The 72,089-nt window shown below is 42.2% G+C and overlaps 1 protein-coding gene across 2 annotated transcripts; it reads left to right on the plus strand.

Annotated features, from left to right (window-relative positions):
- Positions 1 to 15,930: 15,930 nt before the first annotated feature.
- On the plus strand, positions 15,931 to 53,935 carry LOC147455451 (UTP--glucose-1-phosphate uridylyltransferase-like). 2 transcript variants are annotated; one of them, XM_086514241.1, is made up of 22 exons: positions 15,931 to 16,125; positions 16,615 to 16,662; positions 16,801 to 16,892; positions 18,138 to 18,228; positions 18,320 to 18,380; positions 18,492 to 18,569; positions 18,657 to 18,707; positions 18,803 to 18,876; positions 35,722 to 35,794; positions 35,870 to 35,927; positions 36,008 to 36,054; positions 36,251 to 36,316; positions 36,394 to 36,426; positions 36,704 to 36,756; positions 36,834 to 36,909; positions 36,984 to 37,040; positions 52,110 to 52,193; positions 52,604 to 52,702; positions 52,826 to 52,930; positions 53,370 to 53,441; positions 53,533 to 53,588; positions 53,679 to 53,813. In XM_086514241.1, exons 1-21 carry the CDS (start codon positions 16,046 to 16,048, stop codon positions 53,566 to 53,568), a joined length of 1,434 nt encoding a protein of 477 aa, XP_086370367.1. In that variant the 5' UTR covers positions 15,931 to 16,045; the 3' UTR covers positions 53,569 to 53,588; positions 53,679 to 53,813. The 2 variants fall into 2 exon arrangements, with proteins under 2 accessions (XP_086370367.1, XP_086370366.1); XM_086514240.1 differs by having other exon boundaries at positions 15,933 to 16,125; positions 53,533 to 53,935.
- The last annotated feature ends 18,154 nt before the right edge of the window (positions 53,936 to 72,089 follow it).

Below are 72,089 nucleotides of genomic sequence, written 5' to 3' on the forward strand. Positions count from 1 at the left end.
TTTATTTTTCTTTTTACATTTTCAGACAGTACAAAATTTTTCCAAACTAACCTAAGCTCTGATACCACTTGTAAGGTCCCCAACCCACCAATACCAAGATCAGGATGGGATCCTTGACAGGTCTCTAGGTCTGATAAAAATCAGAGTCTCTAAACAAGAAAAATCCAAGGAATACACCTTTACCATTGACAATGGCTTGGGTCTATAGCTTTAGAAGAAAACCTAGTTCTGTATCGTAGCGAAAACGGGACAACCTTTTAAAAGTCCAAAAAACTATTTCGGCCCTATAAGTGCCACAATTAAGCTAAGGTATCCTAAACCAACGCTTTTTTCCCCCTAACAAATGTGAGGGCACAGCCGCTGGTGGACTCCTCTTCCAAGTGAAGAAGTTTTCTAAACGTTTTAGTGCACAGGGATGGATAGTTACCTAACTAATCAGGTCCACCCATCCATGATTAGCAATCTTAGTCAATCCCCACTTACCACCCCGCACTCACACATGATTCTTTTGTTATTTAATTACTACCACGTTCTTATCACAATAAAAATAATAATTCTTTTTATCCTTCATAACAAAATTTATTAAAACAGCCCTTGAAAACATTATTGAAAACATTCTTTTAGCAAACAGACATCTTTAAACTTAAGACAGGGTACTGTCAATCAAAACATTATCCATAATAACCATGACCAATACTCTTCTTGTCTCAAGACCACCTAAGGGTGAAAAAAAACGGCACCCATTCCTTATTCATAATCCGGAGTGGATAAACCCCCACCCAAGGTTCCGGGTGCCCATACACCAAACCAGTTGCCCATACAACCGGACGGCTCCCCTAGGATAAAAAACGATATCCTAAATTATGTAGAAACATCAAGACATGGCACGGAGTAGAAACTCAACGTTCATGGGGGTAATCGCCTTATCCGTCGCTGGAAAGCCATCATTATCATCAAAATATATCAAGGAGTCGCAGGTGTCTTGAGACAAGCTGTCTTAAGGATGATCAATCATATATTTCCTAATTCAACCAATTTTAACCCAAACAATTCTTTCCTACATTATAAACAAATGCACGTTGGAAGTTACTTTCCGTTTTCAGTCAGTTTATCCTTCCTAACCTTACGTATGCAATGCTAACTTAAAAATGAATTTTAAAAGATTTTAAATAAACAAAATAGAAATCCACCTGGGACGGCTCATCCATGTGCTATGGGACGGGAGCCCGTAGACTTTCCTCCGTTGGCCTATGGCTAGGCCTAGCCTCATGGTCATTAGTGGCCTTGTTTCTTTCGTTGCTAACATCCTCTTCCTCGGTAAGAGGATTTCCTCTGGTTCTCTTTGGAGCCATGTCGACAGCCTTATAAAAAGACTTAATCGATTAGAAGTTTAATTGAATAATTTTTTTTTTTCTTTTTTTATCCAAAAATAAGGTTTTTTGGAGTAAGTAGGTATCCTTGATAGTCAATTTGATGAGATATTCCTCCTGTAACTTATTTATGCTATAAATAATTTTCCATAATTACTTTTTAATTTGGACAGCCCTTTAATTAGGTTTATCATTAGTCTATATTCTATTTTAGCCTTAGTAAATTATAAATTTCTATCGGCTAATGGATTACTCACCCTAAATTGTAATTGAATATGTTATATCTTTAAGAATTTTCATAAATTTGATTTATAACCTTTCCCTATTATACTTATGGTCTAATTTAGGCAAAATTTTGCTGATAGTAATTCGTTATACCAACTATTTATGCTGAGATAATTTTTTCACCACTCAATAGTGATTTTGGACCTCAGATATTTATTTGGTAATTAGATAAATTCAAATTTACTAATTTTTTTTCTCTATTTTATACCCAAAATCGATTACTTTTATTGAAGATAAATATTTAAACTATCTATCTGAGGTTGGAAAATTTATCACGAATTTCTCAAGATGTGTTCTACCTTTGATAATTATATCAAAGGTTTTTTGATTAATTTACTATTTTTCCCCTTTTATTTTCTCTTAAAAATAATGTAATTTTAATGCGATAATTAGATAAACTACTTATCTGAGAGTAACATAATTATCACTAATTCTCTAAGGTGTCATTACCCTTTGATAAATAAATCAAAGCATTTAAAATCAATTTGTTAATTTACCTCTTTTAATTTATCCAATGTTAAAGTAATTAGGTAAACTAATTATTTGAGTTTAATATAATTATCACGGGTTTCCTAACATGTAATTAACCTTTGATAAATAACTCAAAGTATTTTGAATCAATTTGCTAATTTCTCTCTTTTAATTTGTTCTAAAAACAGAGTAATTCTGCTAAAGTAATTATTTAAATTAATTATCTAAGCTTAACATAATTATCACAGGTTTGCAAATATGTAATCAACATCTGATAAATAGGTCAAAACATTTCAATTTTCTAATTTCCTCTTTGTAATTTTTTATAAAAACATAGTAATTTTGCTAAAGTAATTAGGTAAATTAATTATCTGATCTTGACATAATTATCACGAGTTTCCTAACATATAGTTAACCTCTGATAAATAATTCAAAACATTTTGAATCAATTTAATAATTTTTCCCTTTTAATTTGTCCTAAAAGCAGAGTATTTCTCCTAAAGTAATTAGGTAAATTAATTATCTCAGCTTGACATACTTATCACAGGTTCCGTAACATATAATTAACCTCTGATAAATAATTCAAAGCAATTTGAATCAATTTACTAATTTCTCCCTTTTAATTTGTCATAAAAACAGAGTATTTATGCTAAAGTAATTAGGTAAATTATTTATCTGATTTTGACAAAATTATCACGCGTTACCTAACATGTAATTAATATCTCATAAATAACTCAAAGCAATTGGAATCAATTTAATAATTTTCTCATTTTAATTTATCCTAGAACATAGTATTTTTTCTAAAGTAATTAGGTTAATTAATTATCTAAGCTTGACATAATTATCAAGGGTTTCATAACATGTAATTAACCTCTGATAAATAACTCAAAGTATTTTGAATCAATGTAATAATTTCTTCATTTTAATTTGTCCTAAAAACAGAGTATTTCTGTTAAAGTAATTATGTAAATTAATTATCTAATATTGACATAATTATCACAGATTCCCTAACATATAATTAACCTCTAATAAATAACTCAAAATATTTTAAATCAATTTAGTAATTTTGTCTATTTAATTTGTCCTAAAAATAGCGTATTTTTGCTAAAGTAATTAGATAAATTAATTACTTGAGCTTGACATAATTATCATGGGTTCTCTAACATATAATTAACCTTTGATAAATAACTCAAAGCATTTTGAATCAATTTGATTATTTTCTCCTTTAGTTTTATCAAAACAAAATTGTAATTCTGCCTAATTAATTATGAAAATGATTGTCTAATGCAACTCTGATAATTACCTCAACTTAATCTAAACTTAATTAATATATTTTCCATTAATTTATGATTAATTTGGATAATTTCAACCCTAATATGATAAGATAATTAATTAGCTTAATATTCCATAGATTAATCTATCCTTGCTAATGAAGAAGGATTAAGCTAATTATCGTTTAAGTTAATCAACTAGAGCTTAATCTCTAGTGATTTCTGCGTAGCGGTCTCTAGATGAGAGAGAGAGTGTGTCGAGGCTCCGAGTCTATTTAAATTGTGAAGCAAGTCATATTGATAGGTTTCTGGGCACTCACAGGCTGGAAAATGGCAATAACTTGCATCCCAAGCAGCCCTACAGGTCAAAAAACATCCCCTGCTGCTAAATCTAGTCTGGAAAAGTTCATCATTACCCCACACAGCCCCCCTCAACTTCCAGAATCGATTTTTACTATTTTCACTGATTTTTAATGATGAAAATTGAAAATAACAGTAATTTCTAGAACCTTAGGATAAGAAAGTCTTTGTTAATAATTACTATTGAAACCATCCAATTTTACTTAACTAATTGAATTCCTAGTGTAACCTTTTAGAGCCCGTAACTTTTCCAGATTTTATCGGAATTCTGTTCTGAAAATTTCTAGCCCGGGGTTTGTTGTGCTTAAGATTTCAAAAATACCAATATTTGCCACGGTCGGACAATTCTACATTGCTTTTTCAATAATCATATCAGTTGAATTAAGCTTTATACAATCTTTAAGGTTTCAGAAACTGGAAACCTTACATTGATTCCCACTTAATCACAAAAAACTTCAAGAAAGGGGACCTACTTTTTTTCTATTCCTTTAAGCAACACATTCTCAAGTTTAAGAAAAAAGAGAAACGGATCGTTTATTATTGATGATGTATTTCCAAGTGGAGCAGTAAAATTGTCCACCCTAGATAGTGAACCTATGGCTAATTGGATTAGTGGATGTTGTTTAAAGAAATACAATTTGCCACTAACCATTGAATTGCTAGAAAGAATGCATGAAGCCAAACAAAGAAAGATCAAACAACAGCAGGTTATTGATGATGCCCAAGAGGAAGCTCGGCTTCGGGTACTCAAGTGGAAAGCTGCTCTCAAGAATCGACAGATACCGATTCCCATCAACACTCTGGAAATAGATGATCGACAATGGGAATTACCTAAAGATGCAGTTTCAACAGAAGATGACTGGTTAGACGGAATGGACCTACGCATCAAAGTACAGCTCAAAAATCATAGCACCAATGCTTTGGTCGACACAGGAGCTAGAGTAAATACAGTAAGTTATTCCATATACAAGAAGGCAACAAGTCAAGCATTGATGGTAGGAATAGCGACAATCAAAGGATGCAACAAGAACCCAACTCCAACATTGGGAGTAGTCAACTTGAATGTGATAGTACATGAATGTTCATGCCCTCATCAATTTGTATGCTTACCAGATGAACACATGAATGAAACGATGATTCTTGGAATTCCCTCGATGCGAACATACAAAGCAGTACTAGATTAGGATACAAATCAACTATAGCTATCACCTAAAGGAGGGCAACTCATTATTCCAATTGCACCAAGCAAGGAAGAATGGAAAAGAAACAATCAGCAGACCCAAACCACAAAGTAGTCAATCTTCTCCATCCCCTCGACAATCAAATGTTACAAGTAGCATGCAAGGAGTCATGCAAATTTGGGTACCAAAAGCACAGCTTAAGGATAAACCGATTCAGATATGGGTGCCTAAAACTTCACCGACAAAACAAAAGAAGGTTCCAAGGGTTAAAACACACAGACGAGCATCTCCGAGCAAGGAACCTAACATGGAACTGGTTTGGAAGAAAAAGGAGCACTTATCTTCTCTACAAACCGTAAAACCAATCAAGCAATGGCGAGTAAAGTCTCAAAAGACTCCACCACACCATGCAGAAGCAAGCAGATCAAGCAACCAATGGCGAGCAAAAGCTCGACAATGGTCAAAAGTGCTACCAACAGCTCAAGCAATGAGTGTGCTAAAGCATCCTGATGGTGCAATCAAACAGAGAACACACAAGCTACAAGATTGCTCTTTGGAAGACATAAGCAGCAAACCTCAACATCGAAAACCCTTGAGTTAATTACTTAAGCCCAGCTCTTGCACAACATATGAATTGTATTGATCTTCATAGCATAGTAGAGCCAACCACGACTATGCATAGACACAATTGTTCAACCCATGCACACAGTCGTCCCGGAGTACCTCATCTAGGAGGGGTGGAAGGGCACTAAGTAATTAAGGGCAATGTTTGAAGAGGGAGGCAAAAGTTTGACGTTAACGTGTGATTTTTTGCAAAATTACTTAATAATGCCCTTATAATTCGTTATCAAGGAAAAATTCAATGATAATATCTTTCCGATGAGTGTAAATAGTGTATATATTATAAGAAAATCATCAAAAATAGTCCTTTTTGGGTATTTTTCATCATTTTTATCGATGAGGAGGCTTAAAAATAGAAAAATCCAACACAAAACAATAAAGCTATGTTTTTTAATAGATTCTGTTAATTATTGGATTTTCACTTTAATTTTTTAAAACATTTTGTTATTTTCTTTGATTTTTTTAAATAAATAAGTCAAAAATTAATAATAAATAGCATGGAAGCTCATATGGAAAAACGGAAGACAAGATGGTGATCGGAAAGACAAGGTGGACAAGCAAAAAAAAATTCAATGAAATCAGAAGATGGAAGCGGGAAGCCTAAATTTAGGCGACCAGGCTTACTTTTGCAAAATTCTTGCAGAATGAACTACAGGAATCTGATCAGGGAAATTTTTGAGTCTAACATAGATTTCACGGCCTAGTAGGACTAAAGGGGGAATGTAGGGAAATTTGGTTCGGGAAGTCTAGGTATAGATATCCAAGGTAAGCTAAAACCACCTCATTTCCACTTGGAGACTTTGCAGAGAGAGATTTCGACCTCTTTCGCACGACTTTTTTGGAACCCACAATTGACCATTTTCAGCGCCATCTCACACGAGACATGAGGGGTAAGTTCTTTGCTAGTCAATGATCCATTTTTTACAGTCGATAGCTAGTCTAAAGCTCTAGAAAAAACCCTAGAAATCGAGCAGTGCATGAAGACCTACGACCAAAAACTGACCATAGCGGCCTGCCAGCTCGATCAAACCAGATGGGATTTGAACCATAGCATGTCCTAACATAATAGAACCTTTCTATATCATCGGTTGACCATTCAACAGGGGTCGAAGGGGTCCGCAGTAAAATAGTTAGGTTTTTGGCAAATGCAAGAATTCTGAACTGACTCCACAGATGGCTTGCTTATGAGGTCCATATACAATGGATATGATTGGTTTGGTGAAATCCATCAAGCAAAGCCCTCGAAAAGCAAAAAACGGCTCGAAGATTACAAAGCGTCAAATTCGACATATGGGGTCAAACTGAGTCCAAATGAGCCACTATTGGACAGGTTGCTTCATGGCTATGTTGCGGACAAGTCCAAAGCCTCAAAGTTGACCGACCAACCCAACAGGTAGTGTAGTCACAAAAAACAGTGATTTCAGAGTCGACAAAGCACAAAGTGATGTCGGCATAACCAAACTTGACCAAATTCAATTTAGGACTAGTATTGAGTGTATGGAACATGTCTAGGTCAAAATTTGTGAGTTTTACAAAGAAATTGTCACTGTTGTAAATAATCGTGATTATTTACTTTTGCATTAGTTTTCCTTGGAAATTGTCACATCTCCTCACCTATCATGTGTACACACCTATTACATGCCAAAAATCAAGTATGAGCCAAAATGATCATCCGTTACTTAGAAATCGTCAGAAAACGCAAAGAAGTCTTTGCAAGCCAAATTCTTGGTTATGGACCACATTTCTTAATCCAAATCACCTTATATCTCATATATAGGGTCTATACAATGCTTATAACAACTTTGTACCAAAAATATCAATTTTGGAAGAAAAGTTAATAATCACGATTATTTACTTTCTGGTCAAAATTGGAGAGTTTTGATATTTTGCCATCATACATCCAAAGTGCATGATGTGTTGAGCCCACTAGCCAAATAGGAACCAATTTGGAGCTCAAAATCTCAAATTTCCTTTATATCTACTCTTTCAGAGACCTAAAGCCAAAATCTTGTACCATTTTCACCCTATGCATCCAAATGAGCCCATACTTCACTCAGAGCATGTATTTGGTATATACTTCAAGCCTATGAAGCCAAGTTTGCAAAAAGTTGAAAAATTTCCTCAGCTGTAAATAATCGCGATTATTTACTTTGGTTGTAAATATTTGTTTTGACTTTCCAGTTTTGTTCCTTGCATGTTTTTATGCATCTTTGCTTGTTCAAAAATTGATTTGAAGCAAATTGGACCAAAATTGTCAGCATTTCAGCCTAAAGGACATTTCAGAGAAAATTCCAACAAATCTACTAACTTTGCACTCTATTCACTAAACAGGAGCCATGCAAGCAGCGGAGAGGGCCAAGAAGAAGCTCAACCAAAAGGAGAAACTACGGGAACTGTCTGCTTATCAACTAGACCCCGAGTCAGTCAAAGCAGCCAAGGCATCATACCTCTCCAAAGAACAGTTAGAAGAGCATCACACTAAAGTCTTCACTGGCAGGTTCAAAAGTGAAGAGGGACATCAAGTGGAGTTGCAACTCCTACCCAAGGAAGTCTATGATGTAGCCGCAAAGCCAGAAACCAAAGAAGCTAACCATAGGCTGGGACTCAGGGATTTCTACGAACAAGAGCCTTGCGGAGTGGATTTTCAGAAAGCTTACGAGCTTCTATCCACAATTAAAGAAGATGGAACCGCACAGATATCTGACACCCAAGGGAACAAGGTCGAAGTAGTGATAACTAAAGGTATAGTGGCAGAGGCACTCAGACTGCCCACAGAAGGAATGACCATGCGAGCAAGGGACCGGAAAACTGCAGGAACATTTACCAAAGAGACAGCCGTGGCTACATTTGCCGATTTAATTCACAAACAAGTGGAAGAGCCAGTCCGCTTGTACCACCAGCACTTCCTTTTTTTGGCAAAAAGTCCACCAAGGTACACTACGCCAAATCACGTCGTGGCCACCACATTCACTCAAGTTCTCAAGTTGATAATAAGGCAACCAGTGGACCACGCGCAGTATGTCCTGACCACTTTGAAGGGCACCAAGAAAGAAGGTAAAATCACTTACTTGGGTGTGTAGAGGTCTTGACGAGAATAACATACCATGCCATCGGCATGGCCGACTATCTATCGCCTGCTCCTGACCAGAACACCTGGATATTGGCAGCACAACCCTCTCCAAGAGCTACAAGGTTAGAAAAGAGATCATATAAATCCGATGAAGAATCAAAGGACAACTCACCGAAAAGGCACAGCAGCGAGAGCTCGGATAACGAGGAAAAGAGAGCTCGTAGAGAAGAAATGAAAAGAAAAGTTGTGGCCGCCCACCAAGAAGAGCCCGCACAAAAGCAAGCACGCTTTGAAAGAGAGAAACGGGCCTAGTAGCGCAGTAGACAAGCACAAGGGAAGGACCCAAAAAAATGGGTGACTGTTGGACTTAAAGACCCTAGAATGAAGCATCACATAAGAAAAGAGGCTGAAGATCTGACAAAGCGTTTGGAAAGAATGTACCAAGAAGCCGAAGCCCTCAAGCTGAAGGAGGCAGAAGACGCGGCTAAGAAAGCCAAGGAGGCGGAAGAACAAAGACAAGCCGAGGAGACGGCTAGAGCAGAAGCCCAAGAACAAAGCTACGGATCTCCCAGACCAACCTCACCGCCTACCGAACAACAAGAACACCCCATGCCAAGCCCACCACCATCACCGGCGGGCAACAAGTCCAATAAAGAAGCGGAGCCAGAGAAAACCAATGAATTTGAATCCAACAAAGAAATAGAATCTGCACTGAGGCGGACTAGCAAGAGAAAGAGAAAGATAAAGAAGCAGAGCCAAAAAAAGAGGCTATCATTGCACAAGAGAAAGAACCCGAGCCAGAGAAGAAAGCAAGTCCGACACCAGAAGAGACAACAAGATTTGAGCCAACACCCTCTACTGCAGCACATCAAGAGAAGGATGAAACACCTTCTACTTACACTCAGAATGAAACCACCGAGGCAACAAGATAGGATGATTGGCAGTCCAACGACGAGATAATAGTACAAGTAAATGAATATGCACGACAGATGCAAGAAATGACGGAGAGACTCCGTTCAACAACACTAAGCCACTAAGCCACATCACAAAGGCCAAAGAGCTTGAGATGGTGATCGACGCTCTCCAAGGCGAGATGACTGTCATCACCGATCTTCAGAGGTAGGTGCAGGAGATGAAAGCAGAAGCTGAACAGCATCAGCTAGCTAAAGATAAGCAACAAAAAGAAATGGAGGAGTTAGGTGATTTGCTCACCAAACTATCCGATGCCTGCAAAGCAAAAGACGAGCAGCTGACAAAAGTGACAAATGAACTTCTTACGACATCTCTGTCAGCTCAAAAAATTTAGGTGCTTTGACCTTACGCAAGCTAGGGCTAACCTCGAGGTGGGAATCCTACCCAAGTATGAGGTGCTAAAATGCTTAAAGTGGTTGTGGGAACCTTGCCCAAAGCTTGAGGTGATTTTTATGCTTATATGACTAAGGTTTTTGAAATGTTAAATTCAAAGATAAATTCTCAAGAGGCATGGACGTTTTCATGCTTGATTGACTAAGGCTTGAAGTATTCAATTCAAAAGAAATGACTTAAGAAGCATAAAAGACACATGCTTGCTTGATTGACTAAGTTCTTGAAGTATTCAATTCAACCAAATGACTTAATAAGCATAAAGACACGAATTCAAATGATCATCCACATGTGGCCCTCGTGATGTGCTTGAATGCTATTGGATAGGTTTTAAAGGGGTCCAATTAGTATTTAGATACATAAAAATAAGTAATTAAGTTCTTTCTCTCAAGAGGAAAAAGAGGACACGTGTCCAAATGAAATAATAAAATAATGAGAGAGAGAGAGAGAGGTGGACCAAGCATGAGAGGGGGGTATACTCTCCCACACACACACATTCTCTCATTGTGTGGAGTGTAAAGTGCAAGAGCTCCATCTCCTTCTCCAAGCTTGTTGAGAAGTGGAGAGCCTACACCAACACTCTTGGCTATGGAATGCAAATCCAACCAAGATCCATGCTTCAATGCTTAAGCTTGCCATCTTCTTCATCTTCATTACTATGCTATTATGTTATGCTAAGCAAGAAGAGTGAGGATAAGTGAGGAATTATTTCTTTCTCCTATGGAATGTTTCTTCTTCCTCTTCCCTACCCTCGATCCCCGCTAGCTCTCTCCACCTTCGAAGGTGTTTGAGGCCTTGGGACTGAGGCTTGGGATAGTAATGCTTTTTGCAAAGTTTATGTTAAGCTCGTGATGCATGAAGCTTTCCATCTTTATAGCATCACCAAGGTCACAAAGAACACAAAGAAAAAGTCTCTCTTAATGGGACAATCTATAATACAAATGCCTTTTGGAGGGGGGACCGGCTCCAAGTAAATCCGATTCTCAACTATTGTCATGTTCTCTAATACTCTCTCTCTTGCAAAAGTATTGTTCATGCCAAGTTAATTAAGTACTATGTTTATGTTGCTACCATCAATTAAGTTCACCCTCTATGTTCTCAAAGTGATCTCACAAAAATGCTCACCTTAATTCTCTTAATTCTGCTATTCTCAAAGTTCATAGGCCATTTCCCATTACGAGTATTGCATGGCAAGTTTGGTTATATATATTGTAAGGTTTACAAAAATTAATATCAATCAAGCATAGCGTGTTATTTTTTGCTGAGTATCTCTCTCTCTCTCTCTCTCTCTCTCTCTCTCTCTCTCTCTCTCTCTCTCTCTCTCTCTCTCTCTCTCTCTCTCTCTCTCATTCTGCACCAATTCTCCTAGCCATGGCACCCCACCGGCTTCACCACCCATAGCTGCAACCCATCATCTGGTATCAAAGCCGCTCGGTCTCGGCTTGAGTCGACATGACGCTGGAATCGCTGCCTACAGAGAGGGAAGCTCGTGGATCGACCTGCATCAAACTGCTCATAACCGCCAACAACAGGATCTCCCTGGCTTGAGAATCATCATTAGTCTCACAATAGCTCCTGCCGATTCGGCCTCTTGAGCCCGCTGTGAGCAAAACCATCTTCGGCGCTGTCGTCTGCAGAGCTCGCCATTGACAGTTTTTTTTTTCTAAAGTTTCGTTTTCATCATGTTTCACATTTTAATAAAGTGGCCACCCCTTTACTCTGTCAAAAGCGGCTATTTACACCCTCAGGTACCCTCGATCCTGCAGTACGGTGCTCGTCGATCCTCATAGTTGATTAGTAGATCAAGAAATTGTGAATTTCCAGATTGCAGGATATTGGCAAATTTTGCAGCATATCAAGAGTTGCCGATTCTCAACTAGGCAAAGCTCCTCACAACACTACAAAAGAGGTTGCTACTCAGCAAAGGTTGTGCTTCTCTGGAATTCCAAAACTCTCTCAAAGCCTATTGAAGGTGCAACACATCAAATTGAGCAAGCGAAGCGTTTGCCACGAGGTGATATGAGCACAGTTTGGAGAGTCGACATTTACAATACTTGGCAATGGTATAGAAGAAACAGTTATAAGAAGATGGTCAATTCACATATGCAAATCCAATTAAAGTATTTTTTTACCAATGAAGCCAGTAAAGACTCTTTCAACTATTTGCTTCAAGCACTCAAATACATCAACAACTGCTACACATCTCACAAGAAGATCTCCTTCGAGATTGCAGTACAAGTTTTCACAACTTATTTTACGAGTTCAGTGTTACAGTCTTGTTTTGTCATATACTTTCCAGTCAAAGCCCCCTTTTACATTATCTGTTGTCAGTTATTGCGAAGCAGTCAAAATTTTGTATAAGGTTATAGAAACTGCCACAAATAAAAGTGGTAAGACCTCCCAAGCATATTTGTTCTCAGCCCATTTTTGTCCCGTTTCTCATGAGGTTACTGGGTACACCTTAAACCCAAGGTTTGGCAGTGAACCAAATACTCCACTCATTGGTAGCTACTTTTTTGACCTACACCCTATCTGTTCAAGGGGGGGTTCTACTATCATAGCACCAGGTTATGGATACACCAGAAATCTTGGGTTGTGAGAGAACCTAAAACTCACGGTTGACGAGTCACCAAAAACTCGGTATCATGAGAGGCTTGTCTAGTTCGGGCTTGAGGGGGGGTTGTTGGGGTTTCAAGCCCTAGTGATCAGTTGTCAAACCCGTGGGAACAAGCCTCATAAGGCATGCATGTAAGATTCAGTTAGAGTGGAGTGTTGCATGGCAAGTTTGGGGGAAACTACTACTACTGCTTCTGATGGTGACAATGATGATGATGATGAGTACATTGTAGTTCGGATGACAGCATGTGCAAGCCACGGTTCATATCGGACATTGATGCCTTATCTTTTCTTTAACCAAGCCTCATCTAGCCCACCGACCCCACGACCTCAAGTCTAGCTGCACCCCTTTGCCCCTATTTGTCATACTTCTATCTGCTACTTAACATGCAGTCAACTTGCTACCCACGTGCACATGTGAGTTGCCGTGTTGTAAGCATACTAAATGGCATCCAACTCCTAAGAGGAGCTTCCCACAAAGCCAAGCTCATAGCCTCGTTGGTCTCACAAGCCCCTATTCCCATGGATGCCACACATGCCTATAAGCTCCAAGGTCATCAAGATGAGGAATATATTTCATGCTACCACCTAGCTTCATGGAAAAATTAGAGATTAAAACATCATATATCTCGAGGTTTTTCAGGGCTTTCCAAACACAAGAAGGCAAGCACATGTGTAAAATTTATGTTTCCACATTTTTGCAAGAGAATTGGGCTTAAAGTGTAGCAAATTATAAATTAACTAGAGGAATCAATCAATTGCATAACATTGAGCATATTCAAGCATGACAATTGCAAAGCAAGAATTAACTTAGATTCAATCACACATCACATACATGTACCAAAATTGAGAGAGAGAGAGAGAGAGAGAGAGAGAGAGAGAGAGAGAGAGAGAGAGAGAGAATTTGACACCAATTGAGGGCCCAATTTTTTGGAGTCGACCCCACCTCCAAAAGGACTTTGTATTAATTAATTCTTCTTTTTGAAAAGAGCTTCTGAGCATTACAACTAGCTAATCACACTTTTAGCTGCACAAATTGAAGAGATGAAAGCTTTAAGATTCGACAAAAGTTGCAATCAGAATTTTCACTTAAAGCACCTCTTGAACTCAATCCCTGGCCCTAAACACTTCGTGAGTGTGATAGGATTTCTGGAGATTAAGCAAGTATTAGGTTGGAAAGAAGATATGTGAGCATTAAGAAGTAGTGACCAGTATAGTTAATTATGTAAACGCTTGAGCAGCCGTAACTATGGAGAATTTTGTGTGTGTGTGTGTGTGTGTGTGAGAGAGAGAGAGAGAGAGAGAGAGAGAGAGAGAGAGAGAGAGCCTTAAGAAGAGCATGGAGAGCTTCCTTTTGGCTGAGGATTTCCTAGAGCTTCAAGAGCCAAGAAAATAGAAATTTCCCCGCTCTCTCCAAAACAACCCTACAAAAAAATGAAAAAATCTTTCTCTTGCGGTTCTCAAATGAAAAAACTTTGAACTACAAAGTTGTCCATCTTGCTATTCTTGATAAGCTTAGTGGGCCCCTTTTATGGAAATGCATTTTTTTTGAATTTATTCTTTTTTTTTAAATTTTTAGAACTACTCCTCTCACCTTCTCTTTTGCATGGGAGGCATATGGAGCACATTCCTTATCTTGACATAACTTTAGGTTGGCATGTGTGGATAATAACACCTTGGCTCCCATTCCCACGTTTTGGTTAACCTTTTCACTTTTGGAGGCTTTTGGGATCCATTTTGGACTCTTTTGGACTCGCAAATATCTCGTCTTCGCCCCATAAAATCCCGATTGAACCCTTATCAAATTTCGTTGGCACTTTTGAAAAATGCATTCAAATTTTAGAACTCTCTAGTTCTAAAAACATTCCTCTATCCATTGTACATTTATTAGCACTAGTCTGGACGCACTACCTCCGATGGCAACACCCATGTGTGTGTGACGCTGTCTCTTGTGTTGTCGTGTTGCATAGCACACTGGCCAAAGGGCAACCAGATGTAGGAGAGCGTGCCACGTGGCCCGTTGAGGAGGGGGGAGGGGGGGAGGGGATGGGGACGGGATCCTTCCCCCATTGTAGATACTATAGAGATGTTTTAATTTTCAACTAAGAAATTAACACTACTATCACTAGTTTGGAGGTGCTGCCTCTGACGGCGACACCTCTCTCTCTCTCTCTTGCTGTCTCTTGTGTCGTCGAGCTGTAGAGCACATTGGTCGGATGTAGGAGAGCGTGCAACATGACACGTGGTCCGGGGGTGGAATCTCTCCCCTCATTATAGATAGTATAGATTAGAAGTCTCTAATTAGCAAACCTTTGTCACTATTTTGCACAAGGGTCCTTAACGGGGGATCTATAGTTAGGTTTGGGTGTTTCATATTGGGGCCAATTTTGGCTATGCGTCAAGTAGGTGAACTAGTAGCCTTAATTGTCCCTCAATTCATCACTCCTAGTTCGCTAACTTGATCTGATGATCGAGATTCTCTTGGATCCGTTATGGCTAATCTCAACCATAGATTGCCCCTCAATCGAGCAATGTCGCTTGGAAACATACGTCACAAAGCTATAGGTAGAGATGATTAGGATTTTTTTGATATGAATCTAGGCCCAGGTCTCTATGCTGCGAACCTTGTACGCATTCTGAGAGAGAGAGAGAGAGAGAGAGAGAGAGAGAGAGAGAGGGAGGGAGGATTGCTCGCCCCGTCACTAATTGACACCTCCTTTTGGGAGGTGATATCAATGGCTCACGATCACCGGTTGATTGTGACCGTTGGATTGCCGAGGAAATGCAAAAGATTCCCACTTTTTCGATTCCGGGGGTTGAACCCGCTACCCTCTCCCCCTCGGAATTGACTTTAACCGCCAAGCTATCGCGCGTTCATTGAAGGTATGTGAGTGGTAAGTTTATCGATCACGGCGTCGTGGACAAGTTCCCATCTAGTTCACACCTACTTCACATTGAGTTCAAACCAAATTTGGTGTGGTGTGCATACCCTCCCAAGTTCACACTTAGTTCATGTTGAGTTCACACCAAAGTCAATGTGGTGCACATACCTCTCGAGTTCACTCTTAATTCACACCTAGTTCAAATGGCGATTGGACGACCCGGATTGCATCTGGCTTACGACACCTAATGTGGGCCATTGATCCCACCTCCCTAGGGAGGTGTCCATTGATTGCTCGTTTAAAAAGAGAATATGCCAAGGAGTAATGATTGGGTTGGTGTAGACACGTGTCATGGATCGAGCCTTGCATAAGGCAGCGCTCTTTCCTAGAAATTAGAAAGAAAACGAGAAAATGTAGGAAGCACACTTTTGATATCCATGGCGCCCACTTTCGCTTCCATTACTTATTTAGAGGTGGAGTAACCAGCGAGCTCAAAGTTGCGCACACACCCGCACGCACGCACGCTCGCAGTCGCGCAGCTCCTCGTCTCTTGGCCATGTCTGCTGTGGCTACGCCTCCCTCCATCGATACCCTGACCCGCCTCCGCCTCGAGGTTGCCACCCTCGATCAAATCAGGTAGCGTCTGAGCTCAGCTTTGTCATTCTGATACTCAGAGAAAAGGATTGGTTCAAAGAAACCCCAGTTCCAGGTTTCTCCGCTTAGTGATTTCTCGAGCATTTTGGATCTGTAATCAGCTTGTAGACGCTCCTGTTTTCCAAAAATCTTGCCGTAAAATTTTTAGTTTTCTTGCTTCACATCTCTAGAGCTGCATTCTTTGTGCTTTAGTTCAAATTCTCAATCCTTGGGTTTAATAGAAGGCTTCCATGCAGCTCGCAGATTTTCACCTGCATTGTGGATCAATTTGGTTTTGCTTTCTAGGGTCTCAGATTTGTTTCTTTTGTGTTCAAAAATCTTCAGCCTGTACAGCTAAGGAAGTTCAACTAGATCTGCTGATTTTTAAATCGAGATCCATCTTGATTTGTATCACTTGCAGCGTACATTATAGATTTTGGCAACAAATTTATGCATGATCCTCAGTCCTAATTCCTGATTTTTTCCTTTCAGTGATAATGAGAAGTTGGGTTTTATCAAGCTCGTTAGTCGATATTTAAGGTTAGTTTGTTGATTGATCAGATCGCCCTACTTATCAAACGGGTGTGTTTTTATTATGCCTGGTAATGTTTCTCCAATATGATGAATTATGTCCCTTTCTCTTTGATACCTATATACTTTTTTGAATCTGGATAACAGTGGCAATGCAGAGCAGATTGTATGGGAAAAGATCCAGCCTCCCACTGATGAAGTTGTAGTTCCTTACGATGACTTGGCCCCTCTTTCAGATGGTAATAACTTTGAAGCCCTTCTTTTAATTGACGATACATGTATCCTATCATGTTCAATCAAAGGTCAAGAATAAAAGGAAAAGAGAAGAATACAGGTCATTAATGTATATTAGATAAGAGCCTTTGACGTGCTGCCATATAGGACTTTGCTCTTCAAAGATTGGGTGTGTAAATTAAAGATTGATGAAGTGATGTCTCCTAAGTCCCCTGCTCCCCAGCCCCTCAAGAGAAGCTGGTCATTCTTGAACTCTTCCTCTAATGATTATTCACATTGTGTAGTGTTCCAATCTTCGAGTAGGTGCACTCACAAGATCCTGTGGGAAATGAGGGCCTCAAACTATTCTTATCCCTAACTCACTTGGAGGATGTCTATGGTTGGGAAAAAGACGAGAGGACCATGGAGTCTACATAAGCTGTTATGCTCGCTTCGTAAGGTTTCTTCTCTTGGAGCAAATGCACGTGTATGCAGCTAGTAGGTAGAATAAATGGGAAAGTCATTGTAAGAAGAAGGTACAATTGGAAGAATTGGAGGGTAGGGGCTGACTGATTGAACAGTGTGGAACTGCAGTCTGCATGAGCGCAAGAGGGAGGGTATGCAAGACAAGAGTGGAGGCCTCTCCCTTTCTGCTGTGCACTTTGAAGCGTGGTGCGATATGCTTGCATCCTGGTAGGTGATGGCAAAACTGCAGGGGCAGTGAGGCAGCGTGTGCTGCTAAGAGCGTGAGCTGAAGAATCAGCAGCGCACAGGTTGGGCTGCCTGCAGTGGTTGATGTCGGCAGCACGGATGTGAAGGAGGGAAGAGGACAGCCAGGCTTGATAGCATGATGGCAATGGGCGATCGCGGATCTATAGTAGTGTTGCAGCACTGTGCAACGATGAACAATGGCGTGCGGGTAAGGTGGCCGCACGACACACTGGCAGGGCGGCTGTCTTTTGCAGGCTAATCTTTAAAGAAAGTAAAGTGTTTTATCTAGAGTAGATCCAGTAGGAGCTTGCCAGAGGCAAGCCACAGACATTATCTTTTTATAGTAAACGTTGTGTGCTTTTTAGGCTTCAGCTAGTAAAGGCCAAGCCACAGACAATATATCTTTTACAATAAACCTTCTGTGCCTTTTAGGCTTCAGAGCTTCAATATACTTTATGAAAGTTCTTGCTTCTCACTGTTACAATAGTGTTCACTGTTGGCCATATTTCAGTTGTTGAACAGTATAATCCTTGTGAGCTTACCTTGTTTGATTTGTGCAGATCCATCAGAGGCAAAATCCCTTCTTGACAAGCTTGCAGTTTTGAAGCTCAATGGAGGATTAGGGACAACAATGGGCTGTACTGGTCCCAAGTAATATTGAATATGTTTCTGTGGCTTCTTTTCTGTCTACAAAAAGGTAAATACACAGCTGAATGTCGAACTGAATCCTGTCAACATGCAGGTCAGTTATTGAAGTGAGGAATGGGGAGACCTTTCTTGATTTAATTGTAAAGCAGATCGAGGTAATTATGAAAATGTTTTTAAAAGAGATGTGCCTGCCGAGCCTTTGTAACCTCTCAATTCTATAAAAGCGCTTCTCGCTTTGAAAGGTCCTCGTTTTGAGTGATATGTAGACACTGAACAGCAAGTACAAATGCGATGTTCCTCTGGTCCTTATGAACTCATTCAACACACATGATGACACACTCAAGGTAGCATTTTATCTGTAAAACAGTTTTGTTGCAATTTTGTGCTAGTAATATGGCATTTTAGCTAACAGTTTGTTCTGATTTTGTCAGATTATAGAGAAATACCAACATGCAGGACTTCAAGTGAAACTTTTCAATCAGGTAGGTTCTGAGAATCAATTAGTGGCTTCACCATTTCAAGTACATGGAAGTTTTATATAGAGAACCATGCCTGACAAGCAAGTTTTCTGGAACAGAGTCAATATCCACGTATGGTTGCTGAAGACTTGATGCCATGGCCAAGCAAAGGTCAAACTGACAAAAGTGGCTGGTATATGCTGTGGCTTTGCATGCTGTTTGTGTGCAATGTATTAACCGCTTTTTCATAAAGGACTGTGGGGGGACTTCATTTGAGGTGCTTATGTGAGGAGTTAAGAGTTGTGCAAGCACCCAATCGTCTTCCTTTAATTTCAAATCGCGACGGTGTCGATCTGCTACCTTCTTGTGTCTTTCTTGAGATTTCACTAAAGCCTCCCGGACCTCGGCAAAAGCAATGTCCAAGTCCCTCGTGTACTGGTCTGGTTCAAAAATCTTATCTTTCGTGCTAAGGAAGGGTGAAACCTTTGTAGCACCTTCAATAATTGCAAATGGCGCCTTCCCCGTCGAAGAGTGGATCATGTTATTATATAAATTCCACCAAGGGTAAAAACTTTTCCCATTGAGTCTTCTGATAAGAAATGTAAGACTTCAATAAATCCAGTACGATTGAATTTGCAATCTTAGATTGTCCATCTGTCTGCGGGTGGAAAGATGACGAGAACTGCAGCCGCGTGTCAATGTTCTCTCAAATAGCCTTCCAAAACAAACTCGCGAATCGGGGATCTTTGTCAGAGACTATTGTCTCAGGCATGTCATGTAATCTGAATATCTAAGCAATGAACAGGCTCGCTAAATGATCCGGCTTGAGTATTTTCTTGACAGGAATGAAATGAGCTTGCTTGCTAAATGTGTCAATAACAGTCCAGATACCATCGTGTCCACTCTGTGTCTTCGGGAGATAGAAAATGAAATCCATTGCAATACTTTCCCAGGGGCAGGTGGGAATGGGTAAAGGCTGTAACAATCCTTGTGCTTTATGCTTGTCAAACTTGACCTTCTGGCATACCAAGCAACTGCGTACAAAATAGTCCACGTCCTTCTTGAGTCTCGGCCAAAAGAAGTAACGTTCCATACCTTTCAAGGTGGTGTCAATGCCGCGGTGACCCGTAAATGGTGGACAACTGCATTCAGTTAGAACCTTTTCCCTCAACTGCTGTGTAACACCGAACATCGTTTTCTTCATCAAGTAGCCATCCCGTATGGAATATCCCGCTACTATCTCCCCATTCTGTATTTGTGTGAATACATCCGAAAAATTTGGATCTATGGCGTACTGATCGACCATGTCCTTGAAGAGACCAATGGCTTCCGGGATAAAGCATCTGTCACTAAGTTCTTCTGTCCCTGTACATGGACAATCTGGAAGTGAAACTATGACAAGATGTTAGTTCACCGCATCTGCTTTTCCGAAAGCTGCTTTTGTGACAAGAAGTAGCATAAACTCTGATGATCAGTGAAGACCGAAAAATCGGCTCAGAGTAGGTAATGTCGCCGCTGAGTAAGAGCATGGATAACTGCCAAAAGCTCTTTGTTGTGAATTCCGGCCTTGAAAACAATCCGCTCTCATAGGTAATGACATGGCCTTCTTGCATTAAGACCGCACCCAGACTACGACCACAAGCGTCACAATATACTTTGAATGACTTTTGCAAATCCGGCAAAGTCAAAACTGGTCCCGTAGTCAATTTCGCTTTCAAAGTTTGAAAGGCAGTTTCCTCTGTGGGTCCCCACGAGAAAGGGACTCCTTTTTGTGTCAAAATATGCAAAGGGAAAGCAAACTCTGCAAATTTTCGAATGAACCGCCGGTAGTAAGACATAAGCCCAAAAAGCTTCTTACTTCATAAACATTCTTCAAATCGGGCCAATCACGTATAGTCTCAATCTTAGTCGGATCCATATGTACTCCTGCTGCTGAGACGATGTGTCCCAAAAAGTGTATCTCCAGTAAGAAAAATTCACTCTTCTTGACATTGATTACTAACTTGTGATCTCGCAATATCTGAAAGACTTGTAGCAGATGTTTTCTATGTTCTGCCTCATCCTTGGAAGACTATAATGGCATCAAAGAAGTGTCAACAAAAGATCTGTACTCTCCAAAAATCCTATCCATCATTCGGTTAAAAGTTGTTGGAGCATTGGTAAGGCCAAAAGGCATCACCAAAAATTCATATAAACCGAAGCTCGTCCGAAAAGCTGTTTTGTAGACATCTCCAGGCGTGATTCGTGTTGCTAAATTGGCTTTATTTGACAAGAAATTAATTCTAAATGAATTATTGTATTAAGTGAGATGGTTTTTTCACTTGGAACACCAAGGAAAAATAATTTTAAATGAATTATTGGAATTTAAAGTGAGGGTTTTTCTCACTGGAGACATCCGAGTACATAATATTCCTAGTGCGTCATTCAGAATAATGACGGGAATATCTGTAAGGCCACCAGGAACGGGTACTTCTGATGTGTCACATCGGATGGGTGACAGGGAGCATCTGAAAGAAGTATCCGACCATCCAGGAACGGACATCTCTGATGCGTCATACGATGGGTGACAGAGCATCAAGAATATCACCTAGTCCTTTCCTACCATAAGTTCGGTAGGAAAGGACTAGGTGATATTCTTGATGCGTCACAAGGCGGGTGACGAGTGCATCGAAAAGGGGATATCCATAGTCGAGAGGAAATTCCGCACTGTGTTGGAATTGTGCACAAGGAAAAGCAAGCACTTGAATGAAGATCGGTTCAGAGGAAACTTTGAGAAAAAACAGATGCTTTCTGAGAAAGCGGGATTGCTTTTCGGGAAAGCAGATGCTTTCCCGCGAGGAAGTCTATGTCTGCATTGCAATTGTACATGTGATAGCATCTAGGGACGCTCGGGAAGTGTTGTGAAAGCATTGTTTTCAACTTATAAGGTTTTATTGAGTTTTTGGGCAGGTTCATACCATTTTTAAAGGTGACCCGCCGCCCAATTAATAAATGGGCAGCCTATGATCAAATAAAGCAGTAAAAACCAGCCAACGATTTTTTTTTCTCTTTTTCTGGCAGAACAGAGAAAAAAAAAAAGAAAAAAGAAAAAAGAAGATAAAAAAAAACGGCCGCGATCTCTACGCGAGCAGCTTGCTATTCGTGCCGTGGCCAGGAGCTATAAAAGCATCACATGCCCTCACTTAGAGGAGGAGATCAGTTCTTGCAAGAAGAAGATGTTGCTGCAGATTTCATCCGCAAAGAAGACGTTTCCGGTGATGCCCATGGCTGCCCCAAGTGTATCAGATGTCGCCAAGACCCAGTGCGCGAGTTCCCTCGCGAAGAAGTGCCTACGGAGTGTGTTTCCATTACAAGTTGCTGTTTTTCTCTGTTTTCAGTCCATAAACGTCATAGACGGGGCTGATTTACGAGAAGGAACTCCAGAACACACCTCTTTTGTGTGTAGGATTGGAAGAGAGGATTTTCTATGTAGAGATCTCTTCTGGGGAACTGCTTTTCGAGAACCGAGTTGTGTTTCGAGCGTCGAGACTTTGAAGGTAACGATTTTCATGTTGTGATCTCTTAAGTATTTGTTTGCAGGTGTACTTCCTCTTAGTGAGGGAGTAGGAGCAGAGGTAGGCTTGAGCCTGTGCATGAGAAAAGCTCTTTGAGGAACTAGAGCCAGATCAGCCCAAGGGTTTCGTACCCAAGTTTGGGAAGTAGATCCACGGATCGGAGAGAGAGGTAGTCTCTCTAGTTGTGATCCGGAAGTTGAAATTTCCCAAGTAAGGACTTCGTGTCCGGGAAAGCAGAGTTATTATGCGAGAAGAGGACTCTGGAAATAGAGTCAGAAAAGAGTTGTAGGGATGCCATGCCCTGAGTCTGGAAGGTGAGATCTAGAGGCGCGAACCTTGGTTCTCAAGGATTTGGAATAAGGAACGGAAGTTCCTTGGAATAGGGTTTTGCCCTAGGAATAGGAAGCCGAGGCTTCCAGGAACCATCAAGTCTTATTCTAGAACGAACGTGGTAATACGTTCGGTTCAAGTGCTTGTATAGACTTCTCCTCAGTAATAAAGATACTATTCCGGGGGGGGGGGACCGGCCCATCTTATGGTCCCAAGTACTGTGTCGATCTTCTCACTCTCTATCTCTCTCTCTTTCTATTTCTCTCTATATCCTCTGGCTTTAGTAATAAGTGATATATCCTATTTATCCTAGTCTATTTTATATTGCTATGCGCTCCCGTTTGTGACAATTCGGATCTGCTGATATCCGCTTTTCAAATCGATCCTGCTAAAACAAGAGGATCCCTGTAATTTGTCAAGAATATCATTGATCCTAGGAATCGGAAATCTGTGATTTTATTGAGAGCTTTATAATCAATGCACATTCTTCAAGATCCTTCTTTCTTTAAAACCAACAACACCGGAGATCAGTAGGGTGAGGTACTCGGCCGGATAAGACCCTTTTCCAAAAGGTCTTTCACTTGGTTCATAATCTCTTCATTCTGGGCTCGGCTCACACGATAAGGTGACCGGTTCGGTGGTGTGCTTTCAGGTATCAGATGAATAGTATGATCCTAGGACGAGATGGTGGCAACTCACCTAGCAGGCCCTCAGAAAAGCAACCGGCATAAGCGTGGAGAAAATCATGGCGTTCTTTATCAAACATATTTGTTCTGTGTTCATCATTTAACTGTTTCAAATAGATCGAGTAAACAAATTGATTGGATTTCATTAATTTGGAAACGGCCGAAGCCGATATAATAAGGACAGACTCGCCCTTCAATTTCACATCAAGTACAATTTTTCGGCCCTTTTCATTTGTCAATGTCGCTTTCTTCGCTCGATAATCGACCACGGCGTTATTCTCATGGTACCAACAGACTCCAAGGAGGACATCACAACCTTCCAAGGGCATTATGTAAAAGTCCTCGTGCCCCAAATACCCTTGACAATTCAACCGAAGTTTGCCAATGACAGGTGGAATGGCTATGTCCTGTCCGAGTGCCGCTAGAACTGCCTCTGCTTGTGGTCCCATCCGATTGGGTGTAATCTCGAGCCCGCCAATTCAGGTGAATTGAAGTTGGCCTTGGCTCCTCCATTAAAGAAAATTAGGGCTTCTTGATCTCTCACTTTGCCCCAAGCTCTGCAAAGTTCTGTACTTTTATCAATCGTGCTTGGGTCAGTACCCATGCAATTTGGAACCAGTCCTGCTTTCATCTTGCCTTTTTTGCCACGTTCCTCTACTTCTCTTGAACTCTCTGGCCTGTCTTCATTCTGTTCTCGCTGTGCCTTTTTAGGGCACTTCGCGGAGACGTGCCCATGTTCCCCGCATCCAAAACACTTTCCCTCTTTGATGTAGTTGGCCCTCTCTCGAAGAGTGAGCCGGGGTTGTGAATCCTTGTCTTTCTTTTCTTGGGAACTCTTTCTCTTTCTACTTTCATTGTTAGAAGTCTGTTGGGTTCTTTGAGTCAAGATCTCATTAGTGGGGTAAGTCAAATTGCCCGAATGTATCGCAAAACCTCGTTTCGCATAACCCATCAATTTTTGAATAGAATTTGACTTTTGTTCCAAGTAGTAGTCTCGGATCTGTGGAGGAAGTTTGCAGCAAAACTGCTCAATCTATTCTTTAAACAAGACCGTCTTAAATGAAGAGGTTGGTAGAAAAGAGTTCCAAAATCTCTAGCGATAAGCGTTGAGAGAATCTCCCTTGGTCATCCGAAGATGATTCCAAGCAGTTCATATATCTCACTCGTACTGTCGAGTCATCCAAGAAGAAATGAAAAGCCTTTTGAATTTCAACCATTCAATTGAGGCTTCCTTTCATTGAAGAAGGGTGGACCACCATGTTCGAGGATTTCCCTTGAAGAAAGATGTAGCCCTCCTAATCTTGGAGTGCTCTGAGTAATGCCCTCCAGAGAAAGCTATGTCAAATTGTTGTATGAAGGCCAAAGCCCTTGGAGCATCTCAAAATCCAAAAAAAGAGTCAAACTTAATCGACTGTCCACCTTCTTTGAATTCTTTTACTTTCTTGCTTTTATCTTCGAGGAAGTCATACTGGTTGGAAAGCACTCCATAGCTCTTAACCTGTATGACAGGTTCTCAATAAAGCATCCCCCCAGCATAAATCGAGCGTGCCCTCTTTTGCATCTGCGAACAAATAGATGTAAGAAGGGAAAGATTTCCATGGTTGCCAAAACTTGCGTATCACTGGAAGCGCAGCAAAATAGCCCGTAAACACCCATGTAATGCCTTCCAATGCTGAAAATGAGCTCCTTGGTCCTAGATAGAGTCATGGGAAGCTCAAAAATCAGCCTTTAAAACTGCTCCAAAAGTCAGTTACAAGTTCTGTTCTCCCAAACTTGGTAAATTGGCCAAAAAGTAGGCACTCATGGATGCAATTTCCCTGCATTGAACTTCTTGCTTAAAAATCTCTCAACTGGTGTATCAGTTGACTTTGTAGCAGAGTACTAAAATGTTCCCCTTGTCATTTTGAAGCTAATGACGCGAACAGATTTCATGGCCCAAAATAGCAGTTCCCTAAATTTTAGGAGATGCTTCCGTTGGGCTCCCACAAGTCATCTGACCATCTATCCTCATTGGGACCGCATCCAAAAGTGCAATGTGGCCCAACTGCCGGATACTTTCTGTTGGTGATCCCACCTTGACTTTATGCCTTTATTGAGTTCACTTCCTAGTATCCACTGTAACAGACTTGGACACTCCAAGTCAAGAATCAACCGCGATAACACCAAATAGCCACTTCAAAACAATTCACAGATCACAATAGATTTGCACTAGCCTGGCGGAGTTCCGTGCCTAGAGATATTGGCCCCAAAGACTGGCGTCCCTTTCGGTATTTCTTTTTGTATTAATCAATCATCAAAGTACAAGAGAGCGGTTAGGGTTTCACTCTCAGACTCTCCGTCGAGATGCTCTGAGAAGTGAGGCCCTCACCACTAATTTAAAGGTACAAGGGATGCCCAAAAGCAGAGCCCCAAAAGCTTTTAAAATAAAAAGCATCAGTTCTTTCTCTCTCTTAGAGAGTCTTTTCTCTTTTTTTAAAGCAAAATTCGCGTCGCTCATCATTTTTCCAAATTTTTTTTTCCCAACCTCCGCGATTTCCGGAAATTAGGGTTTTTGGCAAAAATTAGGGTTTGCAAGAATTTTAGGGTTTCTGGCAGAAATTAGGGTTTGTGTTGTCCACCACGTCATCACTTTGTGACATACCCCCTCTCTTGAAAGCATTGTAATCGACCACGATTACGCCTGCAAAACCGATAAAAGCCATAAACCGTCTTAGCAGACACTGACTGTTAGTACCTACATACTAGGAACACACATCTAGCACATGTACGAAATCGATAGTCACATCACACGACATCACAGGACATCACCAGACATCACAGGACATCACATGACATTCAACATTCATTCGGATCTTAGACCATGATTTATCGGCAATGTAGCTAGCAATCACATCTAGGTCCAATCGGGACCTCAACGATGTCCGATTGTCTAACCCCTATTGCAACCATGTCTATTCGAGATCAATCAGACCAAAAATGCTGCAGTCATTTTGTCTATCAGTTCCTGCACTCACAAGAAGTCAAGAACAAATCAGTATCATTATCAGGAATTCCATTTCATAAAGTCATCCAGCAGAATACTGTCAGCTCTCAGTATCCCTGAAGCTCAAAGAGACATCAGTGACTTTAGTATCAAAATCAAGGCATCTGTTGACAAAGGAGCGGAGTAACTCCCCTCTTGTGCATCCCACTGCACCAGATCTTCGGCCAAGATGAGTTTCTGGGTTCTGTTTGGAGTAGACTATGCTAAACCAAAACATCGAGGTAAAGTTTCACAATCCGAGGAGTAATTGCTAGGTCCTCCTCCTCCATCCACTTCGCATCAAATGCAGGAAAGTTCTTGAACTAAACCAAGAACCGCCTTCGGACTTTACCTTTCTTCGTATCGTTATGTGCCAAAATCTGTTCAAGAACAAGGATCTCCTCGTTTTCTTCCACTTCGGGTTGGTCATCAGGCTCCCCATCATCAGGCACATCACCCTTAACAGGTTTCAAGAGACTCACATGCAATGCATTGTGAATCCTCCAAGTATCTGGCAGTTTCAATCGGAAGGAGACATCATTTATCTTTCCAGTAATCTGGAAAGGTCCGTAGTATCACTTACTAAGCTTTGGAAAAAGCCTCTCCTTTCCTTTTTTCTTTCGTAGGCGTGCCTTCTCAAAAGTAAGAGCACCCAATCATCCTCCTTCAATTTCAAGTCGCGACGATGGCGATCCGCTGCCTTTTTCTGTCGTTCTTGAGACTCCTGCAAAGTCTCGCGAACCTTGGCAAAAGCCGTATCCAAATCTCACGAATATTTATCCGCTTCAAATATCTAATCTTCATGCTCAGGAAGGATGGAACCTTCGCAGCACTTTCAACAATCTCACATGGCGTCTTCCCCGTCGAAGAGTGTATCGTGTTATTGTAGGCAAATTCCACCAAAGGTAAGTTCTTTTCCCATTGAGTCTTCTGATCCGAGATACAAGACTTCAATAAATCTAAAATCACTGAATTGGCAATCTCAAATTGCCTGTCAGTCTGCAAGTGGAACGATGACGAGAACTGCAACTGCGTGCCAATGTTCTCCCATATTGCCTTCCAAAACAAACTCATAAATCTGGGGTCTCTGTCGGAGACAATCGTCTCAGACGTGCCATGTAATCGGAAAATCATCGTGATCATTCTGTGTTCTCGAGAGATCAAAAATGAAATCCATTGCAATACTTTCCCAGGGGTGGGTGGGTATGGGTAAAGTCTGTAACAATCCATGTGCCTTATGCCTGTCAAACTTGACCTTCTGGCATACCAAGCAACTGCGCACAAACTCTTCCACATCCTTTTTGAGTCTCGGCCCAAAGAAGTATCTCTCTACCCCCTTCATGGTGGTAGCAATGCTGCGGTGACCCGTAAAAGGTGGACAGTGGCATTCAGTCATAACCTTATCCCTCAACGGTTGTGTAACGCACAACATAGTCTTTTTCATCAAGTAGCCTTCCCGAAGGGAGTATCCAGCTACTGTCTCCCCATCCCGTATCCGTGTGAAAATATCTGCAAATCTGTATCTGTGGCATACTGATCGACCATATCCTCAAAGCTCCTATGATGTACCGCGAAAACAGTCAGAACCAACGGTTTCCGAGACAAAGCATCTGCCACCACATTCTTCTGTCCCTGCACATGGACAATTTGGAAGTGGAACCGTGACAAGATGTTCGCCCACCGCATCTGCTTTTCCGAAAGCTACTTCTGTGACAAGAAGTATCGCAAACTCTGATGGTTTGTGAAGACAGTAAAATCCGCTCCGAGTAGGTAATGCCGCCACTGAGTAAGAGCATGGATAACCACGAAAAGCTCTTTCTCATAAATCTGTGCTGTCATCTCCGGCCTAGAGAACAAACGGCTCTCGTAAGCTATGACATGGCCTTCTTGCATCAAGACCGCACCCAGACTACAACCACAAGCATCACAATATACTTCAAATGACTTCTGCAAGTCCGGCAAAGTCAAAATAGGTCCCGTAGTCAATTTCTCTTTCAGTGTCTGAAAGGCAGTCACCTCTGTGGGTCCCCACGAGAAAGGTACTCCTTTCTGTGTCAAGGTATGCAAAGGGGAAGCAACCTCTGCAAACTTTCGTATGAACCGCCTGTAGTACGAACACAGTCCCAAGACGCTTCTAACTTCATGGACATTCCTCAAATCGCGCCAATCACGGATAGTCTCTATCTTGGCCGGGTCCATTTGCACTCCTGCTGTTGACACAATGTGTCCCAAAAAGTGTATCTCTAGTAGGAAAAATTCACTTTTCTTTGCATTAATCACTAACATGTGATCTCGTAATGCCTGAAACACTTGAAGCAGATGATCTCTGTGTTCTGTCTCATTCTTGGAGAAAACAATGATGTCGTCAAAGAAAGTGCCAACAAATAGCCTGTACTCTCGAAAAATCCTGTCCATCATCCGGTTAAATGTCGCAGGAGCATTGGTTAAGCCAAAAGGTATCACCAAAAACTCAAATAACCCAAAAGTCGTCCGAATAGTTGTCTTGTAGACATCTCCTAGCGCTATCCCGATCTGATGATATCCACTCTTCAAGTCAATCCTGCTAAAGCACGAGGATCGCTGTAACCTGTCGAGTATATCATCGATCCTAGGAATCGGAAATCTGTTCTCGATGGTGATTTGGTTGAGAGTGCTATAATCGATGCACATTCTCCAAGATCCGTCTTTCTTCAAAACCAACAACACTAGAGAGCAATACGGTGAAGTACTAGGCTGGACAAGACCCTTTTCCAAGAGGTCTTTCAATGGGTTCATAATCCTCCTTGGTGGGGAGGCTCGCGGGAAGCGGATGCCCTTCTGGGTACGCCGTGATCCGCACTCGAGGGACGGAACCACAGGGCACGTGCCTGTGGCGAAGTTCCTCGATGAAGTTGTACCCCGGTATGTGGTGCTCTGCATAGGCAGATGGGGAGATAATGCTCCCCTTCTTATGCTGTTATTTTGAATCCGATCCCTTCCGGGGGAAATGAGGTAATTCACCCCAAGCGAAGCCAGATGAGCTACAAGAGCGCCCAAGTGCCACTCCCCCCCGGGGGGGTCAACTTCACCTAAAAGGGGTTGGGAGGTGCAAATGGGAGACACCACCAACCTCAGCGGACGCCACCTGTGAGCCGACGCCCTTCCAAGCGGGTATTGCATTTCCTAGGGGAAAACCGTCGGGTTTCAAAGGCAGTTTAGTGAGGTGAGCGATAAGTTACATGGAGGAGGCAATTCCAAAGGGAAGACCAAAGCAAGTCCCGCAGTACCTGGGCCTCTGAACAGAGGTACTTGGTCGCTGTCACACCCAAATCAAGTTGGCGAATTGGGTCTCTGAAGGGATTAGTCATGGCCCTAAGAGTGTAGATAATTCTGGACTCTTGTAGTCCAGAGGAAACTAGTGACAAAAGCGTCTGCCTTCGGTTTCTGGGTGCATAGTCTTGGTCGTTCTTCTTGTATACTTTTTTGATGTATGAGGGGAGCGGCCGGACGTGCCCTACCCGACTCCGATAACAAAACAAAAAATCTAAATGTGATCTGATGTAATGTGAGTGTCGTCTTTGTACAAGTGCTGGATTGGTGTCGTCTAGTGTGTCGGTACTTAGAGTCAGTGTCCACTAAACTGGTATATGGCCTCTGTCTGTTTTGCAAGCATAATCGAAGGTGATTACAATTCTTTCAAGAGGGGGGTATGTCACAAATTGATGATGTGGCATGATCACCCGCGGACAGACCAGATGATGTGGCACGAGCAATACAGTTGATGACGTGGCACTCAGATTTTGCGCTGAGTGTTGACGTGACAGAACATTATGGATTTTCGTGATTTGTGCTGACAGAGGTGACGTGGTAGTCTTTACAGATTTCCGCAAATTGTGTTGGTGGTTTTTTTTGCCTGCTTTTGGGGCTCTGCTTTTGGCATCCCTTGTAAGAATAAATAGACCCTTAGGGGCCTCACTCTTCAGAGCATTTGGCAAGATTTAATATAATAAAGAAATATCGAAAGGGGCGCCAGGTTTTGGGGCCAGTACCTCTCGGAACGGAACTACGCCGGGCCGTGCAGTCTCGAATTGAACTGTGATTTAAAGTTGTGAAGTATTCTAAGTGAATTTCTCCCTCTCTCGTGTCGCGACAGATCTTGGGGTGCCCAAGTCTGTTACACATATATACTCAGGGAGACCCCAGGTCGGCCAAACTCACAAATGGCACCACGACTCCAAAATAATGGAGGATGAGGGCACTCGTAGTAAAATGGGGCACCCAACCAAATGGTCCAGCCGCCAACACGGCCTGGCTAGGACCCAAATGGAACCTAGAATGCTATGCAAGGGTCGCCAGCCTGAGTGCACACTAGCCGTATACAAGTATGTCCTAGAGCACACACTTGTCTAACTTGGTGCTTGTGCCCGCCCTCCCCCCCCCCCCCCCCCCAACACACACACACACACACGGGGACAAGATGCAAGGGCTGGATAGGGGAATATAGGTGTTTGTTTTTTAAGCTTTTTTTAAGGGGGGAGGGAGGGGGGTGGGGGATGGGAGGAAGGGTAAGGTGCAGTGGGAGGGCTAGTGCAATGAGGCTAGTGGAAGGAAAAGGCGGGAAGGGAAGCAAGAAGATTTTTGTTTGCGGTGATGGTCTTTTCTCCTTTTCTTTCAAAGAGAAATTGTGGCTTTGTTTGCTGAAAGGGTGTAAGGGAAGTGTTAAGACTTACACCACTCTGTTGCTTATCAGGTTAGGGCATACATGTACGGCTAGTGTGCCTCCGGGTTGGCCACCTTATGCATATGCATATAGGTTGCACTGTCTAGCTGCCTACTTTTAGGCCAATCGCCCACTTTGTCCGGGCGCCCTCATATATTTCATTTTTCTATTGGGTCGTGGGGATTTTTATCAAGCCTTGCCCTACCTCCCCTTGGGTACCTATTTATAGGGGCAGGGGGGTACCCACTTCCACATCTCTCATTACACAGATTACGGACTGTGTATTGGGTCTTCTGCTCATGGTAGTCACGGGAGGCTGATCGCCCCCTCTGCACCATCTTTGGCGTTTGTGTCTAGTGTCTCTCTCCCCTCTCCTCTCTCACGCTTCCGGACACGCGCACTCTCACATGGTATCAGTCGCCGGCGTTGAGGGCATCTTCAACAACAGGTTCTCCTCCCAAGGTTCAACAACCAGCGTTTTCACTGTGTAGGCCTAGCGCTAGCATCTCTACCGATTTTCGTCGCGGGAAAAGCTGCAGAACAGCCTATCGTTTTTCAGCACTAGACTGCTCAGACTTCTTAATACTCCTCCCGCATAACCATCCAGGTCCGGGCCGGGAGTCACAACAACAATATTTTTCAAGCATACAACCAAACACTCCCCAGACCATAGAAACAGGGGACCTAGGGACATGACCCTTTTTGGTAGGGATGGAACGGGGGACGTGGGATGGGACGGGGGGACGCGATGCAGAGGGGTCTCTCACATGGGATGCAGACGAGACGTGTCTCGGGATACGGGTCCCCAGTGACACATACAAGGGGGACGTGAGTAGGGGACCCCACACCTTTTTTCCAGGGCTTTCAGAGTCTTGAGCTTTATGTCAATGTTGCCCACTAGACTCTACTAATCCACTCTTCACTTGTGCATCATTAATTTCTTCTCTCTGAGTATGATCATTGATCATCACGTCAAGATGTGCAGCGCATGCTCGCCGCGTTCTTACCGCATGTCATATTTTGGTATTTATGAGTGCAAAACCCACTTTTTCTTTGCAATCTTGTGCTTTTAGTGTTGTCTAGGATAGAACAAGTTTTTTTTAACACGTGTTCCTTGGCCCGTCCCCATCCCCTGCTTTGCCCCGTCCCCTTCCCCGAGACTCGTCACGTCCCTGAGACCCGTCCCCGTCCCCATGTGACTATACCTCAGACATCCCGTCTGCGTTGTTCGGAGGTTTTCTAGCATAGAACGAAACGATCCCCAGGCATCCCGTCTGCGTCGTTTTGAGGTTCAAACAATACCAAAACAACATTTCTCACTACTCCACCCGGGAGTAAAAATCACCAATTAATGAAGCCAGTATTAAAACCAGAGTCAAACATTTCAAATTGGCACCAAGACATGTTTAAAACAGATATCATCCATTTCAAACAAATTCCAAGCAGGATCACCAAACAAGTTCTCAAACAGAACTCAAACTTAAAAAACAATCCGACATCAGCCGAGCTCGAAAAGTCGACTGACTTTCCATCCTGAAACCTGCACCAAAAAAATTAGGGCTAGGTTACTTCCGTAAGGTCGTAGCTGACCACAGCATGGTCCATCAGCTCTTGGACAGGTAGTGTTCCTCTGGCGGCAATGGTAGTCTCAAGACATAGCAATCACACCAAACCTCCAAGGTTTTTAGCTCGAAAAGAGACACCTACTGAGAAATGTCAAGATATAATTTGCAAGGGTTTCCATGGCAAGCATTTCAGGATACCCACTCTGCCAGAAGTTGCACTCTGAAGGAAGATGTCAGAAACCATATAACTTCGGGAAATATTTTTTTGAAAGCTTGCAGAGTCCTTGGAGTGTGCGGCTTGGTAGCTAGAGACTTCCACCATTGCATGGCACTGCCTCTTAGAAAAACAGTAGCTCGAAACAAATCTTGGATCCTTCTCTTGCAAGTGATGTTTATGGCTTATGCCTTGTAAGACATGAAGACGGGAGTGTGCTGCGTGCCCGATGCGCGATGAAATAAGGGTGGGAGAAGCTGATAAGTCTGGGGTCGGAGCACGAAGCTAAAATTTTTAGTGAGCTTTTGGCAGTGCGATCTTGCTGTGTCTCCTCTTTGGAAGGACCGATATGCTTTCAAAAAAGCACACGCAATGAAGTAAGGGTGGGAGTAGCTGATAAGTCCGGGGTCGGAGCACAAAGCTAAAATAAAAGATGAGCTTTTGGAAGTCCCATCTTGCTCTGTCTGCTCTTTGGAAGGACCTGTATGCTTTCAGAAAAGCACACGCCTGATGCTCTGATACCACTGTCGCAAGATGGGCACAACGTGCCAATAAAAAAGAACAGACTAAACAGATTTTTAGCACTTCAATAACAACTGAACTGAAAGAGAGAGACGACACGCGACAAGGAGTGGAGGAATTCCACCCAAAGAGTATTGGCCCCAAACCTTGGCGCCCTTTTTGGTACTTCTTTATATTGCATCATCAAAGTACAAGCCGGTACTCCATCCTCTGTACCTCCGTCCAAAAGCATGCCAGATAATGAGCCCATCGCCTCATATTTAAAGGCCTTAGGCCCAAAAGCAGTTTACATGAAAAGCCTTCAAACCAAAAGTATCTGGTCCAAAAGGAATGCCCAAAAGCTGCCAGCTAAAATCACGGAAATCCGTACAATTGCCACGTTAGCACTGTCAGCGCGTTTTGCAAAAATCTGCCATGTCAGCACTGTCAGAGGAAATTCAGGGCTGTCCGTACAGTTGCCACGTAGCAATTTCTGTGCAAGTCCTTGTTGTGTGTGGATCTTGCTTTATATTATTTCCTTTATGTCACTTGGGTCCCACCGGACGGGGTCCCCATAAGTTGGTAGGACTTCTTCTTCTGCTGTTGCTCTTCACTGACTTGACACGCCAACAATTTGTGACATGGATAGACACTTACCACTTGACCTCGACACGCATCTACATGGACTTTGGGAGAGGATCTCAAATTTCTTCTTGGACAGGTTCATTGCTTGGATCTACAGACTGGAGTGGGACTTCAGTGCTTTGGACTCTCTTGGAGAGTTTACCCGCGAGATGCGAGAGATCAGGCATCATCACGCAACTACATCCGGAGTCACTCGGAGCTTGGCTTGGATGGTAGTGCAGTTGTTTACCCGCGAGATGCGGGAGATCAGGCATCATCACGCAACTACATCCGGAGTCACCCGGAGCTTGGCTTGGATGGTAGTGCAGTTGCTCTCCTACACTTCTGATCATTTGGATTGCTACCTTAAGAGTTACTTACACTCACCCTCGGTAACCTTACAACAAACTTATCCCTTGACCTGGGTAGTAGGCCACTCCCAGCTCATTCACATAGATAAACACACCGAGATGCGGTTTGGTGGCGTTGTTGGCGCGGTTTCTGTTTTGGTTGACACTTTGAGGCAATAGATACATTCAAGACGGCGGAGACAGATTGGTATGGCTTTTCCTCTTCTCAGAGGATCTTCACAACGCAAACTTCTCAGTCTAGCTTCCCTACTTATACAGGATGATTATGGTACATAGACAACTTGGTCTGACCACACCTCTTCTCAGAGGCCCTTCACAACGCAGACTGTTGAGTCTGGCTTTCCCTCAGCTTGGATTACCCTACCTACTGACAGGACACTATCCGATGGTGGTCCGTGCGGTCTATTGGTGATTGCTGCAGCTTACAGTAGCTTCTACAGTGCAGACTGTTTAGTCTAGCTTTCCTTGTTTCGGATGACGTTTACGGCGCAAATTGCTACATCTGGCCTTCCTGGAGTTTTTTCACAGCTTAGCCACTTGCCACCCTAGGTTGCAGGTTCATGCATTGACAGACTTCCGGTCATACTCATGATGGTTCCTAGGCTTCCCCATTTTCTCGAGACGGTTTGACTACAGACACCACATATCCTATTGTGCAGGACACTTGCAGGTCTATTGGCACTTCTTTTACGACAAGGAGGTGTTTTCACACTTAGTTTGGGACCTTCATGCAGTATCCTTACCCTGTAGGCTGTATCGGCAGAGTACAGCAATTTGCTACATTGCTCGTGACGGCACTTTACCATGGAGATCTCTCGAACGTAGGGACACCCCAGACTGTTGCTACACTCATGGAGTATCCGTCATTGGACATCGCAGCAGACATCTTCATCATTTGCCTCACATCTTCAGCTTCATGTGGTTTGTTGAACTTTGTTCAGCATCAGGTGCTGAGAGGGGGTGTTAGACTTACACCACTCCGCTGCTTCACAGGCTAGGGCATACATGTACGGCTAGTGTGCCTTCGGGCTGGCCACCCTTTGCATATGCATATAGGCTGCTCTGTCCGGCTGCCCACTTCTGGGCCGGCCTCCCACTTTGTCCGGGCGCCCTCATATATTTCATTTGCCTGTTGGGTCGCGGGGATTTTTATCAGGCCTTGCCCTACCTCCCCTTGGGCACCTATTTATAGGGACGGGGGGTAACCATTTCCACATCTCTCATCACACAGAGATCATACTGATTGTGTATTGGGTCTTCTGCTCATGGTAGTCATGGGGGGGCTGATCGCCCCTCTTCACCATCTCTGGCATTTATGTCTAGTCTCTCTCCCCTCTCCTCTCTCACGCTTCCGCGCACGCGCGCTCTCACAAGAAAGTGGGGAGGGAGAGTGAGGGAGTGGGATATTTTGTCGTCGGTGATGGTCCGATGCAGTCTTTTAATTTTGTTTTGCAATGTCTTGTTTGTTGAAGGTATCCCCCAGGTCATGGGGACGTCTTTCCAGCCTTGCAGAACAGCGGGATACTGACTGAGCTTTTAGCAGAGGTTTGGGATCCTTTTGCTATACAAACTCCCAAAATTCTAGAAGAGGTGCCTTCCTAAGTTGTTTTCTATGTGCAGGGCAAAGAATATGTTTTCATAGCCAACTCAGACAACCTGGGCGCAACCGTAGACTTAAGTATCCTGCTTTTAAGCTTGTAAATGGAGAAATCATTTATTGATTGTTACAGATGTGGTGTGACCTTGACTGGCCTGTAGAAATTTTGAAACATCTTCTGATGAATCAGAATGAGTACTGTATGGAGGTATTGTAACAGAAACATTTAGAACATGTTCACATAATCTGTGTGCATGTGATTTTTGATGACCTGGATTTCTCCTGTATTCTTTTGACAACCTGTGGAAGGAGTTCCATTGCCTTTCAAGTGCAGAGAATTAGAGTACAATGCATGCACTGACTCGCCACAATTAATTGTCGTCCTCATGTTAATTCTCTCTCAGGTAACTCCTAAAACACTTGCTGATGTCAAGGGAGGAACCCTTATCTCTTATGAAGGCAGAGTGCAGGTGAATATTTGGCACTGGGAAGTATTTCAGACATTGTTCTGGGATGTGTAAGATCCTCACGTTGTTTTTTGTTGCAGCTTTTGGAGATTGCACAGGTTCCTGATGAGCATGTATGTATTGGCACGATTCCTTCTCCTGTTCTATTTCTTACTTTTGTTTGCAGTCAAATCATGCTTGCCTCTTCATAAATCAAAATTATTCTAGATATTCAAACACACATCTTAAGTAAGAGTCGTCTCTATATTTTGAGCAACCATATTGTTGTGCAGCTGAAATCCTTTGGGGTGGGAGACACACTGAGTTTTCTTCTTAACATTCCCTAATTTGTAATAATGGCAGAGATTTAACAATCCCAAGATTTCAGGTGTTAAACTTTTTTTGTGCCAGGTTGGGGAGTTCAAATCAATAGAGAAGTTTAAGATTTTTAATACCAATAACTTGTGAGTTTACTATTTGTCCCTTGAATTAACGATGCTCTGAACGGCGTTTAGTTGTACTTATTGTTGTTGCTTTGCAGATGGGTGAATCTGAAGGCTGTGAAGAGGCTCGTCAAAGCTGATGCTCTTCAGATGGAAATCATTCCGAATCCTAAGGTGCACCTTGTCACCATGTTTTTGATTAGCCTGAATTTCGTATAAATAATGGTTAAGTTTCAATCACCCCGCAGGAAGTGGAGGGTGTGAAAGTCTTGCAATTGGAGGTTGCGGCTGGAGCAGCTATCAGGGTACGCACTGTTAAAGTTCAAGCATGTCGAGTGAATGACCAATTTGATACCAATGTTTAATTTGTCGAGTAGGTATTTATTTTACTTAATTGACATGATTTTGGGTAGGGCAATTTGCTGAGGGGGGTGCATAAGGCCCCCAGGTTAGTATATAAGCGTACCTTGAGCCTCCATTGTACTATTCTTAATTCATTGCCCAGTTGGTTGGTTTAGCAAGCTCTCTCTCTCTCTCTCTCTCTCTCTCTCTCTCTCTCTCTCTCTCTCTCTCTCTCTCTCTCGCATTCTCTCTTTGGCTCTACGCTTTCGCATTGTTAACATGGTATTAGAGCTTGGAAAAGGACAAAGGCAAGGGCAAGCTTGACGAGGATAGCGAAGGCAGAGATTCCACCGAGGAGATCGGTATGGCACACGTGACGGCAGCCATTGTCACAGGATTGGGCACCTCAAGTCAGGAATTGGACACAACACACGAGAGAATCACTTAAAATACTTACAACTCTAAAATCACAGTTCAATTTAGTTGACACGGCTTGACGTAGTTCCGTGCCTAGAGAGATTGGCCCCAAAGATTGGCGCCCCTTTCGGTATTTCTTTTATATTAATGCTTGATCAAAGTACAACTCCCTCAGGTCCTCGACTCTCAGACTCTGCGTCTAGATGCCCTAAAGAGTGAGGCCCTTAGGGCTTATTTATTCTTACAAGGGATGCCCAAAAGCAGACCCCAAAAGCAGTTAAACTCAAAAGCAAACAACTTGTCAAAAATCTGCCAGTAAAAAGCACTAGCGCAAATTGCAGAAATCCGTACAGCTGCCACGTCAGCATGCCAACGTTAAAAGCAGAAATCTGTACTGTCTGCCACGTCAGCATCCGTACACGGTGTGTCCGTACAGTCCACGTCAGTAGTTCCGGTGCATCATCACTTTGTGACAGCCATAGTGGGCTCGAAGCTAGATTTCTAGTGAGGTGGCTGTTGCCGCAACATGCTTCAACTAGAGAGTCTTGTGGAGCTCCCTATACATGATTTGAATCCGTGTGTTTGAGTTCAAGGTACATGTACGTGGCAAGGAACCAACACGACATATACAAAATGCTATGGATGTGCGCGCAATTCATACATGCTTTCAAGATGGAAACAAATGTGATGACACCAAGTTTCATACAAAACTGTTCCATCTCTTAAAAATATTCAAGAGCTTCCTCCTCACCCCCATATTCAGCATAACCTTGAATTATTGTTGTTGTTGGCCCTATTATGGACAGGATGTATTCCATAAGTTCGTTGTCTTGAAAATTTTGGACGTGATGTGTTCATAGTTCACGAATGGGGATTCTTGGACGTAGTGTGGTCTAAAGTTTGATTTTCTATTAGGCAATTGATGCTCAAGATGGCATTTTTCTCAGATGAAAGTTCGTGGTAGCAAATCCGAGGTGTATCCACAATATCCCGACGTCGGTGCTGGGGTGTCCATGGTAGCTTCTTCATAGACTTGGTCTTCCTACATATATCCATTATGAGATGTCGATAGGGTGTTAAAGTTCAAGCATCTTAAGTGAATGGACCAATGCGATCCTAGTTTAATTTGTCAAGTAGGTATTTATTTTACTTATTTGACATGTTTCTGGGTAGTGCAATTTGTTTGAGGGGGGTACATAAGGCCCCCAAGTTAGTATATAAGTGTACCTTCAGCTCATATTGTACTATCATTAATTCATTGCCCAATTGGTTGCCTCGACAAGCTCTCTGTATCAAAAACTGGTGACGTGGCTGGCCCTACACGAGCACACACACACACACACACACACACTCCTCGGCTGGCAGCAGGCTCGACAAAAATGTTGACGTGGCAGTATGGCAGTTTTCGAGAAATGCGACGGAAACCCTGCTGGTAGGTGCTGACGTGGCTGGCCGTACGGATTCCCGCTTCTCACGCTACCATCGTGCGAAAAATCCCAGCTTTTCTCTATGCAAAAACCTACGCAAGTTCTGTTGGGGCAAGAAAAAGGCATATTGCGAGAGATTTTGGAGCTCTTTTCTACCCGCTTCTGATTTAAGAAGATCTCGTTTAAAGAACAGATTGAGCAATTTACCTTGGGAATCCCTACGGAGATCCGAGATCACTGCTTAGAGCAATAGTCAGATTCTATTCAAGAACTGATGAGTCATGCGAAACGGGGCTTTGCCATACGCTCAAGCAGTTTGACTTACCCCACAGATGCGATCATGACGCAGAGAACAGAATTGAATTCTAAAAATGAAAGTAGAAAGAAGAAGAGCCCCCAAGACCAGAAAGATAAGGATGCACGACCCCGTTCACTCCTCGGGAGAGAGCCAACTACATTAAAGAGGAAAAGTGTTTTGGATGTGGGGAACAAGGACACATGTCCGCGACGTGCCCTAAAAAGGCACAGAAAGAGCAAGATGAAGAAAGACCAGAGAGTTCAAAAGCAGCCGAAGAACGTGGACGGAAAGGCAAGATGAAAGCAAGACCGGTTCCAGATTGCATGGGTACTGACCCAAGCACGATTGAAGAGAGTACAGAACTTTGCCAAGCTTGGGGCAAAGTGAAAGATCAAGAAGCCCTGATTGTTTTTGATGGAGGAGCCGAGGCCAACTTCATTTCACCTCAATTGGCGGCGTGGCTCGAGATTACACCCGATCGGATGGAGCCACAAGTAGAGGCAGTTCTAGTGGCACCCGACAGGGACGTAGCCATTACACCTGTCATTGGCAAACTTCGGTTGCATTGTCAGGGGTATTTGGGGCACGAGGACTTCTACATAATGCCCTTGGAAGGTTGTGATGTCCTCCTGGGAATTCCCTGATACCATAAGAACAACGCCGTGGTCGCCTATCGAGCGAGAAAAGCGACTTTGAAAAGGGCCGAACCATTGTACTTGACGTGAAACTTAAGGGCGAGTCTGTCCCTATTGTATCGGCTTCGACCGTTTCAAAATTAACGAAATCCAGTCTGTTTGTTTACTCGATCTTTTTGAAAGAGTTGAATGATGATCATAGGACAATTATGTCTGATCTAGAAAAAGAACGCCAAGATTTTCTCCACACTCAATGCCGATTGCTTTTCTGAGGGCCTGCCAGGCGAGTTGCCACCAGCTCGTCCTGAGGATCATACCATTGATCTGATACTTGGAAGCACACCACCGAACCGGCCACCTTACCGTGTGAACCGAGCCCAAAATGAAGAGATTATGAACCAAGTGAAAGACCTGGGTCTTATCCAACCGAGTACTTCACCTTACTACTCTCCGGTGTTGTTGGTTTTGAAGAAAGACGGATCGTGGAGAATGTGCATTGATTATAGAGCTCTCAACAAAATCACCATCAAGAACAGATTTCCGATCCCTAGGATCGATGATATTCTAGACCGACTAGAGGGATCCTCTTGTTTCAGTAGGATCGAATTGAAGAGCAAATATCGTCAGATCCGAGTCGCACGAGAGATGTCTACAAGACAGCTTTTCGGACGACCTTCGGTTTATTCGAGTTTTTGGTGATGCCTTTTGGGCTTACCAATGCTCCAGCGACCTTCAATCGAATGATGGACAGGATTTTCAGAGAGTACATATCTTTTGTGGGCATTTTCTTTGATGACATTATTGTTTTCTCCAAGGATGAGGCAGAACATAGAGAACATCTGCTACAGGTCTTTCAGGCATTACGAGATCACAAGTTGGTGATTAATGCAAAGAAAAGTGAATTTTTCCTATTCGAGATACACTTTTTGGGACACATCGTCTCAGCAACAGGAGTGCAGATGGACCCAGCCAAGATAGAGACTATCTGTGATTGGCCCGATTTGAAGAATGTCCATGAAGTTAGAAGCTTCTTGGGCTTATGTTCTTATTACTGGTGGTTCATTAGAAAGTTTGTAGAGGTTGCTTCCCCTTTGCATATTTTGACACAAAAAGGAGTCCCTTTATCGTGGGGACCCACAAAGGTGACTGCCTTTCAGACATTGAAAGAGAAATTGACTACAACACCAATTTTAATGTTGCCGGATTTGCAGAAGTCATTTGAAGTATATTGTGATGCTTGTGGTCGTAGTCTAGGTGCGGTCTTAATGCAAGAAGGCCGTGTCATTGCCTACGAGAGCCGATTGTTCTCAAGGCGGGAATTGACAACATAGATATATGAGAAAGAGCTTTTGGCGGTTATCCATGCTCTTACTTAGTGGCGACATTACCTACTCAGAGCCGATTTAACGGTCTTCAGAGATCACCAGAGTTTACGCTACTTCTTCTCACAAAAGCAGCTATCGGAAAAGCAAATGCGGTGGGCAAACATCTTATCATAGTTTCACTTCTAGATTGTCCATGTGCAGGGACAGAAGAATTTGGTGGCAGATGCTTTGTCCTAGAAGTCGTTGGTTCTAGCTATTTTCGCGATACATCATAGGAGCTTCGAGGATATGGTCGATCAATATGCCACAGATACAGATTTTGCAGATATTTTCACTCGGATACGGAATGGGAGGTAGTAGCGGGATATTTCATTCGGGATGGCTACTTGATGAAGAAAATGATGTGCGTTACATAGCCGTTGAGGGAAAAGGTTTTAACCGAATGCCACTGTCCACCATTTACGGGTCACCGCGGCATTGCTACCACCCTTGAAAGGTGTGGAGAGATACTTCTTTTGGCCGAGACTCAAGAGGGACGTGGACAATTTTGTAAGTAGTTGCTTGGTATGCTAGAAGGTCAAGTTTGACATGCATAAAGCACATGGATTGTTACAGCCTTTACCCATACCCACCCGCCCCTGGGAAAGTATTGCAATGGATTTCATTTTTGATCTCATGAGAACACAGAGCGGACATGATGGTATCTAGACGGTTATTGACACATTTAGCAAGCAAGTTCATTTCATTCCAATGAAGAAAACAGTCAAGCCGGATCACTTAGCGAGCAAAAGAACTTAGATAAGTGCTGAAAATGAATCACTTAGATAAGAACTTAGATAAGTGCTGAAAACAGTTAAGCCGGATCACTTTTGGACACGGCTTTTGCCAAGGTCCGGAAGGCTTTGCAGAAATCTCAAGAAAGACACAAAAAGGCAGCAGATCGACATCGTCGCGATTTGAAATTAAAGAAGAACGATTGGGTGCTCTTACGTTTTGAGAAGGCACGCCTGAGAAAGAAAAAGGGAAAGGAGCGGCTTTTTCCAAAGCTTAGCATGAGATACTGTGGACCTTTCTAGATTTTCGAAAAAATAAATGATGTTTCCTTTAGACTGAAGCTGCCCGATACTTAGAGGATTCACAATGCTTTTCATGTGAGTCTCCTGAAGCCTTTTAAAGGCGATTTGCCCGATGATGGGGAGCGTGATGAGCAACCCGAAGTGGAGGAAAACGAGGCGATAATTGTTCGAGAACAGATTTTGGCACATAGAGATAGAAAGGTAAAAGGTAAAATGATAAGGCGGTTCTTGGTTAAATTCAAGAACTATCCTGCATTGGATGCGAATTGGATGGAGGAGGAGGACCTGGCAGATACTCCTTAGATTGTGAACCTTTACCTTGAAGCATTTGGTTTAGCATAGTCTATTCAAATAGAACCCTGAACTCAGCTTGGGTGGAATTTGGTGCAACGGGTATGCACAAGAGAGGAGTCGCTCCACTCCTTTGTCAACAGATTGCCCCGATTTTTGATACTAAAGTCACTAATGTCTCTTTTGAGTTTCAGGGATAGTGTGAGGTGACAATATTCTGTTGTATGACTTTATGAACTGGAATTCCCGATAATATGATACTGATTTGTTCTTGACTTGCTTAAGTGCAGGAACTGATAGACGAAATGACTGCAGCATTTCGGTCTGAAAGATCTCGATAGAAGCATCTATGAGGTCTTGAGTGGATCTAGATGCGATTGCTAAATCCGTTGCCGATTAATCATGGTCTGAGATCCGAATGTATTGTTGAATGTAATTTGTCATGTGATGTCCTGTGATGTGACTGTCGATTGGTACATGTGCTAGATGTGTTGTTCCTAGTGCGTCGGTACTAACAGTCAGTGTTTGCTAAGACAATTTATGGCTTCTGTCTGTTTTACAGGCGTAATCGAGGGCGATTACAATGCTTTCAAGAGGGGGATATGTCACAAACTGGTGACGGGGCTGGCCCTACACGAGCATACACACACATACACCCTCCTCGGTTGGCAGCAGGCCTGATAGAAATGCTGACGTGGCAGTACGGCAATTTCCGGGCAATGCGGCGGGAATCCCGTTGGCAGGTGTTGACGTGGCTGGCCGTACGGACTCCCGCTTTTCACGTTGCCATCGTACAAAAAATGCAAGCTTTTCTCTACGCAAAAACCTAGGCAAGTTTTGTTGGGAGAAGTTTTAGAAGCTATGCTTTATTTTAGAAGAAGCTTTTGATTTTTGAGCTGGGCTTTGCTTTTGGCATCCCTTGTAAACAAACACTCGGCAAAGCATCTGGACGCAGAGTCTGAGAGTGAGACCCCTCCACTCCTTGTACTTCGAGATACAGATAAATACAAAAAGAAATACCGAAAGGGGCGCCAGTCTTTGGGGCCAATATCTCGAGGTGTAGAACTCCGCCGGGCCGTGTCGAATTAATTGTGAACTATGAACTGTTTGAAGTGAATCTCTGCTATGTCGTGGTAGAATCTTGACTTGGAGTGTCCAAGTTTGTTACTCTCTCTCTCTCTCTCTCTCTCTCGTGTTGTCACAAAGTGATGACATGGCATGGTGTCACAAACTGATGACTGGCTGGTCCCCGGACAATGACACATGGCAGATAGTACGGAGATCCCGACATAATACGTCGACAGGCTGATGTGGCCATCCGTACGGATTTTCAGGATTTGCGGCGAAAAAAGCGTCGACATGACACGTGGCAGTTGTAGGATTTCCATAAACTGGGCTAGCTGATTTTGAAGCTTTTGGGAGTAACTGCGTTTGGGAACTATTGCTTTTGATTTTGAAGCTTTTGGGGCTCTGCTTTTAGCATCCCTTGTAACCTTTATATTGAACCCAAGGGGGCTCACTCTGCAGAGCATCTGGACGCAGAGTCTGAGATCAAGCACCCGCGGGAGTTGTACTTTGCTCAAAGATTAATATAAAAAGAAGTACTGAAAGGGGCGTCAGTCTTTGGGGCCATACCTCTTGGCACGGAACTATGCCGGGCCGTGTTGTGTTTTGTGAACTATTTTAAAGTGAATCTCTGCTGTGTCGCGATAGGATCTTGACTTGGGGTGTCCAAGTTTGTTACACATGGCCTTTAGGACAGAGGCCGGACAGAAGGGAACTGAGAGGTAGAAGAAGTTTTATCAACTTATAGAACTTATCTAAGTGGCCCAGAAGGGGTTAGTTTAAAACAAACCTAACCCATAAGTTATTCTAACTTACGGTACCCCCGATCGAGGGGCCTAAAACCTTAAAAATAAAGCAAGATCCGCTCCGAAAGTTTGTGTAGACAAATTGTTGACGTGGCAGCTTGTTGTACGGACCCCTTCAAATGCGTCGTGTGCTTTTGGGGCACCAGATGCTTTTAGACTTGTGCTTTTCATTTAACTGTTTTTGAGCAAGGCCAGGGGCCTTGATAAGTGTGCTAGGGCCTCTTCTCAAGGCAGATTAGCTTGGGAGCTTGCTAAAGAGAGGACCTCCGAACATTGTACTTGTTGAAGCTTAATAATAATAAAATTCCGAGAAGGGCGCTAGTCTTTGGGGCCAGTGCATCAAGGCGCAGAACTCCGCCGTGCCGTCTCTCTCTCTCTCTCTCTCTCTCTCTCAGGAGTACGAGCGGAAGTGCGACGCGAGAGAGAGTGCGAGAAAAAGAGCACGACGATATGGTGAACTCTCTCTACTGTAATGTGTAGAGCATAGTGAGTTCTTATTAGGTTTTTACAAAAGAATATGTGTACATACCTGGTGGCCCGCCCACTTACCTGGGTGACCACATTGGGCTTTATACCCCAAAAACCTCCCACTTAAAGTCCAATGTGGTACTTTAAGTGTGAGAGAAGCTACTATACAAGCTAATATACAAGAGATGTAGAGAAGTGATGTACTACCCTACACCTAACTGCTTGCGAAAATGCGCAAAGCTCTCTGAGGGAAGTCCTTTTGTAAGTAGATCAGAAGGATTTTTTGTGGTGTGAACTTTGACAAGCTGAAGTTGCTTATCCTCGAGCATTTCCCTGATGAAATGATACTTCACATCCACATGCTTTGTCTTTGAGTGATAAACTGGATTGCGAGCCAATTGTATAGCACTTTGACTATCACAATATAACACAGGAATCTCTTCTTTGATTCCCAAATCTGTTACTAGTGGATTAAGCCAAATTGATTCTTTGCATGCCTCTGATGCTGCAACATATTCAGCCTCCGTAGTAGACTGAGTAACACAATCTTGTAATCTAGAACGCCATGATACTGCTCCACCAGCCAATGTAAAGACATACCCTGACGTAGACCTTCGGTTGTCTAAGTCACCTGCATAATCTGAGTCTGTAAAACCCTTTACACTTAGCTCCTGACTCCCATAGCATATACGCATACTCTTTGTAGCTTTCAGGTATCTCAATATTCCTTTCACTGCCTCCCAATGTTTCTTGCCTGGGTTTGACATGTATCGACTTACTACTCCCACTGCAAATGCAATGTCTGGGCGAGTAGCAATCATTGCATACATCAAACTACCCACTGCAGACGCATATGGAATCTTATCCATTTTCAGCCTGTTCTTCCTCAGACACAGGACAATCTTGTTTGCTAAGTTTCACATATGGTGGCAATGGAACACTCAGTGCATTTCCCTTCTCCATATTGAAACGTTGCAAAACCTTGTCAATATACTCTGTTTGAGATAACCAAATCAACTTTTCTGATCTGTCTCTCTCAATGCGCATACCAAGTATATGACTTGCCTCACCCATGTCTTTCATGTCAAACGATTTTGCCATCTTTGACTTCAAAGCTGAAATTTCTTCCAAGTGCTTGCCAGCAATCAACATGTCATCCACATACAAAATAAGGATCAGCCAACTGCCATCCTTAGCCTTCTTTGTATATAGACAGTGATCGAACTCACTACGTTTGTAGCCTTGAGAAAGCATAAACTTGTGGAATTTATGGTACCATGCCCTCGGTGATTGTTTTAAGCCATAAAGACTCTTTAACAACTGGCATACCCAATCTTCCTTGCCTTTCTCAACAAACCCTTCTGGCTGCTGCATGTAAATTTCCACATCTAAATCACCATGCAAGAACGCTGTCTTGACATCCATTTGGTGCAACACCAAATCTAATATGGCAACCAATTCAAGAAAGCATCTCAATGTAGTCATCTTGACCACCGGAGAGAAGACTTCATCAAAGTCAATGCCTTGTTCTTGCTTAAAGCCCTTGGCAACAAGCCTTGCTTTGTACTTTGGCTGACTATCATGAGCGGTGATCTTATACCTGTAAACCCATGTACAAGGTAGAGCCTTTTTGCCCTGTGGTAATTTAACTAGCTTCCATGTCTTGTTTTTATGCATAGCTGTCATCTCTGACTGCATGACCAATTGCCAATTCCCGGAGTCCTTCATTTGCACTGCTTCCTTGTAACATGAAGGCTCATTGCAATCAGTCAACATGACATAGTTCATAGATGGAACAAACCTATCAGGAGGTCGCGTGATACGTCCAGATCTACGCACAATAGGTGGCTCAGGCTCAGCCACAACCTGTGGTTTCACTCTATCTTGTCCTTGCTCCTCTTGAGCCCTGACATTTTGTCTTGCACGTGCAAGTCCATCTTCTCGGAAGACAACTCTTCTAATCTCCTCAACCCTCTCTGGTTTAGAATGATATTTGGATTCATTAAAGTGAACATCATTGCTGCGGACAACCTTTCTGGATTCGGGATCCCAAAGTCTGTACCCCATCTCACCAGAATTACCATAGCCTAGAAAGATGCACTTTCTACTCTTTGGCTCAAGTTTGTTCCTAAATTCCTTTGGAATGTGAGTATATGCCTCACAGCCAAAGACTCTGAGATGCTTGTATGAGGGCATTTTGCATGACCATACCATCTCTGGCACCGAATCCTTCTGCAAAACCTTGCTAGGAGATCTATTTACAAGATGAACAGCTGTTGATACAGCTTCAGCCCAAAACCCATTTGGCAGCTGTGCATTAGACAACATACTTCTGACCTTCTCTTGTATGGTCCTATTCATCCTCTCAGCAACACCATTTTGAGGAGGATTGTAAGGAGCAGTAAGTTCACGTTTTATACCTTTTGACTCACAAAAGTCCTAAAAGGCCTTTGAAACATACTCTCCACCATTGTCAGTACGTAAGTATTTAAGCTTTTTGCCACTCTGATTCTCGAGAAGTGTCACAAACGTTTTGAAAACACTAAACGCTTCATCCTTGTGCTTGAGAAAGTAAACCCATACTTTCCTCGAGTAATCATCTATAAATGTCATAAAGTAAGAAGCTCCCCCTAGAGATAGGTTAGGCATAGGTCCACACAAATCACTATGAACAAGTGCCAACTGTGTATCTCTTCTACTGCTTCTATGCTTATGAGGCTGCTGTGTTTGCTTACCATACAGACAATGTTCACAGAATTCAAAATCATTAAATGAAAAGCCAAGCAAATAACCAGAACGAGACAAGATTTCGATTCCCTTCTTGGACATATGTCCTAACCGGCTATGCCACAAAGAAACGTTCGGCTGCTCGGTTACATTGATTACATTTTTAGAGACATTTGATACATAAATCATGTAAAGTCCTCCAGACTTTACTCCATGTGCTACTGTCATAGAACCCTTGGATATCTTCCACATGTTCTGTCCAAAAGTGGTGACGTAGCCAGCATCATCAAGTAAACCTGTGCTGATCAAGCTCTTTGTAATTGCGGGAACATGTCTCACATTCTTCAGCGTGAAAGAAGAGCCATTCTGAAACTTCAATTGAACATCTCCAACACCTAAGATTTCACATGTCTTCCGATTGCCTAGCCGAACATGATCTTTAGTGGTCACATAAGAGGTAAACCACTCCTTGTTTGGAGACACATGAAGTGATGCCCCTGAGTCTATAATCCAGTCACTCAGTGCATTTCCATGAGATGCTGTAAGAAGAGCCGAGTCCATTGTATTCTTCAAGAAGTAGATGTCTCCTGACACTAGACTGTCATCCTCTGCAACAGTGTTTGTCACATTTATTTCTTGAATCTTCACTGAGGACTTGTTCTTCTCACCATGGTCTTCAGCTCTCTCTTTGCCTTTTTCTGCTTTCCATTCTCTGCAGTCTCTTTTCATGCGACCCTTCTTGCCACAATGGTAGCATTCTATGTCACTCTTGCCTCTAGCACTGCGGGACTTGCTACGAGACTGATTCCTCTTTCCACCTTTGTACTTTTCTTTGGTCCTTCCCCTGACAACTAAGGCTGTTCCTTTGCCTTTGTCTATTGTCTTTCTATTGGTTTCTTCAGTAAGCAGACTTCCTTCTACACTTGCTATGTTCAAACCATATGGAGGTGCAGAATTACTCAAAGCTGTGCGAAAAGTGTCCCAGCAATGTGATCAACAGGAACATAGCTCTAACAGGTTCATCAAACTTGACACCTTGAGCTGACAACTGACTATAGATTGTGTTGGATTCATTTAGATGATTGGACATAGGTGTCTCTTCTTTCATCTTCAAGTCAACAAGCTTCTTAAGCCAGTATACCTGTGAAGCTGCACTCTGCTTCTCATAAAGATCACTCAGCTTTACCCATGCTTGATAAGCCGACATCTCGTCTGCTACATTGAAGTAAATGCTTTCTGCCAAAGTCAGCATAATGGTAGAAAGTGCCAATTCATCCATTTCGCTCCATTCATCTTCGTCCATATCTTCTGGTTTTATCCCCTTGAGCTTTATAGGTTTTATCTGCTTCTTTTGTACCAACACGTGCCAAATCTGTTGCTTCCACAATGGGAAATTGGTTCCATCCAGCTTCTTGATATTGTAAAGAGCAGTGTCCTGTGATCCAGCCATAGCTACGCTTCACAGTAGTTTACTTTCCTGGGAAAAATTCAGCAGAGTTTCCCCTGTAAACTGACCTCTGAACCAATATCAACCTGTCAAATGAACCAAAAAAGCTTCAGATTCTGCATAAATTTCAGCAATCTCCTTTGTAAAATGGCTCTGGTGTACTAAAAAACAGACCAAAAAACAGGTCAAAAACACTGTCTCTCTGACACTGTAAGCTGCGGGTAAACCTGTCGTGCACCTGTACTGTCTCTCACTGTCCTGTCACTGTCCTATACGCATAGACTGCGACAATGCCTCAACGGCAGTAAAGCAAAGATGCAATCCCGACTGTCTAACTCACTGTCAATACATCCTAGCTGCCTATCTAAGGGTGCTCGAGGGATCGCTCCAAGACCTGTATCACCGAAAGGATCTCAACATTCGAGAATCCCCCAGCTCAATAAAACCTCACTCGACCCTCAACAAAGGCTGCAGTAAATCTGACATTACATAAACTTCCCACAAAGTCATACATCCACAAATTTCCCACTGTATGCTGTAACCGCTGCGGCGGTTGTTTGCTGCGTGACTCACAGCCAGCAAACCCTCAACAGACATACATCATCTCTGACAATACATCCCATGTGGAAGTACCTGCAATGTCAGGATGAAATCTGGAATATCAAGCAGCAAACACAAGCTACCTGATGAACTAGTGGATGTCGCCTATAGTCTGTGTGTAGATGCGCCCGTGTCGTATGTGACACGCCTCCAAGAACTGTGAGCCGTCCTTCGATGTGTAGACAACCACAAATCAACACTTTGGGAGTGTCGATATCCTCAGCACCTGCAGTCGAAGGCCGAAAACCCCAAATTTGCAGAGTCGGATCTGCACCCGTTGAGACCACGTAGTCGAAAATGGCCTACGCAGACCTTTGTCAAAGCCGAACGGTGGCCGAGATGACCTCAGAATGAAATTCTGACAACATCAAGGCCTTCGGGTTCACCCACGAGATTTGGGGCCGTGTCTTCGCTTGTCGAATTTCACTCCAATCTGAGTTGGTGACTCTAGCCTCCTGCAGTGCTGCCCCGAGCCTCGATCTGAGCTCTGATACCAGTTGAAGGAGTACGAGCGGAAGTGAGACGCGAGAGAGAGTGCGAGAAGAAGAGCACGAGTGTATGGTGAACTCGCTCTACTGTAATGTGTAGAGCATAGTGGGTTCTTATTAGGTTTTTACAAAAGAATATGTGTACATACCTGGCGGCCCGCCCACTTACCTGGGTGACCACATTGGGCTTTATACCCCAACATCTCTCTCTCTCCCCCCTTAGTTTTGTTTAGTTGTTTCAGTTTCTCTCACGTGTGTTGCTCATATTTTTGGCTTGGAGTGTCCAAGTCTATCAGAATGGTATCATAGCCAGACGATTCTTTTTCTACGAAGGATCCGATCCCTTTACTTGCAGCACACATGGATTCTCTCTCTCTCTTTCTCTCTCTCTCTCTCTCTCTCTTCTGAGTTTTGTTCAGTTGTTTCAGTTTCTCTCACGTGTGTTGCTCATATTTTTGGCTGGGAGTGTCCAAGTCTATCACAATGGTATCATAGCCAGAGGATTCTTCTTCTACGAAGGATCCGATCGCTTTACTTGCAACACACATGGATTCAATTGATGAATCCCGCCAAGAGGAAACTGTTGCATCGGATCACTTGGGTGAAGAAGAAACCAACATGGAATCCAACAGAAGCCGACCTCTTTCCGAGGAATTAGGAGAGGAGTATGGTGCACTTCCACTCTCAACCTTTGAAAGAATGGAGATACAACGTTAACAACAGGTCAAGAACTGTGCTCGGCAGATGGTACGGTACTCACAAGGATCCCCATTATGCGGAATTTTTGGCGAAGCATACACTTGACGAGGTGCTCTGTCGATGGCGTTTGGCCATCCACTCACTCTCAAGGCGGCTTTGAAGAAGAAACCTACATTGGCCGCATCCAGATAGAAAGTGTACTCAGAGGATGAATTTGATGAATCTGAGCAACGAGTCAGTAGACTCATGAAGACCAAGAAGCAATTGCGGAAAAAGAGTTTTGGTTGGGTTGCAAATCCTACCTTTGAGGCCGCCAACAAACGGGAGAAGCGCGTTTGCTTTGAGGAATCTTAGTTCATTATTGTCCTCTTCTGACAGTTCAGAAAGTTCCTCTTCCTCTGATTCTAATGACAGGAGCAGAAAAGACAGGAAGCGGAAAAAAGCAAGAAAGGCAAGAAGAGCATATCCCGCAAGATGTACAAGGCTAAGAGAAAATATATGTACCGAGCAAACCAATATGACTGTCTTGAACATAAGGGCAAGAAGGCCAAGGATTTAAGGAAGGCAAACAGGCTTTAAAGTTTGATACGTTTTCAGGCTTTAGGGATACCCACAAAGCCCTAGCTTTTATCTAGCATTTTGGCAAGGCCTCTTCGGGAGGGCGTTGCTCAGAGCACTCCAAGGTACGAAGAGCGGCGTCATATCTGAAAGGGAATGCCCGAACATGGTGGTCTACCCTACTGTTACTTAGGGAAGCACCAACCAAGGGGTCGCAGTTCAAAAGAATTCACTTCTTCATGGCTCACACAGGAATACGAACACGATGTGATCACCGCTTGGTATCATTTGAGGATGATCAAGCAACACTGTGTCTATTTATCGTACATCAGGAATATCTGCTCTTAATATTTTTTGGACCCAAACATTTTTTATAACAATATATTTGTGAACAAGTTAGTAATCTATACAGAAGAAAGAAGAAACTGTAGTCTTCAGTCATGATATTTATTTCCTTTGTGATGCCCTTGCAATTTGCATGTTAGATTTTTGTATGCTGGCGAGATTTTAGTTTGCCGACTCCTGAAATTAGAAAGGTTGTTATGCATGTTATGTCTTCAAAGTGTATGCAGAGGCATACAAACTTCTGTCAGGCCTTCTCAGTCATTTGTTTTTTTGTGTCTTGCGTTTAAAGGTTATTGCAAAGGTTGGTTTGTTGTTGTACTTGTTACTATACAAGGACTGAGTTTACTGTGTTATTGACAGTTCTTTGACAGAGCAATTGGTATAAATGTACCACGATCTCGTTTTCTACCAGTGAAGGCAACTTCCGATCTTTTGCTTGTGCAGGTAGATATGCCTGCCTTTTAAATCCTTTCTCATAGAATATGAAAACAAGCATGTCTATGGTAGTCACAGCATACGTTTGACATAATAGAGTGAGCTTGCAAAGAGGATTGCATGCAACTTATGTGGAACACTAAATTTGCAAGTTGTCTGCCTACTCGAGGCATTTGCAACCAATAAAATCCACTCCAGAAGGGGACGAACATAGATACGTAGAAACCTACTATAAACCTGCCCTTGCATGTGCTTAGTGATGTTTGAAGATTTAAGAGTAGGCAAGATTTCTTTTTCTGGAAAAGATACGCCGTTGGAGATGGATATGTTGTGAGGAAGTGGAAAGGCCTCGAGTTTGTTGGAACAGAATACATTTCAGGTGGTTGAAGTTCATTGTCTTTGTGTTTTCAATGCTGTAGTCGGACTTGTACACTGTGGAGGATGGTTTGGTGATGCGAAACTCTGCAAGAAGTAATCCTGAAAATCCTACAATTGAATTGAGTTCAGAGTTCAAGAAGGTAAGTACTTCATCTCATGAATGAACAGTGGGGTATTACTTTCTAGTTATTTAAGCATTATTTAAGATTACATATATCATTTGACATTAAGTTTAGAACAACTTGTTGTTTTGATTCATTAAGGTTGGAGATTTCCTGAAGCGACTCAAAACTATCCCGAGTATCCTGTACCTTGACAGTTTGAAGGTTATTGGGGATGTTTGGTTTGGCAGTGGCATTGTCTTGAAGGTACTTTTCCTGGCGACCTGTAATTGGCAGCCAACTTATTTCTGCAAGGGGGGTTTTCCTTCTACATTGAGATGATGCTGCTTTCTTTCTCTTACACAAGGTCCTTGTTGTATATGAGACGATTATCATTCTTTGTTGTTCTTTCACAAGGTCCTTGTTTGTGTTTGCTAGTGCATGGCTGCCTTTTTTGCACTCTCTTGTCTGTTTTTAATGCTAGATTCCCGGAGCATGAAATCCTCTAAAATATGGTCTTCTGAACTGTATATTTATCTGTCTTCTGTATTCTTGTGGCTGTAGTAAATTTTTTTCCCGTTTTTTGGTCGGGGATGATGGGCACACAGCAATGTATGATCCTTCTACAGTTGAATCTGTGATGAAGATACAAGGTTACATCAGTCATGGCTTTGACACACAGCGCGTTTCATTTTGTCAAATTCAGGGAAAGGTAATTGTGGAGGCTAAAAAAGGTGAAAAGCTTGCGCTTCCAGACGATTCGACCATCGAAAACAAGGTGGGTTTTTGCTAGAAATGTTACACAGGGATGTCATATGAAGGTTCATACATATCAAGAATTGACATTCTTTTGTCTCTAATTTTGGCAGCACATCACATCTGGGCCAACCTATTCTCCTCTTTAGAAGCTCTCCCCTTTTCTCAGGCTAGTACATACAGAGTTTTTGAGTACCCTTCTTGTTCCCTCTCTTGCAAGAAGCAAGGAAGAAGCTTCATTGTGCATGGGCTCTTGCAGGAGATCCACTTTCTGCAGTGTGTGGAATTTCTTCATTTCCAGTTATCAGGTGTCTTAAGTACAGGCAAAGTCGATCTCCCAGCATTATGCAATATATAAATTTTGACAATTTATTGCAATATTGGTTAGTGTTCATCTAGTTGTTGAAGAGTATTGTATACATGCCTTGGGATTGTTTGTATTTGAAGCCCAATGTTTAGGCCCATCTACTGAAGGGAACCTTCAAGCACTCTAAAATTGTGATCTTTGTTCTTGTCGCTCCTTCGCATGTACAAGGTCATAATCAGCGTATGAGTTTTTGGGGAGATGGCGGGTAATGTCATAGTCATAGGAGTAAATGCCATCATTATAGGATGCTGTCTTGATGTTGTGTACCTTGGGCTTAAAGGCATAGCTTTTTATGAATAATTTCCCTTGTTTCATTTCTTCATCTTTACTACACTCCGTGTTTGGGAAATAGTATCATGAATGTTTACTATACATGAAATTTGTTGAGCTTTAGACACTTTCAAAGTTTGTCTTAATATCGTTCTTCATGGCCACTTTCCATCTTAGCTCATGTATCAATCGGCTCTCGAACGATGCAAAATATGTGCGCGCCAAGTCTCCTACACTTTTTGAGTAGGATTTCAAGTGAGCTAGGTGGCACAATGGAGCTAGATACGCACCACCTGACTTTGTGCAAGATCCTGAATGCCTGCATAATTTTGGAAAACACCAACCAAGCTTGTGCATGAAGTAAATAAAGTCTATTATTCCAAGACATCCAAGAACTACAACATGCTAGTACCTACATTTCAAAAGTGGAGTAGAGACGAGCAACCCAACAGAAGGTCGGTACAACAAACATCACATGTCCAAGGGTGGAAGACGAGTATGTAAGGAAGTTATAGAAATGCCTTCACACCATTACATATACTCAACAACTTTGTCATGACAGCATGGGTGCCACTTTGCTTTATGCCGTATCAGTGTGTCTCAAAAACAGGTGAGATAAGGTGATGCCTCTTTATTAAAGTTGTGGTCATCCAAATACTAAACAGCATCACTAGTAAAATTCTATCTTGTGCTGCAAAATTAGCATTGTTACGGGATGACAAAACTTCTTGATATTTTGTTTGGAGTGCCAATCTTGGGCTCAAAGGAAAGTGTTTAGTCTGCACAAGGAGGGACCATCACCTCAGAAGTTGCTCCTAGCTCAAGTTGCTTCCATCTTTTATATCTAGGTACCCATAGCATACTTGGGCAAAAAATGGCATGAAATTAGGTGATTCTCATACAAGCCAAGGGCTTCTGATTGTGCTATCTTACAGCCTTGGCACATACTTCAGATCTTCTTCCATGAAAAAATGGAATTTCAGCGCTCATTCGTGGCCACCTTGTTTGTAATAAGTCGAAAGAAAGGTTTGAGCTTTGCAGTGCAGTAAATAACTACTCGTGATTATACATGAATTTCGATTTGTGGTTCATTAAGCAGCTAAGGCATAAAAACACCCTGACAATTAGTGAGCTAATCTAGGAAAGCATAAGATAAATGAACTTTATGATGTGCTCAACATGATCACAGCAATAGAGGCAATAATCAATCAATCCATATGATTTGACTCCGGAAGGTGCCTGTAATCTAGAAATTTTTTTGCTCACATTGTAAATACAAATGCAAACACATGGCTCTATAGAGCATAACAACAATTGGTGCCACTTTTAACTAAATCATATCAAAGTAATCACAACATGAAAATGCCCAGGAGGAGAAGGGCTATAACAGATGGTATTGTTTATCACATGCACACATACAACATAGTGATAATAAGGAAGATAGGCAGTCGAAAGCTATCTTGCATTGCATTAGTAGTGGAGAAGCTTAACGATTCCATATAGCCACATCCACAGATAGAGTTGGTTCCATAATGATATTTGTTGGGTTCACATTTTACACGTTGCCTTATACGCATTGGGTTTTATACATGCATTGTTCGGGCATGCAAGGAAATCAATGCTCTACACAAAATATACTAGTTGACATCTTCGGAACTCTCAATAAGCCCAATTTACATCATAGAACTATACATTTGCAAAAGATAATTAGAGATTTACACTTGATGGGTGGTCATATTAGCACAAGTGCTTGCCATGTTCAACCTTGTTATCTATTATTGGCTTCCTTTGCTAATGTTACAAAGATAAAGGTCTGCGGTTACGATCATATAGTAATAGGGACCACACGTTTCTTCACTTTTTTAGGAGATGCACGCATTACAAGGGACCCTATTGAAGGAGTACGAGCGGAAGTGCGACGCGAGAGAGAGTGCGAGAAGAAGAGCACGACGATATGGTGAACTCACTCTACTGTAATGTGTAGAGCATAGTGAGTTCTTATTAGGTTTTTACAAAAGAATATGTGTACATACCTGGCGGCCCGCCCACTTACCTGGGCGACCACATTGGGCTTTATACCCCAACAACCTCCCACTTAAAGTCCAATGTGGTACTTTAAATGTGAGAGAAGCTACTATACAAGCTAATATACAAGAGATGTAGAGAAGTGATGTACTACCCTACACCTAACTGCTTGCGAAAATGCGCAAAGCTCTCTGAGGGAAGTCCTTTTGTAAGTAGATCAGAAGGATTTTTTGTGGTGTGAACTTTGACAAGCTGAAGTTGCTTATCCTCGAGCATTTCCCTGATGAAATGATACTTCACATCCACATGCTTTGTCTTTGAGTGATAAACTGGATTGCGAGCCAATTGTATAGCACTTTGACTATCACAATATAACACAGGAATCTCTTCTTTGATTCCCAAATCTGTTACTAGTGGATTAAGCCAAATTGATTCTTTGCATGCCTCTGATGCTGCAACATATTCAGCCTCCGTAGTAGACTGAGTAACACAATCTTGTAATCTAGAACGCCATGATACTGCTCCACCAGCCAATGTAAAGACATACCCTGACGTAGACCTTCGGTTGTCTAAGTCACCTGCATAATCTGAGTCTGTAAAACCCTTTACACTTAGCTCCTGACTCCCATAGCATATACGCATACTCTTTGTAGCTTTCAGGTATCTCAATATTCCTTTCACTGCCTCCCAATGTTTCTTGCCTGGGTTTGACATGTATCGACTTACTACTCCCACTGCAAATGCAATGTCTGGGCGAGTAGCAATCATTGCATACATCAAACTACCCACTGCAGACGCATATGGAATCTTATCCATTTTCAGCCTGTTCTTCCTCAGACACAGGACAATCTTGTTTGCTAAGTTTCACATATGGTGGCAATGGAACACTCAGTGCATTTCCCTTCTCCATATTGAAACGTTGCAAAACCTTGTCAATATACTCTGTTTGAGATAACCAAATCAACTTTTCTGATCTGTCTCTCTCAATGCGCATACCAAGTATATGACTTGCCTCACCCATGTCTTTCATGTCAAACGATTTTGCCATCTTTGAATTCAAAGCTGAAATTTCTTCCAAGTGCTTGCCAGCAATCAACATGTCATCCACATACAAAATAAGGATCAACCAACTGCCATCCTTAGCCTTCTTTGTATATAGACAGTGATCGAACTCACTACGTTTGTAGCCTTGAGAAAGCATAAACTTGTGGAATTTATGGTACCATGCCCTCGGTGATTGTTTTAAGCCATAAAGACTCTTTAACAACTGGCATACCCAATCTTCCTTGCCTTTCTCAACAAACCCTTCTGGCTGCTGCATGTAAATTTCCACATCTAAATCACCATGCAAGAACGCTGTCTTGACATCCATTTGGTGCAACACCAAATATAATATGGCAACCAATGCAAGAAAGCATCTCAATGTAGTCATCTTGACCACCGGAGAGAAGACTTCATCAAAGTCAATGCCTTGTTCTTGCTTAAAGCCCTTAGCAACAAGCTTTGCTTTGTACTTTGGCTGACTATCATGAGCGGTGATCTTATACCTGTAAACCCATGTACAAGGTAGAGCCTTTTTGCCCTGTGGTAATTTAACTAGCTTCCATGTCTTGTTTTTATGCAGAGCTGTCATCTCTGACTGCATGGCCAATTGTCAATTCCCGGAGTCCTTCATTTGTACTGCTTCCTTGTAACATGAAGGCTCATTGCAATCAGTCAACATGACATAGTTCATAGATGGAACAAACCTATCAGGAGGTCGCGTGACACGTTCAGATCTACACACAATAGGTGGCTCAGGCTCAGCCACAACCTGTGGTTCCACTCTATCCTGTCCTTGCTCCTCTTGAGCCCTGACATTTTGTCTTGCACGTGCAGGTCCATCTTCTCGTAAGAAAACTCTTCTAATCTCCTTAACCCTCTCTGGTTTAGAATGATATTTGGATTCATTAAAGTGAACATCATTGCTGCGGACAACCTTTCTGGATTCGGGATCCCAAAGTCTGTACCCCATCTCACCAGAATTACCATAGCCTAGAAAGATGCACTTTCTACTCTTTGGCTCAAGTTTGTTCCTAAATTCCTTTGGAACGTGAGTATATGCCTCACAGCCAAAGACTCTGAGATGCTCGTATGAGGGCATTTTGCCCCACCATACCATCTCTGGCACCGAATCCTTCTACAAAACCTTGCTAGGAGATCTATTTACAAGATGAACAGCTGTTGATACAGCTTCAGCCCAAAACCCATTTGGCAGCTGTGCATTAGACAACATACTTCTGACCTTCTCTTGTATGGTCCTATTCATCCTCTCAGCAACACCATTTTGAGGAGGATTGTAAGGAGCAGTAAGTTCACGTTTTATACCTTTTGACTCACAAAAGTCCTGAAAGGCCTTTGAAACATACTCTCCACCATTGTCAGTGCGTAAGCATTTAAGCTTTTTGCCACTCTGATTCTCGAGAAGTGTCACAAACGTTTTGAAAACACTAAACGCTTCATCCTTGTGCTTGAGAAAGTAAACCCATAGTTTCCTCGAGTAATCATCTACAAATGTCATAAAGTAAGAAGCTCCCCCTAGAGATAGGTTAGGCATAGGTCCACACAAATCACTATGAACAAGTGCCAACTGTGTATCTCTTCTACTGCTTCTATGCTTATGAGGCTGCTGTGTTTGCTTACCATACAGACAATGTTCACAGAATTCAAAATCATTAAATGAAAAGCCAAGCAAATAACCAGAACGAGACAAGATTTCGATTCCCTTCTTGGACATATGTCCTAACCGGCTATGCCACAAAGAAACGTTCGGCTGCTCGGTTACATTGATTACATTTTTAGAGACATTTGATACATAAATCATGTAAAGTCCTCCAGACTTTACTCCATGTGCTACTGTCATAGAACCCTTGGATATCTTCCACATGTTCTGTCCAAAAGTGGTGACGTAGCCAGCATCATCAAGTAAACCTGTGCTGATCAAGCTCTTTGTAATTGCGGGAACATGTCTCACATTCTTCAGCGTGAAAGAAGAGCCATTCTGAAACTTCAATTGAACATCTCCAACACCTAAGATTTCACATGTCTTCCGATTGCCTAGCCGAACATGATCTTTAGTGGTCACATAAGAGGTAAACCACTCCTTGTTTGGAGACACATGAAGTGATGCCCCTGAGTCTATAATCCAGTCACTCAGTGCATTTCCATGAGATGCTGTAAGAAGAGCTGAGTCCATTGTATTCTTCAAGAAGTAGATGTCTCCTGAGACTAGACTGTCATCCTCTGCAACAGTGTTTGTCACATTTATTTCTTGAATCTTCACTAAGGACTTGTTCTTCTCACCATGGTCTTCAGCTTTCTCTTTGCCTTTTTCTGCTTTCCATTCTCTGCAGTCTCTTTTCATGTGACCCTTCTTGCCACAATGGTAGCATTCTATGTCACTCTTGCCTTTAGCACTGCGGGACTTGCTACGAGACTGATTCTTCTTTCCACCTTTGTACTTTTCTTTGGTCCTTCCCCTGACAACTAAGGCTGTTCCTTTGCCTTTGTCCATTGTCTTTCTATTGGTTTCTTTAGTAAGCAGATTTGCTTCTACACCTGCTATGTTCAAACCATTTGGAGGTGCATAATTACTCAAAGCTGTGCGAAAAGTGTCCCAACTTTCCGGCAATGTGATCAACAGGAACATAGCTCTAATAGGTTCATCAAACTTGACACCTTGAGCTGACAACTGACTATAGATTGTGTTGAATTCATTCAGATGATTGGACATAGGTGTCCCTTCTTTCATCTTCAAGTCAACAAGCTTCGTAAGCTAGTATACCTGTGAAGCTGCACTCTGCTTCTCATAAAGATCACTCAGCTTTAACCATGCTTGATAAGCCGACATCTTGTCTACTACATTGAAGTAAACGCTTTCTGCCAAAGTGAGCATAATGGTAGAAAGTGCCAATTCATCCATTTCGCACCATTCATCTTCGTCCATATCTTCTGGTTTTATCCCCTTGAGCTTTATAGGTTTTATCTGCTTCTTTTGTACCAACACGTGCCAAATCTGCTTCTTCCACAATGGGAAATTGGTTCCATCCAGCTTCTTGATATTGTAAAGAGCAGTGTCCTGTGATCCAGCCATAGCTACGCTTCACAGTAGTTTACTTTCCTGGGAAAAGTTCGGCAGAGTTTCCCCTGTAAACTGACCTCTGAACCAATATCAACCTGTCAAATGAACCAAGAAAGCTTCAGATTCTGCATAAATTTCGGCAGAGTCTCCTTTGTAAAATGGCTCTGGTGTACTCAAAAACAGACCAAAAAACAGGTCAAAAACACTGTCTCTCTGACACTGTAAGCTGCGGGTAAACCTGTCGTGCACCTGTACTGTCTCTCACTGTCTTGTCACTGTCCTATGAGCATAGACTGCGACAATGCCTCAACGGTAGTAAAGCAAAGATGCAATCCCGACTGTCTAACTCACAGTCAATACATCCTAGCTGCCTATCTAAGGGTGCTCGAGGGATCGCTCCAAGACCTGTATCACCGAAAGGATCTCAACATTCGAGAATCCCCCAGCTCAATAAAACCTCACTCGACCCTCAACAAAGGCTGCAGTAAATCTGACAGTATATAGACTTCCCACAAAGACATACATCCACAAATTTCCCACTGTATGTTGTAACCGCTGCGGCGGTTGTTTGCTGCGTGACTCACAGCCAGCAAACCCTCAACAGACATACATCATCTTTGACAATACATCCCATGTGGAAGTACCTGCAATGTCAGGATGAAATCTGGAATATCAAGCAACAAACACAAGCTACTTGATGAACTAGTGGATGTCGCCTACAGTCTATGTGTAGATGCACCCGTGTCGTATGTGACACGCCTCCAAGAACTGTGAGCCGTCCTTTGATGTGTAGACAACCACAAATCAACACTCTGGGAGTGTCGATATGCTCAGCACCTGCAGTCGTAGGCCGAAAACTGCAAATTTGCAGAGTCGGATCTGCACCTGTCGAGACCACGTAGTCGAAAAATGGCCTGCGCAGACCTGTCGAATTTCACTCCAATCTGAGCTGGTGACTCTAGCCTCCTGCAGTGCTGCCCCGAGGCTCGATCTGAGCTCTGATACCAGTTGAAGGAGTACGAGCGGAAGTGCGACGCGAGAGAGAGTGCGAGAAGAATAGCACGACGATATGGTGAACTCACTCTATTGTAATGTGTAGAGCATAGTGAGTTCTTATTAGGTTTTTACAAAAGAATATGTGTACATACCTGGTGGCCCGTCCACTTACCTGTGCGACCACATCGGGCTTTATACCCCAACACGTATATATATATATATATATATATATATATATACGTGTAGGGGTGACTATATAATGAGTTGGTTGTTGGAGCTTCAATGTGCATTTTCTATCAGTTATGGTCATGTAAGGATGGTCCTTTGTTACAAGATGTAATTGATGAGGATAGGTTTGAAAATGAGAAAGCTAGAGGTATGACAAGATGGCTTGTGCAAACCTTGCATAACATTAAATTAGGTGCACTTTTTCCTAGTGGTACTCCTTTAGGTTCTCAGCATGCCTGTTATGCATTATAATGGTAGTGCTAATTGCTATAAGGTTAAAATTGTGGCAAAAAGTTATGCTCAAGAGATTAGGATTGATTTTGATGAGACTTTTCTCCCACTTGTCGTATGACTGCCATTCATAGCATTTTTTTCTTTGGCATCTCATAATGATTTGTATGGTTTGAAGCAAGTTCTATATGCTTGGTATCAAAAGATTCATTTTGTACGTCAATCATGCGAATGATATATTTCTGATCATGGTGCTTTATATGAATGACATGTTGCTCATTAGACCAAATAGGGGACATATTGATGAGGTTAGGGTTGATTTGAATGCCTCTTTTTGAAATATTAGATTTGGGCCTTTTTCATCATTGTTTGAAACATTTTAAGCAGGTTGATGGAGGTATTGCTTTGTGCCAAACAAATAGTAGATTGCATAGATTCAACCTTGAAGATTGTAAGCCTATTGCTACACCTATGGAGACAAGTCGAAGCTTAGTCTTCATGATGCTAGGGATTACTTTGATGTCACTCTCAATCATCATGCTATTGGTTATGTGATTTATGTATGCATTACCATGCCAAATGTTCAATATGCAATAAGGGGTACAAATGAAACATCAGACAATAACAATAGTTACAAGTAGATGGAAGATGGTGTTTGCTTGTTGTAATTGATGATAACTACATGGATGGAATACAAAAGTGTGTCTAATGTTTTTTCCATGATGGGACATTCTATCTGCATACACAAAAAATAATCAAGAAGAATACAAGAATGTAGTTCAGGAGTTCTTCACAAAGAAGGTGTAGCTGTAAAGGCATTTTCCACTACTTTATTAGCTGACACCTCTTTAAGAGAAATTTTTACTACCAAAGATGTGTGCTTTTATAGTGTGCAGGAAGCGTGTGTAGAACCCTACACTGCTCCATTGAGTCAATGTTAATAGACATTGCCTCTCAAGGTCGCCTCTATAGGCATGAGCAACTTGGATTAGACATGCTTCTTGAACTCATGCATATCCTTTCTAACTCTCAGCACAAAGTTTAGTAAGACTTAATATCCTTGAGAATAAAACTTTACTACTTTAATGGTTCAGTTACCCGATTTGGATTGTTCCAAATCGGGTAATTGAACCTACCAACTTCCATTCATGAGTTCACCATAGGAATGTCATTAGGTATAGTAATAGTATTTTCAAATCCCAAAAAAGAGGATTTTTGAAGGGCGTGATTGGATAGAGAGGCTTTTTGCCATACTTGTTTAATTTACATTGATTCTACTACATGTGTATGCCTAGTTTTTCTATGTATTATGTGAGGACTTAACTTTTTGCTTGGTTCACCATATAGGCTTTTGTACAAGAATATTTGGTGTTTGAGTTAATTTTTGTTTGTGGGTGGACCTTAACTTCAAAGGTTAGCTTACTTTGGTAGCCTAATCCATGTGTTTTCTTTATTGAACCACTGTGTTTGACTAGGAGTTTGTTTTTGTTGCTTAAGACAAGTTTTTAAAACAGTGTGGGAGGTCTCTTTTGTCCTTGATTCTCCTTGAGACTTTAAGACCCATATTTTCTTCATGATGGATGGATTTTAATTCATGTGATGAATGGTTTTTGAGAGATAGGGGACCTTTGCTTGTTGTTCCTTTCTTGTAGCTTAATCAAATTTTACCTTCTTCCTAGATTTGTGTTGCATTGGTCTCTTTCCTAGGTTGTAAGTTGTGGCTTTGGCACCGATAATTGTTTTTGACCCTCGCACATGACCTCTATCTTGACATTTCTCGCCCTTGAAGAAGAGTTTCCCCCCTATAACAAAAGTAGGAAGCATATTCCTAAGAGCACTAATGTTTTCCCAAGTGGAACCTTCATCAGGTCTATCCTTCCACAACCAGTACCTGCTTACAAATGTCATTTCTGGTTCACAAGCCATTATAACCAAGAATCATATCTAGTTCATGTGATTTAGCTAGGGACTCGGTAAAATCTACCAACACAATTGTATCATTGTAGGCCATTTTCAACCTTCCTTTTGTACAAAAGGTGGCTATCACGCAGTCAATGGTGCGAAAGGATGCAACAAGTGCCTTGAATTGGCTAGAGGCCTCTCTTGTGCAATGGAAGGTAAAAGAAGAGATCGAAGAATCTCTAATACCACAAAAATCATTTGAAACTTGCATAGGCTGCACATGTGCCTCGTTAGAATTTACATTCATACTCCCACCATTAAATAGAGGCAAATATGTATCAAATACATTTTGTGGGATCATGTCATCTTATACATGCTAACAAGGGCTGGATTACATCTACCACAAAACCAAAATCTCAACTAACTAATTGTTTGTGGATGATACAACTTGTACCTTTGCTTTTACCAACAAAAACACATTTCACAACCCACAATTCAATTTTCTTCATTTTTTGTTTTGTTTTTTTTTTTGGTGTGGATTACATCTTCCACAAAAGCAAATATCAACTAACTAATTGTTTGTGGATGATACAAATTTTACCTTTGCTTTCCAAATTGTAACCAACAAAAACACATTTCACAACCTTATGATCCAATTTTTTGCATTGTCGCTCAAGCATTAAAGTATAAGGGAAGGAACCAAACACACGCAGATGACTAATGAATGGATTCTTGCCATGCTAAGCCTCATATTTGGTGATAAACTACAAGACTTTAACGGGACACTTGTTTAGTATATATGAAACCCACATGGCACCCTCAAGCCAAAATGCATGTGGAAAATCTTGGCTTCTGACCATACATATGGAATCTTCATAAGCCACCTATTTTTTCTTTCAGCAACACATTTTGCTGAGGGGTATTAGGGACTGTACATCATTGTTTCATCCTACAAACTCTTTAGAAATGCATTGAATTCCTTAGACATATATCCCCCCCCAAATCATAATAAAGGATGTCCATTGTATTATTAGATACATTTTCAACCATAAGAAAATATTATCTAGAGCACATAAGCGGTTAGGACTTTGTCTTAATTAGAAACACCCTTGCATGTCTGGAATAGTCATCAATAAAAGACTTGAATTACAAATGATTCTAAAAAGAGGGACTATCATGGGGCCACAAATGTCATTATGAAAAAGATACAATTTGTGAGTAGCCCAAAAAAAATTAGTTTGTTGTATTTTATCCAACATACAACCTTGACATACATGTGTCAATGGTGGCTCATGAGGGTCAACGAAGTAACCATATCAATTTTTTTGAAGTGCAACAAAGTAACAAAATTCAAATGAACAAGACATGCAGGTTGTTGGCGGTCGTAGTGTTGGAATTAGGGTTGCAGAGAAAAACACACAGCTTGGAGAAGATGAAGGAAGCTCAAGGAACAAAATAGAGAGTATATAACTTAGTATGCAATGGAAATATAGATATCCCTAGAGTGATGGGAGTATATACAATGCACGGGAGGAAAAACCTCCTAAAGAGGGGAAAAATGCCCCGGCGGTCCTAGTGTGTTCACACACATCACTACCACATGTATATGGTAACAAATCCCCCCTAGAGTGATGCGGTGAACGAGAGCTGGCACCTGAGTAAAGGGAAGTGCCATGCCCTGAGGACAGGATCAGTCCACAAAGGGGAGTAAGCCCAAAGCTTTGCGGAAAGCTTCAAGCTTCTCACGAGACAATGCCTTTGTGAAAAGATCTGCAAGGTTGTCCTGTGTTGGCACATAAGCCAAGCTGATCTCTCCTGCTGAGAGCCTCTCCTTGACATAGTGGTAATGCACCTCAATGTGCTTTGTGCGAGCATGAAAAACTGGGATCCTTGCAATGCGCTCTGACTGTCAGTGTAGATAGTGTTGGCAGTGTCCTGTCCAACACCCAAATCAGCCATAAGGTGTCTGAGCCATACACACTCAACCGTAGCTGTGAAGACTGCCCTGTACTCAGCCTCACAACTCGAAGTGGCCATAGTAGGTTGCTTCTTGCTCAACCATGATATACATGAACTGCCAAGCATGAAACAAAAACCACTTGTGGACACTCGCGTGTCAAAACAACCAGCCCAATCTGAGTCCGAAAAAGCATGTAAGTCTGGCGGCAATGATCTTCCCTTGGGATAAAACAAGCCAAGATGTAAAGTGCCACTAAGGTAGCGGAAAATCCTCTTGACAGCCTGCCAATGCTTAGACCCTGGGCTATGCATAAATCTGCTGACCTGTAAGACTGCAAACTGAATATCCGGCCTCGTGTTGCATGCATAAATGAGGCAGCCAACAACAGTTTGGTAAAGAGTGACATCAGCAGGATCGCCAGCATCATGTAGACTCAACTTCAAACCTATTTCCATGGGAGTGGCAATAGGTTTGCAATCCTCAAGTCCAAACTTACATAGCAATGTCTCTACGTAACGTTTTTGACACAAGGCAATACCACCATCACACTGCTTAAACTGTATACCCAAGTAATGATGCAACAGCCCCAAATCTTTCATCTTGAAAGTAGCATTTAAATCAGCCTTAAATTCAGAAATATGTCTCTCATTTGGTCTAGGGATCAACAAATCATCAACATAATGAACCACAATGAGAAGTACATCACCCTCACGCTTTACATACAATGTGCTTTCTGTTGGACTGTTACGAAAGCCTCGTTTAACCAAATGAGTGTCAGCTTTCTCATACCAAGCACGAGGAGATTGCTTCAACCCATACAAAGCCTTCTTACATCTCCACACTTTGTCCTCTTGTCTTTTTATGACAAAACCACGAGGCTGCTTTACATAAAATTTCTCAAATATGTCACCATTCAAGAAAGCAGTAACAATGTCTGATTGATGTACATCCCAACCAAAATGAGCTGCCAATGCACATAGAAAACGTACAGTAGTCATACGACAAGTGGGAGCAAAAGTCACTTCATAATCTATGCCTTTTTGTTGTGCATAACCTTTTGCAACAAGTCGAACCTTATGGCGATCGATCTCAGCATCCGGCTTGCGTTTCAACTTGTAAACCCACTTAGTACCAATGGCCTTTTTTCCAGGAGGCAAATCACATAAAGTCCATGTGTCATTTTCTATAAGTGCATCATATTCTGATTGCATGGAAGCCATCCAATTTTCTGAATTCTGTGCTTCATCAAAAGACAGAGGCTCCTCAACATCATGTAAGCTAGACACAGCCAAAGCATAACAATCTGATGCATGAGATGCATGGCGAGAGCCTGAACGAGTACGACTAGACAAAGGTGCATCCAATTTACTGTCACGCAAAGTGTGCACCAGCCATTTTGGCATACCTCTAGCCTGCTCATTTTCAGCCCTTTCCTCATCAAGTATGTCATGTACATCTGCATCAGTAATAGGCTGATCTAAAACATTTTTAGAAACCCCCATAGGCTGTACATTTGCCTCATTGGAACTTACATTCGTATTTCCACCACTGAAAAGAGGAAAAAAAGTGTCATAAATGTCCTGTGAGCTTACATTACTGTCTCTAGTACATGACAACAAGGGCTGAACAGAATCTTCCACATACACTTCATCCCGAGCAACCAAAATACGTTTTGTTTGCGGATGATACAACCTGTAACATTTGCTTTCAGCACTATAACCAACAAAAATACATTTGACAGCCTTATCATCCAATTTTCTACGCTGCACTTGTGGCACCAAAGCATATGCCAAACAACCAAAAACACGCAAGTGCTCAATAGAAGGCTTTCTATCATGCCATGCTTCATATGGAGTAATAGACTGCAAAGCTTTCGTAGGACACCTATTAAGTACATAAGTGGCACACATGATGGCCTCAAGCCAAAATGAATGTGGCAAAGCTTGACTTTTGACCATACATCGTGCCATTTCTGTTAGTGACCTGTTTTTCCTCTCAGCAACACCATTTTGCTGAGGTGTATAAGGCACTGTACATCGGTGTTCTATCCCACGACTAGCTAGAAATGCATTAAATTCATGAGACATATACTCCTCCCCTCAATCGGAACGGAGGGTGCCCATAGTACATTTGGAGACATTTTCAGCCATAGCCAGAAATTGTTTGAAGCACCTAAAAACTTCGGACTTCGCTTTAAGCGGAAATACCCATGCATGCCTGGAGTAATCATCAATGAAAGTCACGAAGTACAGGTAATTGCCCAAGAACGGAGTTTGCATGGGCCCACAAACATCACTATGCACAAGCTGCAACCTGCATGTGGCCCGAACTGAACCATCCTTTGGAAATTTAGAACACTTCATCTTACCCAAAATACAGCCTTCAAAAACATGTTTGACAGGTGCTTCAAGAGGCGGCAAAGAAGCAACAATATCAGATTTCTGCAAACGCAGCAAACTGACAAAATTGAGATGACCAAAACGTGCATGCCAAAGTTTTGCATCTGAAATAGCCCTTGAATCTGCAATAGCATTTGCAAAATTTTGTCCACACTTGTCATGCAAAGTGAGCTTATACAACCCACGACACAAAAGCCCAGATGCAACAATTTTATCACTAAAACTGAGATCATGAACTGTACATCTGTCATCCACAAATTTGACTACAAGTCCAAGTCTAGCAAGTGCGGATACAGACAAGAGATTCTTCTTGATACCAGGTACATAAAGTGCATCAACCAGTGTGAAGGAACTGCCATTAGCAGCAGTGAGCACAATCTTTCCAACTCCCTGAACTAGATAAGAGGCGTTGTTGGCACAAGTGACTGAATTCCCATGAGGGACAGACTCGAGAGAGGTAAACAATTCACGATGTGAGGTAATGTGTTTTGTAGCACCACTGTCGAAATACCACACATGTGAATCTGCAGCAACTGACAAGCATGCATCATGGACAACAGGATTGTAAGTGCACTCCGCGCTAAAATCCCATTCTGCATCAACATCAGCATTACAGTCTCCTTTCACAGAAGACTCAAGAATGGCTGCATTTGTAGTGGAACCAGGATTTGCAGTGGAACCACCCTCTTTCTTCTTAGCCTCTTTGGCCTTCAACTTAGGACACGACTTGATCAAGTGATCATTGGCTTTACAATAATGGCAAAGCATCTTCTTTTTGCCCTTATCACTAGAATTTCCAGACGAATTGCTGCCAGCAGAAGCATTAGGAACAGAATTTTTGCCACTCGCAGCAGAACCATAAGAAGTGGCTGCATTGCTGTTACCACCCTTTCTTTGAGAAGCAATAAAAGCCTGTTCAACTGCACGCTGCGTAGTCCTCTTTTTTCTGGAAAGTGACTCTTGCAAGAGCAATGTGCATAATGCATCAAACTTGACAACTTCTGGATTTCCTTGGGTGATAAGTCTCCAAGTACTAGCAAAAGTCTGGTAAGAATCTGGTAAGGCATCAAGAATAGTCTGCACAAGGGAACTGTCTGAAATAACTTCACCTGCAGAAATAAGTTGCTCATTGATATCCTTGACACTAGCAAGGAAAGTGTCCATATCATCTTCGTCATGCATAATCTTCGACTCCAGCTCTTTACGTAGCAAAGCAATTTTAGCCTCATTGTGGCTTGCATAAAGACCTGCTAGAATATCCCAAGCCTGTTTTGCAGATTTTGCTGAACGGATGTGAGGAACAATGGTGCGCTTCACAGACAATGCAATCAATGCATGAGCCTGCGCATCCTTAACATCCCAACAAGCTTGTTCTGCCGTTGGCAAAACAACTCTAACAACTGCAATCCTTGCAGCAAGACCTGCAACATCCTCAACATCGCCTACATCCTTAGAACCAGGACGTACATCAATGCCCTACACAATGTTCCAGACACCCTTTGACACAAGAACATGTTGCATCATATAAGCCCACATAGGGTAGTTGTCCCCATCCAACCTGTCCTCAGTAGCAAACATCTTGAACACATCTTTGTTGTTGTTGTCAGCCATGGTAAATGCTGCACCTGATGTGAAAACTGCCCGAAAATAGAAGAAATGGAGTGGGAACAACTTGTGCTATATAGCACAAACCGTAGAAGACTATAAGGCACCTGTTATGTAGAAAATGGCACTGACAGAAATTCTGTACAAAATAACGAAATAGCCTGTGCAGTACTGCCTGTAGTGGAAACAGAGGCCGAAATGAGCCCAAATCAAAATTCTGAGCAGACCTAGCTCGTCGAGCTATCCCAAAATATTTGTCGACCTGCGAACGCTTGCCAAAGCTCACTGAGATTGGAGAGAGTGAGCAGGCGTGTGCTTGAGCAGCTGGCGACTAAGCTCGGGAGGACGTGACCTGCTCTGATACTAATTGTTGGAATTAGGGTTGCACAGAAACACACACAACTTGGAGAAGACGAAGGAAGCTCAAGGCACACAATAGAGAGTATATAACTTAGCGTGCAATGGAAAGATAGATAGCCCTAGAGTGATGGGCGTATATACAATGCACGGGGGAAAAAACCTCCTAAAGAGGGAAAAAATGTCCCGGCGGTCCTCGTGTGTTCACACACATCACTACCACATGTATATGGTAACACGTAGCATAGCGCACAACCCACAGACACAATGTCAATCCGGTGGATTGGAACCATGCTAGTGCATGGAGGTGTGGATGGACCAAATGCGACGGATTGAGGACTCTAATGAGAGTGTAGGAGTTAGTGATTAGAGAAGAGGGAATGTAAGATGCAATGGGAAGCTCTTTGCACACACACCTCAATCCATCTCTCAACTCTCACAAGCTCAAGGACATGATGCTAATCTCTCACTAATGACTAACATTCACACACAAGCATATGGAAGCCAATATTAGAGAAATGAAATGCCATTACCTCAACATACACACACTCTAATCAAGCACACATGAAGAAAGTGCACAACACATGAGGAAATTAGCAAGAGGAGAGAATGATTAGATGAAATTAGAGACTAATAATCACAAATCTAAGAATCACAATAGACACATGGGAGAGAAGCATAGAGAGACAAATAGCCATTATGAGAACTTTGGACTCACTTTGGGTTCTTTTAGTTTTAGAGAGAGACTGGTGCTCGACCAATGAGGAAGAGGCTAACGTTACGTTGAAAATTGGCATTTTAGAGTGAAACTCTGAGAAAATAAGGAAAAACAAAAATTTTGTTCTTCAAATTATACAATGTCACACTTTCAAAGCATAAGTGCCGTAAACTGTACTAACTTTGTACCAAAGAATTTCAGAACTTGCATTGAAGGCTCCATCCAGTATCTATGTTCCCGCCCAAATGTAACTTTGAGTAACTCTACTTCCCTCTCAAAACTGTCTTCCCTTTTTCATATTTTCATTTACTGTTCTAGTGCACACCATAACTACCTCTCAAAGGCCTAGCACTACAATTGACTCTGTTGTCATTTTTAATAGTTATACTATAGATGATCAGTTGTGGATACCATCTAGAATAACTATCGGGAGTTGGGTACTATTGCAGATGAGGAGGAGGAAGAGGAGGCAACACAATGATTTTATGGAGGCTTTCAAGGGTCAAGTTAAAGAGTTTAAAGTGTGTGCACAAAGCAAGCGGGTGAAAGAGGTCCTCATAAAACATGCTTTCCAACACGCAAACTTAAGTTTGCAAACATCTCCTCCTAGTTTTCCACGACATCGACGCAACTATATGGTATTTTGAGCATATATCTCATTTAGTGCATGTTTATTTCCAAAGGCTTATGGTTGATATTATGTTTGATATGATGCAGATATTTATCCATCAAACATGATGGGGACTAGAAACCAGTTGAGAGCATAGTTGGGATTTTGATGCTTTCCATGCATTTATTGGGGGTGAGCAAATGTACCGAGGAAGATCACACAAGGAGCTTGCAGATAATGGAATATTATTTTATGATATGTCATATTTGGAACCCTGAATATTGTCTGCCTGGGGTTGTATGACTCATTTGCCACTTTCATTGTTTGACAGCAAGGATTGGTCTTTACCAGCGTCCCAAACTAGTGAAATCTTCAAGAATAGGTTGTTTCAGGATATACAGAAGTCCCTCAAGTATTCAATTGCTACAAAGATTGTTAGGCTCACTCTATTTATGCCTATTGAAGTGTTTGTAGATTTCTTGTTCGATGAGCAAATAGGAACGACCACAACAATGTTCATTTGCAAGTTTGAGAGCTGTTCGGACTTTTTAGATGATAATTGGGATAGGAAACAGTCGGAGGGAAAAATCTATGTTTTGCAAAAGAAGTCCATAATTTGCAAGTACATTATAAGCTCTCACATTTCATAGTATCATTTTACTATTTTAGATATCATCTTCTTAGTGGGCAGCTTATTCCACTCGACCAAGATATAGAGTCTAACTCTGAGAGCAAACCTTTAGCAATGGAGATCTACTTTTGAGAGAGCCTACTTACTGTGATGGGCACAATGTCAGGTACAACTCTTGCACAGATTAGGGTAGATCTTACATATGAAGACTTGCCACCACTGCTGCTACAAGTGTATGCATTCAGTTTCAA

This window comes from Adiantum capillus-veneris, chromosome 6 (genome assembly GCF_014529385.1).
Source record: "Adiantum capillus-veneris isolate H3 chromosome 6, ASM1452938v2, whole genome shotgun sequence".
In the NCBI taxonomy this organism is placed as follows: domain Eukaryota; kingdom Viridiplantae; phylum Streptophyta; class Polypodiopsida; order Polypodiales; family Pteridaceae; genus Adiantum; species Adiantum capillus-veneris.

What these genes read in the sequence shown, in the direction of transcription:
- LOC147455451 (XM_086514241.1), top strand. Translation starts at nt 16,046, where the DNA reads ATGTCTGCTGTGGCTACGCCTCCCTCCATCGATACCCTGACCCGCCTC. An exon ending in CAAACTGACAAAAGTGGCTG is followed by an intron (nt 18,877 to 35,721) that starts GTATATGCTGTG and finishes TGTTTGTTGAAG; the next exon opens with GTATCCCCCAGGTCATGGGG. An exon ending in CTTATGAAGGCAGAGTGCAG is followed by an intron (nt 36,317 to 36,393) that starts GTGAATATTTGG and finishes TTTTTGTTGCAG; the next exon opens with CTTTTGGAGATTGCACAGGT.